The 72,089-nt window shown below is 43.2% G+C and overlaps 1 protein-coding gene across 1 annotated transcript; it reads right to left on the reverse strand.

Moving 5' to 3' along the window:
• Window positions 1-2,819: 2,819 nt before the first annotated feature.
• On the reverse strand, window positions 2,820-56,314 carry LOC110531417 (tumor necrosis factor ligand superfamily member 10). Its single transcript, XM_036987268.1, has 6 exons — window positions 55,857-56,314; window positions 35,462-35,611; window positions 13,575-13,611; window positions 13,081-13,188; window positions 5,388-5,551; window positions 2,820-3,224 (listed from the first exon to the last, which is right to left on the reverse strand). The coding sequence occupies exons 1-6, from the start codon at window positions 56,079-56,081 to the stop codon at window positions 2,934-2,936; spliced, it is 975 nt and encodes a 324-aa protein (XP_036843163.1). The 5' UTR covers window positions 56,082-56,314; the 3' UTR covers window positions 2,820-2,933.
• Between the last annotated feature and the right edge of the window lie 15,775 nt (window positions 56,315-72,089).

The following is a 72,089-nucleotide window of genomic DNA, read 5'->3' on the forward strand; positions in this document are numbered from 1 at the left end:
GTTGCAGCTGGCTCGGTACAGTTGCAGCTGGCTCGGTGCAGTTGCAGCTGGCTCGGTGCAGTTGCAGCTGGCTCGGTACAGTTGCAGCTGGCTCGGTACAGTTACAGCTGGCTCGGCACAGTTGCAGCTGGCTCGGTACAGTTGCAGCTGGCTCGGCACAGTTGCAGCTGGCTCGGTACAGTTGCAGCTGGCTCGGTACAGTTGCAGCTGGCTCGGCGCAGTTGCAGCTGGCTCGGTACAGTTGCAGCTGGCTCGGCGCAGTTGCAGCTGGCTCGGTACAGTTGCAGCTGGCTCGGTGCAGTTGCAGCTGGCTCGGTACAGTTGCAGCTGGCTCGGTACAGTTGCTGCTGGCTCGGTACCATTAGTGGGCTGTAGTGGTTGCTGTGGCTCCCCATGGTATTGGGAACGAGGAGGACTAACTAAAGGTGAGTGAGAGTCACTCGGTTAAATTTCAACAATGGTGGAAGTGTTAAAACAACAACTAGACACAAATAGAGATTTGTGTCTAGAGAAGAAATAAACTATTATTATTATGCTTCGCTTTGGTGAACCTCAATTTTACACAGTATGGAACTATACAATTACAATATAGAACTATACAATCCCAGTATAGAACTATACAATCACAATATAGAACTATACAATCCCAGTATAGAACTATACAATCACAATATAGAACTATACAATCCCAGTATAGAACTATACAATCACAATATAGAACTATACAATCCCAGTATAGAACTATACCATCACAGTATAGAACTATACAGTCACAGTATAGACCTATACATACAATCATGTTATACACAGATACAAACCACCCCACAGATTCTAGGAAGCAGGGGTTAAATTGTACATCAACCAGCATTTTTTTAATGTGTGTGTATGTGTGTGAGCCCTGCTGCAGTGTGTTTGTTTGTTTAACCTATCCTCTGAGCCAACCACGGAGCAAAGGAACACTGGAGTAACAAACACACACACTGCTTGGGCACTGACATTTACCAGACTGCAAATAGAGGTGTGTGTGTGTGTGTGTGTGTCAGAGAGGAGTGTGTGTAGGGTGGGCATCTGTGCTGTCTGTCTCTATCTACAGTCATCTTAGAGAGAGAGAATCTACAGTCATCTTAGAGAGAGAGAATCTACAGTCATCTTAGAGAGAGAGAATCTACAGTCGTTTTAGAGAGAGAGAGAATCTACAGTCATCTTAGAGAGAGAGAATCTACAGTCGTTTTAGAGAGAGAGAATCTACAGTCATCTTAGAGAGAGAATCTACAGTCATTTTAGAGAGAGAATCTACAGTCATTTTAGAGAGAGAATCTACAGTTATTTTCGAGAGAGAATCTACAGTCATCTTAGAGAGAGAGAATCTACAGTCGTTTTAGAGAGAGAGAATCTACAGTCATCTTAGAGAGAGAGAATCTACAGTCATCTTAGAGAGAGAATCTACAGTCATCTTAGAGAGAGAATCTACAGTCATTTTAGAGAGAGAATCTACAGTCATTTTAGAGAGAGAATCTACAGTTATTTTAGAGAGAGAATCTACAGTCATCTTAGAGAATCTACAGTCATTTTAGAGAGAATCTACAGTCATTTTAGAGAGAGAGAATCTACAGTCATTTTAGAGAGAGAGAATCTACAGTCATTTTAGAGAGAGACAGATTCTACAGAATCATTTCAGAGAGAGACAGATTCTAGAGTCATTTTAGAAAGACAGATTCTAGAATCATTTTAGAGAGAGACAGATTCTAGAGTCATTTTAGAGAGACAGATTCTAGTCATTTTAGAGAGACAGATTCTAGAGTCATTTTAGAGAGAGACAGATTCTAGAGTTATTTTAGAGAGAGAGATTCTAGAGTCATTTTAGAGAGACAGATTCTAGTCATTTTAGAGAGACAGATTCTACAGAATCATTTCAGAGAGAGACAGATTCTAGAGTCATTTTAGAAAGACAGATTCTAGAATCATTTTAGAGAGAGACAGATTCTAGAGTCATTTTAGAGAGACAGATTCTAGTCATTTTAGAGAGACAGATTCTAGAGTCATTTTAGAGAGAGACAGATTCTAGAGTCTTTTAGAGAGACAGATTCTAGAGAGTCATTTTAGAGAGACAGATTCTAGAGAGTCATTTTAGAGAGACAGATTCTAGAGAGTCATTTTGTCATATACACAACTGAAGTATGAATCCTCTTCCAAACAGTCTTATATCCCATGTTTAAAAGTCCTCAACTCTTCTTCTTCCTCCAAATGGTCTGTACACAACACAGATACAAAATAAAAGTCATTTTTTTCTCATTTCCCAAACAGCCACATGTCCAGTCAGAACCCTCAGAACAGATGGTCAACTCCATACAAATAGAATGAATAGAACAGAACTCCTTCTACATTCTGTAATCAACTCCTTCCATTCTACACAGTCAGTATGTAACCCATGCACACATGGCACAAATCTTGGCTATCACATCATCACAAATGTGTTCTTTTTGTTCTTGCTGCCGTTCTGTTCCATAGATCCACATACTATTATGTGATTTATATATCAATAAACCAATACATTCTTCTGTCTATTGATCCTCAGTGTCTGTCCAACGTCTTCTCCCTCCTTCACATATAGAATCCTATGGAATCCACTTTTAGAATTCACTTTGGAGCGTCCAGGGAAGCAGGGGGAGTAGGGATTTAATCCTTGGGGGTTCCCCCTTCCTCCCCTCCTCCCCTTTCACCCCCCCCCCCCCCCCCCCCCCCATTCCTCACCCTGGCAGTGTCCTGAACCTGTCCTCCTTTCACCCCCCCCCCCCCCCCCATTCCTCACCCTGGCAGTGTCCTGAACCTGTCCTCCTTTCCTCCACCTTTCCTTTTTATCCCACCCACCCCCCTCTCCTCGTGGTTTACCACCCTCTTCTGGTGGTTTACCACCCTCTCCTTTCCATCCATCTTTACAGGTCCAAACGGAATGCCCCAAAATAACTTGATGAATCCTCCGCATGGACCATGGAGGGGGACGAGACAGAGACAAAGAGTTCATCCCCGGCCCTGAGCTCAAACAGCCCTCCCTGGTACACAGAGTGGAGGGCGTACTCCGCGTCTGGGGCCCAGCACTTGGTTCCTACACCCTTCAGCAGCTGGATGGGTCTCAGGTAGGACGTCTTCTTGTATACACACTGGACCAGCTGGTGACTGGTTGTATGTTGGTCCCCTTCATTAAGGGATGGGTAGCGGAAGTACACCTGCGGATGGAGGGAGAGTGGGATGGATGGAGGGAGAGAGAAAGAGATAGAGAGTGGGAGGAACAAATAGAGAGGGAGACAGAGAGGGAGGCAGGGAGGGAGAGAGTAATGGAGGGAGGAGGCAGGCAGGGAGGGAGTAATGGAGGGAGGAGGCAGGCAGGGAGGGAGAGAGTAATGGAGGGAGGAGGCAGGCAGGGAGGGAGTAATGGAGGGAGGAGGCAGGCAGGCAGGGAGGGAGTAATGGAGGGAGGATGCAGGCAGGGAGGGAGTAATGGAGGGAGGAGGCAGACAGGGAGGGAGAGAGTAATGGAGGGAGGAGGAAGGCAGGGAGGGAGTAATGGAGGGAGGAGGCAGACAGGGAGGGAGAGAGTAATGGAGGGAGGAGGCAGGCAGGGAGGGAGGGAGTAATGGAGGGAGGAGGCAGGCAGGGAGGGAGGGAGTAATGGAGGGAGGAGGCAGGCAGGGAGGGAGTAATGGAGGGAGGAGGCAGGCAGGGAGGGAGAGAGTAATGGAGGGAGGAGGCAGGCAGGGAGGGAGAGAGTAATGGAGGGAGGAGGCAGGCAGGGAGGGAGAGAGTAATGGAGGGAGGAGGCAGGCAGGGAGGGAGGGAGTAATGGAGGAAGGAGGCAGGCAGGGAGGGAGGGAGTAATCGAGGAAGGAGGCAGGCAGGCAGGGAGAGAGGGAATAATGGAGGTAGGAGGCAGGCAGGGAGGGAGGGAGGGAGGGAGTAATGGAGGAAGGAGGCAGGCAGGGAGGGAGTAATGGAGGTAGGAGGCAGGCAGAGAGGGAGGGAGGGAATAATGTAGGGAGGAGGCAGGCAGGGAGGGAGGGAGGGAGTAATGTAGGGAGGAGGCAGGCAGGGAGGGCGGGAGGGAGGTAGGAGGCAGGCAGGGAGGGAGGGAGGGAATAATGTAGGGAGGAGGCAGGCAGGGAGGGAGGGAGGGAGTAATGTAGGGAGGAGGCAGGCAGGGAGGGCGGGAGGGAGTAATGTAGGGAGGAGGCAGGCAGGGAGGGAGGGAGGGAGTAATGGAGGTAGGAGGCAGGCAGGGAGGGAGGGAGTAATGGAGGGAGGAGGCAGGCAGGGAGGGAGAGAGTAATGGAGGGAGGAGGCAGGCAGGGAGGGAGTAATGGAGGTAGGAGGCAGGCAGGGAGGGAGGGAGTAATGGAGGTAGGAGGCAGGCAGGGAGGGAGGGAGTAATGGAGGGAGGAGGCAGGCAGGCAGGCAGGGAGTAATGGAGGTAGGAGGCAGGCAGGCAGGGAGGGAGTAATGGAGGTAGGAGGCAGGCAGGCAGGGAGGGAGTAATGGAGGTAGGAGGCAGGCAGGCAGGCAGGGAGGGAGTAATGGAGGGAGGAGGCAGGCAGGGAGGGAGTGAGTAATGGAGGGAGGAGGCAGGGAGGGAGGGAGGCAAGAATGGAGGGAGGGAGGGAGGGAGTAATGGAGGTAGGAGGCAGGCAGGCAGTTAGGGAGGGAGTAATGGAGGGAGGATGCAGGCAGGGAGGGAGGGAGTAATGGAGGTAGGAGGCAGGGAGGGAGGGAGGGAATAATGGAGGTAGGAGGCAGGCAGGGAGGGAGTAATGGAGGTAGGAGGCAGGCAGGCAGGCAGGGAGTAATGGAGGTAGGAGGCAGGCAGGCAGGGAGGGAGTAATGGAGGTAGGAGGCAGGCAGGCAGGGAGGGAGTAATGGAGGTAGGAGGCAGGCAGGCAGGCAGGGAGGGAGTAATGGAGGGAGGAGGCAGGCAGGGAGGGAGTGAGTAATGGAGGGAGGAGGCAGGGAGGGAGGGAGGCAAGAATGGAGGGAGGGAGGGAGGGAGGGAGTAATGGAGGAAGGAGGCAGGCAGGGAGGGAGGGATAGCGGTACAGAGTGAAAGGAGAGGTAGAGATTTAATTGAATGGTACTTGATTGATGTCTAGAAGAGAAATTGCTTTGCCACAGGCTTGTATGAACATCCAAAACATGTATTAGAAGTCATGAAAATAACAGTGTAAGGGCTAAATTCAATCCGTAGCGCTGAAGACATGCACTACAGAGCGATATAAATTTAAAGGCCATGTTCCCGTGTCAGTGGAGAAGTCAACATTGTATTCACCAATACATTTCAACCCTGCTATAGCTCTGAGTGATATGGATTGAATCGAGCTCTGAGTCTGAAAACATTAGCCTACCTGTGAGTACAGGTAGTACCGCCCATCCTGGGGCACACGCAGCCTCCCATTGGCTAAGGTCATGTTGTGAAGATGGGCTCCAAAGCTCTGATTGGCCCAGGAACGGATGGCGTGGCGACATGATTGGTGGAGGTCAGGCTGGGGGGTGAGGTACGAAGGAGACCCTGTTGAGGGAGAGAGAGAGACAGAGAGAGACAGAGAGAGAGAGACAGAGAGAGAGAGAGAGAGAGAGACAGAGAGAGACAGAGAGAGAGACAGAGGGAGAGAGAGAGAGAGATGACAAATGGAGAACAGAGAACAGAGACAGAGTTGTGTGTGGGAGGAATAAAGGGGAAGGGGGAGAGGTGGAGGGAAGAAGAAACATGGGCAGCGGGAGAGACAAAGAGGAGAAAATGAAGGGAGGGAGAGAAGGAAGGAGAGGTAGAAAATAAAGGAGCACGGGAGGGTTAAGCAAACAGAAAAGTCACATTCCAGCAGGAAGATCAATATCAAATAAGCATGGGCATGTTTCTCAAATCCTATTTCCAATGTAGTGCACTACTTTTGACTAGAGGCCTATTGGTTCTGGTTAAAAGTAGTGCACTACATAGGGAATAGGGCGCCATTCAGGACAAAAATGTGTCTTTAATTTGAACGAACTGATTCCTAATGTTCCTATTAGTTTAACCACACACACACACACACACACACACACACACACACACACACACACACACACACACACACACACACACACACACACACACACACACACACACGAAGAGCAGATATCCTCTGGAAGTTCCAGAATGTTCTATTCTCTCATATATCCAGTATTCTCTCTTCGTATCCAGTATTCTCTCTTCATATCCAGTATTCTCTCTCATATATCCAGTATTCTCTCTTCATATCCAGTATTCTCTCTCATATATCCAGTATTCTCTCTTTGTATCCAGTATTCTCTCTCATATATCCAGTATTCTCTCTTCGTATCCAGTATTCTCTCTCATATATCCAGTATTCTCTCTTTGTATCCAGTATTCTCTCTCATATATCCAGTATTCTCTCTCATATATCCAGTATTCTCTCTCATATATCCAGTAGTCTCTCTTCGTATCCAGTATTCTCTCTTCGTATCCAGTATTCTCTCATCATATCCAGCATTCTCTCTTCGTATCCAGTATTCTCTCTTCATATCCAGTATTCTCTCTTCATATCCAGTATTCTCTCTCATATATCCAGTATTCTCTCTCATATATCCATTATTCTCTCTCATATATCCAGTATTCTCTCTCATATATCCAGTATTCTCTCTTCATATCCAGTATTCTCTCTTCGTATCCAGTATTCTCTCTTCGTATCCGGTATTCTCTCTCATATATCCAGTATTCTCTCTTTGTATCCAGTATTCTCTCTTCATATCCACTATTCTCTCTCATATATCCAGTATTCTCTCTCATATATCTAGTATTCTCTCTCATATATCCAGTATTCTCTCTTCATATCCAGTATTCTCTCTTCGTATCCAGTATTCTCTCTTCGTATCCAGTATTCTCTCTTCGTATCCAGTATTCTCTCTTCATATCCAGTATTCTCTCTTCATATCCAGTATTCTTTCTTCGTATCCGGTATTCTCTCTCATATATCCAGTATTCTCTCTCATATATCCAGTATTCTCTCTTCGTATCCAGTATTCTCTCTTCGTATCCAGTATTCTCTCTTCATATTCAGTATTCTCTCTTCATATCCAGTATTCTCTCTTCGTATCCAGTATTCTCTCTTCGTATCCAGTATTCTCTCTTTGTATCCAGTATTCTCTCTTCGTATCCAGTATTCTCTCTTCGTATCCAGTATTCTCTCTTCATATCCAGTATTCTCTCTCATATATCCAGTATTCTCTCTTCGTATCCAGTATTCTCTCTTCGTATCCAGTATTCTCTCTTCATATCCAGTATTCTCTCATCATATCCAGTATTCTCTCTTCGTATCCAGTATTCTCTCTTCGTATCCAGTATTCTCTCTTCATATTCAGTATTCTCTCATCATATCCAGTATTCTCTCTTCATATCCAGTATTCTCTCTTCATATCCAGTATTCTCTCTTCATATCCAGTTTTCTCTCTCATATATCCAGTTTTCTCTCTTCATATCCAGTATTCTCTCTCATATATCCAGTATTCTCTCTTCGTATCCAGTATTCTCTCTTCGTATCCAGTATTCTCTCTTCATATCCAGTTTTCTCTCTCATATATCCAGTTTTCTCTCTTCATATCCAGTATTCTCTCTTCGTATCCAGTATTCTCTCTTCGTATCCAGTATTCTCTCTTCATATCCAGTATTCTCTCTTCGTATCCAGTATTCTCTCTTTGTATCCAGTATTCTCTCTTCGTATCCAGTATTCTCTCTTCGTATCCAGTATTCTCTCTTCATATTCAGTATTCTCTCTTCATATCCAGTATTCTCTCATCATATCCAGTATTCTCTCTTCATATCCAGTATTCTCTCTTCGTATCCAGTAGTCTCTCTTCATATCCAGTATTCTCTCTTCGTATCCAGTATTCTCTCTTCATATCCAGTATTCTCTATTCACATCCAGTATTCTCTCTTCATATCCAGTATTCTCTCTTCATTTCCAGTATTCTCTCTTCGTATCCGGTATTCTCTCTCATATATCCAGTATTCTCTCTTCGTATCCAGTATTCTCTCTTCGTATCCAGTATTCTCTCTTCGTATCCAGTATTCTCTCTTCATATCCAGTATTCTCTCTTCATATCCAGTTCTCTCTCATATATTCAGTTTTCTCTCTTCATATCCAGTATTCTCTCTTCATATCCAGTAATCTCTCTTCATATCCAGTATTCTCTCTCATATATCCAGTATTCTCTCTTCATATCCAGTATTCTCTCTTCATATCCAGTATTCTCTCTCATATATCCAGTATTCTCTCTTTGTATCCAGTATTCTCTCTTCATATCCAGTATTCTCTCTTCATATCCAGTATTCTCTCTCATATATCCAGTATTCTCTCTTCATATCCAGTATTCTCTCTTCGTATCCAGTAGTCTCTCTTCATATCCAGTATTCTCTCTTCGTATCCAGTATTCTCTCTTCGTATCCAGTATTCTCTCTTCATATCCAGTATTCTCTCTTCATATCCAGTATTCTCTCTTCATATCCAGTATTCTCTCTTCGTATCCAGTATTCTCTCTTCGTATCCAGTATTCTCTCTTCGTATCCAGTATTCTCTCTTCATATCCAGTATTCTCTCTTCATATCCAGTAGTCTCTCTTCATATCCAGTATTCTCTCTTCATATCCAGTATTCTCTCTTCGTATCCAGTATTCTCTCTTTGTATCCAGTATTCTCTTTTCATATCCAGTATTCTCTCTTTGTATCCAGTATTCTCTCTCATATATCCAGTATTCTCTCTTCATATCCAGTATTCTCTCTCATATATCCAGTTTTCTCTCTTCATATCCAGTATTCTCTCTTCATATCCAGTATTCTCTCTCATATATCCAGTATTCTCTCTTCATATCCAGTATTCTCTCTTCATATCCAGTATTCTCTCTCATATATCCAGTATTCTCTCTTTGTATCCAGTATTCTCTCTTCATATCCAGTATTCTCTCTTCATATCCAGTATTCTCTCTTCGCATCCAGTATTCTCTCTTCATATCCAGTATTCTCTCTCATATATCCAGTATTCTCTCTTCATATCCAGTATTCTCTCTTCGTATCCAGTAGTCTCTCTTCATATCCAGTATTCTCTCTTCGTATCCAGTATTCTCTCTTCGTATCCAGTATTCTCTCTTCATATCCAGTATTCTCTCTTCATATCCAGTATTCTCTCTTCGTATCCAGTATTCTCTCTTCGTATCCAGTATTCTCTCTTCGTATCCAGTATTCTCTCTTTGTATCCAGTATTCTCTTTTCATATCCAGTATTCTCTCTTTGTATCCAGTATTCTCTCTCATATATCCAGTATTCTCTCTTCATATCCAGTATTCTCTCTCATATATCCAGTATTCTCTCTTCGTATCCAGTATTCTCTCTTCATATCCAGTATTCTCTCTCATATATCCAGTATTCTCTCTTCATATCCAGTATTCTCTCTTCGTATCCAGTAGTCTCTCTTCATATCCAGTATTCTCTCTCATATATCCAGTATTCTCTCTTCATATCCAGTATTCTCTCTTCATATCCAGTAGTCTCTCTTCATATCCAGTATTCTCTCTTCGTATCCAGTAGTCTCTCTTCATATCCAGTATTCTCTCTTCGTATCCAGTATTCTCTCTTCGTATCCAGTATTCTCTCTTTGTATCCAGTATTCTCTCTTCATATCCAGTATTCTCTCTTCGTATCCAGTATTCTCTCTTTGTATCCAGTATTCTCTCTTCATATCCAGTAGTCTCTCTTCATATCCAGTATTCTCTCTTCGTATCCAGTATTCTCTCTTCGTATCCAGTATTCTCTCTTCGTATCCAGTAGTCTCTCTTCATATCCAGTATTCTCTCTTCGTATCCAGTATTCTCTCTTTGTATCCAGTATTCTCTCTTCATATCCAGTATTCTCTCTTCGTATCCAGTATTCTCTCTTTGTATCCAGTATTCTCTCTTCATATCCAGTATTCTCTCTTCGTATCCAGTATTCTCTCTTCGTATCCAGTATTCTCTCTTCGTATCCAGTAGTCTCTCTTCGTATCCAGTAGTCTCTCTTCATATCCAGTATTCTCTCTTCGTATCCAGTATTCTCTCTTTGTATCCAGTATTCTCTCTTCATATCCAGTATTCTCTCTTCGTATCCAGTATTCTCTCTCATATGTCCAGTATTCTCTCTCATATATCCAGTATTGTATATTCGTATCCAGTATTCTCTCTCATTGTAACACCCTGACCATAGTTTGCTTTGTATGTTTCTATGTTTTGGTTGGTCAGGGTGTGATCTGAGTGGGCATTCTATGTTGGATGTCTTGTTTGTCTATTTCTATGTCTGGCCTGATATGGTTCTCAATCAGAGGCAGGTGTTAGTCAATGTCTCTGATTGGGAGCCATATTTAGGTAGCCTGGGTTTCACTGTGTGTTTGTGGGTGATTGTTCCTGTCTCAGTGTTTGTTGTCACCAGATAGGCTGTTTAGGGTTTCTCGTTACGTTTATTGTTTTTGTTAGTTTATTCATGTATAGTGTCTTTATATATTAAAGAACCATGAATAGAAACCACCCTGCATTTTGGTCCGCCTCTCCTTCACCTAAAGAAAGCCGTTACACTCATATATCCAGTATTCTCTCTTCCTATCCAGTATTCTATCTTCATATCCAGTATTCTCTCTTCGTATCCAGTATTCTCTCTTCGTATCCAGTATTCTCTCTTCGTATCCAGTATTCTCTCTTCATATCCAGTATTCTCTCTTCATATCCAGTATTCTCTCTTCGTATCCAGTATTCTCTCTTCATATCCAGTATTCTCTCTTCGTATCCAGTATTCTCTCTCATATATCCAGTATTCTCTCTTCGTATCCAGTATTCTCTCTTCATATCCAGTATTCTCTCTTCATATCCAGTATTCTCTCTTCGTATCCAGTATTCTCTCTCATATATCCAGTATTCTCTCTTCATATCCAGTATTCTCTCTTCATATCCAGTATTCTCTCTTCGTATCCAGTATTCTCTCTCATATATCCAGTATTCTCTCTTCGTATCCAGTATTCTCTCTTCATATCCAATATTCTCTCTTCGTATCCAGTATTCTCTCTTCGTATCCAGTATTCTCTCTTCGTATCCAGTATTCTCTCTTCGTATCCAGTATTCTCTCTCATATATCCAGTATTCTCTCTTCATATCCAGTATTCTCTCTTCGTATCCAGTATTCTCTCTCATATATCCAGTATTCTCTCTTCGTATCCAGTATTCTCTCTTCATATCCAGTATTCTCTCTTCGTATCCAGTATTCTCTCTTCGTATCCAGTATTCTCTCTTCGTATCCAGTATTCTCTCTCATATATCCAGTATTCTCTCTTCGTATCCAGTATTCTCTCTTCATATCCAGTATTCTCTCTTCGTATCCAGTATTCTCTCTTCATATCCAGTTTAACAAGGGTAATTTAATATCCCATCTATTGTCTATAAAACCTGATGATTATGTCTCTGAAGAACTAAATCCTACTGGACAGTGCTAGGCGATGACATACGCACGTGTGTACACGCATGTACACGTGTTTTGTGTGTGTGTGTGTGTGTGTGTGTGTGTGTGTGTGTGTGTGTGTGTGTGTGTGTGTGTGTGTGTGTGTGTGTGTGTGTGTGTGTGTGTGTGTGTGTGTGTGTGTGTGTGTGTGTGTGTGTCCCTTCCTCTTTCTCACAGCTATGATTCCTGTAATGTCAGTCATAGTCTTTTAACTGGCCTGGAATTAACTTCCTTACTGCCTCACAAGGAGATCCAGGAGTATCTTCAATATAGGAAACTTTCCCAGATCAGTTATTTCCTTATGGGAAAAGCAGGTGAATGATTGAGTCCTTTGCTTCCTGTCTACTGACTACCCACTGGGTACAGACGTCAGTTCAACGTCTAGTTTTGATTTACGTTTGGTTGAGTTGTCAACTAACGTGAATTCAATGTGAAAGCAACAAAACATTTAGCTGGATTTTGGTTGATTACTTTTTAAAAAACAATCTGGTCAGTTTTCCACTTTGATTCAACATTATCATTGAATTTGTTTGTTGAAATGACGTGGAAACAACGTTGATTCAACCAGTTTTTGCCCAGTGGGTTTTGACTAACAGAGGCCGTGGCCTGAGAGAGAGAGCGATGTACCCTTGGTTATTGTTGCTACTGTTGTCCCGTTGACCATTTTGAATCTTATTATTTTCATATTGTAAATATCCAAAGTAAGCTTTGGCCATATGTACATTGTTACATCTTGCCAATAAATCAAATGTAATTGAATTGAAATTGAGAGAGAGAGAGAGCTGATGGTAATAACACCATAACACTAGTCAAACCTGCCTACGCCCTGCTGTATACACACAATAAACTGATACTGTACACACACACACACACACTGATACTGCACAGATAGACACACAAACATATTCTTAATAAACTCTGCTGAAAGAACTCTGGCCAACAAACAATAATTATCTTTTTGGAATCTTGATTGACCTGTTCTCTCTTTCTATCTCTCCCTCTTTCTTTCTATCTCTCTTTCTCTCTCTCTTTCTATCTCTCCCTCTTTCTTTCTATCTCTCTTTCTCTCTCTCTATCTATCCCTCTTTCTTTCTATCCCTCTTTCTTTCTATCTCTCTTTCTATCTATCTATCTTTCTATCTCTCTTTCTCTCTCTCTTTCTATCTATCCCTCTTTCTTTCTATCTCTCTTTCTCTCTCTCCCTCTTTCTTTCTATCTCTCTATCTATCTATCTTTCTTTCTCTCTTTCTATCTCTCTTTCTCTTTATTTTTCTTTCATTCTTTATTTATATTTTTCTGTCTCTCTCTCTCACACACAAACAAACAAACACACTCTGCTCACCTTGAGCACTGCTGTCTCTGAGGGTCAGGTGGGCTGATGGACGCTGGGTCACAGAGGTCGCAAACTTTGTTCTATCTCTCCCTCTTCCTTTCTGTCTATCTCTCTTTCTTTCTCTTTATTTTTCTTTCATTCTTTCTTTTTATTTTTCTGTCTCTCTCTCTCACACACACACAAACAAACACACTCTGCTCACCTTGAGCACTGCTGTCTCTGAGGGTCAGGTGGGCTGATGGACGCTGGGTCACAGAGGTCGCAAACTTTGACCCGGAAGTGTTGAAGGTGCGCGGTAACGTTCTCGCTTCTGATAGAGGCGGAGAAATCCGTCATTATTATATCATCCTCATCACCATCATCATAAAAAAAATATGTTTTAGATTCAGAGCCATGATATCTACCATTAGAGTTGTGATTGTTGTCATTGTTTCTAAGAGTCAAGGGTCACGTGTAAGTCAGGCAGGTACATCATGTATGTATTTGTAAAGACAAACATTTTGCTTTAGATATCGTAATCATGATACAGGATCGTCACGTATGTACAGAGTTGTTATTGCTTATGAGTGTCAACCAAAGGTCATACATGTATAGTATGATAGGGGATAGGTGTACCAGTAGAGTTTGAAATGTTGTCATTGTATACGACTGTCAACCAAAGGTCATGCAGATAGACAATTTGAAAGACTGACTCACCCTGAAACGTCTGCTTGGAGATTATGTTCTCGGTTACCTGTAAAATAAACATAAAGATGTCTCATGAAAACAGTTGGCTCATGGACATCAACACCGTCATCACTATCATCGTCAAAATCGTCATCACTACCGTCATCATCATCACGACCATCATCACTACCATCATCATCGTTACCATCACTACCATCATCATCATCACCACCATCATCACCACTACCATCATCACCATCATCACTACCACCATCATCATCACTACCACCATCATCACTACCATCATCACCATCATCACTACCACCATCATCATCACTACCACCATCATCACTACCATCATCATCACCACTACCATCATCATCACTACCACCATCATCACTACCATCATCACCATCATCATCACTACCATCATCATCATCACTACCATCATCATCACCACTACCATCATCATCCACTATCATCATCATCATCATCATCATCATCATCACTACCATCATCATCATCACTATCATCACCATCATCACTATCATCATCACCACCATCATCCCCATCACTACCATCATCATCATCATCATCATCATCACCATCACTACCGTCATCATCATCACTACCATCATCACTACCATCATCATCGTTACCATCATCATCACCATCACTACCATCATCATCATCACTACCATCATCACCACAACCATCATCACCATCATCACTACCATCATCATCATCACAACCATCATCACCATCATCATCACTACCACCATCATCATCACTACCACCATCATCACTACTATCATCACCATCATCATCACTACCATCATCATCACCACAACCATCAACATCATCACTACCATCATCATCATCACTACCATCATCATCATCACTACCATCATCATCATCATCACTACCATCACCGTCACCATCATCACCACTACCACCATCATCATCATCATCATCATCATCACTACCAACATCATCATCATCACTGTCACCATCATCACTACCATCATCATCATCATCACTACCATCATCATCACCATCACTACCATCATCACTAACATCATCACTAACATCATCATCACTACCATCATCATCATCACCACTACCATCATCATCATCACTACCATCATCATCACCATCACTACCATCATCACTAACATCATCACTAACATCATCATCACTACCATCATCATCATCACCACTACCATCATCATCATCACTACCATCATCACTAACATCATCATCATCACTACCATCATCATCATCACCACTACCATCATCACCGTCACCATCATCACTACCATCATCATCATCACCATCACAACCATCACCATCACTGTCACCATCATCACTACCATCATCATCATCATCATCATCACTACCATCATCATCATCATTACTACCATCATCATCATCATCATCACTACCATCATCATCATCACCATCACAACCATCACCATCATCACTACCATCATTACCATCATCATCATCATCATCATCACTACCATCATCATCATCATCATCATCATCATTAAACCATTATCATCACTACCATTATAATCATCATCACTACCATCATCATGATCAACACAACCATCATCATTATCATCACTACCATTATCAGCATCATCGTCATCATCACTACCATCATCATCATCACTACCATTATCATCATCATCACTACCATCATCATCATCACCATTAGCATCACTACCATCATCGTCACTAGCACTATAATCATCACTATCAGTTACATGCTCTAGTTTAGTTTCTCCCTGATACCATTTCTCTGGCATGTACTGTAGTCTTGACTTCCTCAAGTTAAAAACACTTAGAAAGTTAAGCTGTCATCTCATAACATAACACAATGAATCTCTCCCTCTCTCGCTTTATCACTCACTCACTCTCACACTCCATCCATCCTGCTCACATCTCTGTTTAATCTCTCTCTCCCATCCCTCACTCCTTTGACGGAACACTTCAACCAGAACACCTGGGTTCTGCTGCTTTCTCTCTCTCTCTCTCTCTCTCTCTCTCTCTCTCTCTCTCTCTCTCTCTCTCTCTCTCTCTCTCTCTCTCTCTCTCTCTCTCTCTCTCTCTCTCTCTCTCTCTCTCTCTCTCTCTCTCTCTCTCTCTCTCTCTCTCTCTCTCTCTCTACTTCTCTTTCTCTACCTCTCTCTCTACCTCTCTCTCTACCTCTCTCTTGACCTCTCTCTTGACCTCTACCTTTCTCTCTCTCTACCGCTCTCTCTCTACCTCTCTACCTCTCTCTCTCTAACTCTACCTCTACCTCTACGTCTCTATACCTCTCGCTCTCTCTACCTCTACCTCTACCCCTCTCTCTCTCTCTACCTCTACCCCTCTCTCTACTTCTCTACCTCTACCTCTCTCTTGACCTCTACCTTTCTCTCTCTCTACCGCTCTCTCTCTACCTCTCTCTCTCTAACTCTACCTCTACGTCTCTATACCTCTCGCTCTCTCTCTCTCTCCCTCATTCTGTTCTTCCTCATGCTAGTCTGCCCCACCCCCTTGCTGAGTCGTATCGATGGTCTGTTTCTTGGCAGTGTTCTGCTTCCGAACCTCCACCATACCCTGAGCCAGCTGCTCGACCCAACGTGCTGCTCGACCCAACGTGCTGCTCGACTCAATGTGCTGCTCGACTCAACGTGCTGCTCAACCCAACGTGCTGCTCAACCCAACGTGCTGCTCAACCCAAGAGCTCAGTGTGTATGTGCGTCCACCCACCCATGTGTATGACTTAGGGAGAGCCTAAGCAGAGAAACAGAGAGACTGAGTGGTTGAACGCTTGGCTGAACAAAGCAAAGCCAGCCAGGCCCCAAGGCTACCCTCCTCAACCCCAGGTTCCACTGCTCCTCAGAGCAGAACATTGCCAGCACATGGCTTCAATGGAGAAAATAAAGTAAAGTAGTGTTTCAGACTCACCACAGTATTCAGCAGAGTAGTGTGTGTGTGTGTGTGTGTGTGTGTGTGTGTGTGTGTGTGTGTGTGTGTGTGTGTGTGTGTAGTGTACTCCGTGTGTGTGTGAAGTGTACTCTGTGTGTGTGTGTAGTGTACTCAGTGAGTGTGTGTGTGTGTGTGTGTGTAGTGTACTCGGTGTGTGTAGTGTACTCGGTGTGTGTGTGTGTGTGTAGTGTACTCTGTGTGTGTGTATAGTGCACTCAGTGTGTGTAGTGTACTCAGTGTGTGTAGTGTACTATGTGTGTGTGTTGTGTATTCAGTGTGTGTGTGTAGTGTAGTGTACTGTGTGTGGTGTACTCAGGGTGTAGTATGGTGTACTCAGTGTGTAGTGTAGTGTACTCAGTGTGTAGTATGGTGTACTCAGTGTGTGTAGTGTGGTGTACTCAGTGTGTAGTGTAGTGTAGTGTACTCAGTGTGTAGTGTAGTGTACTCAGTGTGTGTAGTGGGTGTAATCAGTGTGTAGTGTAGTGTAGTGTAGTGCACTCAGTGTGTAGTGTAATGTGGTGTAGTGTACTCGGTGTGTAGTGTGGTGTACTCAGTGTGTAGTGTAGTGTAGTGTACTCAGTGTGTAGTGTAGTGTACTCAGTGTGTGTAGTGGGTGTAATCCGTGTATAGTGTGGTGTAGTGTAGTGTACTCAGTGTGTAGTGTTGTGTAGTGTACTCAGTCTGTAGTGTGGTGTGGTGTACTCAGTGTGTAGTGTAGTGTAGTGTACTCAGTGTGTAGTGTGGTGTGGTGTACTCGTAGTGTGGTGTAGTGTAATGTGGTGTAGTGTACTCGGTGTGTAGTGTAGTGTACTCAGTGTGTAGTGTTGTGTAGTGTACTCAGTGTGTAGTGTGGTGTGGTGTACTCGTAGTGTAGTGTAGTGTAATGTGGTGTAGTGTACTCGGTGTGTAGTGTAGTGTACTCAGTGTGTAGTGTTGTGTAGTGTAGTGTACTCAGTGTGTAGTGTGGTGTGGTGTACTCAGTGTGTAGTGTAGTATAGTGTAATGTGGTGTAGTGTACTCGGTGTGTAGTGTAGTGTACTCAATGTGTAGTGTGGTGTGGTGTAATCAGTGTGTAGTGTAGTGTAGTGCACTCAGTGTGTAGTGTGGTGTACTCCGTGTGTAGTGTTGTGTAGTGTAGTGTACTCCGTGTGTAGTGTAGTGTGGTGTACTCAGTGTGTAGTGTGGTGTGGTGTAATCAGTGTGTAGTGTAGTGTACTCTGTGTGTAGTGTAGTGTAGTGTGGTGTACTCAGTGTGTAGTGTAGCGTGGTGTACTCAGTGTGTAGTGTAGTGTAGTGTAGTGTGGTGTACTCAGTGTGTAGTGTACTGTACTCAGTGTGTAGTGTAGTGTAGTGTGGTGTACTTAGTGTGTAGTGTAGTGTGGTGTACCCAGTGTGTAGTGTAGTGTAGTGTGGTGTACTCAGTGTGTAGTGTACTGTACTCAGTGTGTAGTGTAGTGTAGTGTGGTGTACTTAGTGTGTAGTGTAGTGTGGTGTACTCAGTGTGTAGTGTGGTGTACTCAGTGTGTAGTGTAGTGTGGTGTAATCAGTGTGTAGTGTGGTGTAATCAGTGTCTAGTGTGGTGTGGTGTAATCAGTGTGTAGTGTACTGTACTCAGTGTGTAGTGTAGTGTAGTGTACTCAGTGTCTAGTGTAGTGTGGTGTAATCAGTGTGTAGTGTAGTGTGGTGGAATCAGTGTGTAGTGTAGTGTACTCAGTGTCTAGTGTAGTGTGGTGTAATCAGTGTGTAGTGTAGTGTACTCAGTGTATGTAGTGTGGTGTATCCAGTGTGTGTAGTGTACTCAGTGTGTAGTGTGGTGTAGTGTAGTGTAGTCAGTGTGTAGTGTAGTGTGGTGTAATCCGTGTGTAGTGTAGTGTACTCTGTGGGGAGTTTCCTGGAATTTGCCCACCTGGAAGCAATCATCTTCGAGGTCATGACAGTGCCTCTCAGTCTCGCGCCACCGAAATACTTCCCCCGGTAAACGAACCATGGAACCATTGAGAGCAACACTGACCTAAGACATAGTTAACATTTCTGACGTCTCAAGTTGCCCGTCAGGTGATACTTGTTATAGTGTATGTCTAATTTTATGTCTTACAATGAGGAAAGTCATTTGCTTTCACACTGCAGTTTTGGTTTATAGCACTGAGAGCAAAAAGCTGTGTTCTAGATGTGATGAAGGTCAAAGTTAAGAGATTTGATAACAACTATAAGAGTAACACCCCCAGCTGCACAAACAACAACAAACAGACTAAGTCTTCAACCTTTCACCCTTTCTAGAGGCCCTTGTAAAACACACAGAGTCCCGCAGAGAAAGAACAGAGAAACAAAGGTCCCCGATTCTGAAGATGATTCTGTGCAGAAGCCTTCTGGGCCAATAACCAAAGCAATACAAAGTAGGATGTTATGTTATTCATTATGATCTTAAATCCTAAACTGATCCTGGATCAGCAACACTCCTCGTCTGAGACGCTTTGCGAATATGGTCGCTGATCTCAGAAAGAGATTACGGAGTCTGGATTTAATGAACATTCTTATAAGACGTTTTCTAAATGTGCCCTTTGCATGCACCTCAGAATTTTCTTAAGAACTTTTATGTGGTTTTTCTTTTTATGACGGTTCTTCTCGTCAAAATAGTTTTTTTTAGTGAATCCATGCCCCAGTTACTAACTGGAAAAGTGAGCGAAGGAGGAGGGGACAGGGAGAGGGAAAGACAAGTATGCACATGAAGGAGTATTACTCTGGGAGTTTAGCTGGGGCTGGAAATACAATACTATAATATATGTGTGTGTGTGTGTGTGTGTGTGTGTGTGTGTGTGTGTGTGCAGGTTTGGACCAGTTTTACCTCTGTATGGCATGAAAAGGGAAACGTATCTTACTATAATCTACTCTAAGAAGTTACTGTTCCCCCTGTTCTTTCAGCAGGGTTTATAATTAATAAGTAACTTATACCTCCTTTAAGAGACAGATATAGAAATATGATAGATAAAATGGACATGGTCTGAGGGCTATACAGACACAGAACCCTATCTAGTATTATGGCTCTGCTAAACTGAAGCGTTACTGGATCAACAATAGAAATGTATAGGTCATTTCAGATTGAGACGCCATGAACGTTCACCGTGAACGCAGTCTCCACTAAAGCGGGAACTTTGCCTTTAAATTTAAATCACGCTGTAAACCTGAACTTCCGCGTACGGATTGAATAGAGCCCGTAGACTAGTTAAAGTTACTTATCCCCCCCCCCCGTTCTATAAGCAGGCGCTATAATTAATGAGTACTTTTAAAGCTGGAATCCACAGCGGTGAAACGGCCACGTCCGTTTGCGATACGACAACAACAACGACGTTACTTCAATAGAGCGGCAGCATATAATTATTTTTTCTTCTTCTCCCCGAACCTGCATTTTTCTTCTTCTCCCCGAACCTGCATACTCATGTCAATCAAACAAAAACAACATCAAATGCGCCTGGGGCGTCCAGTGGCACCTATCGTGGATCTCAGCTTTAAAAGACAGCTGGAAATAGAGGAAGTGTCTGAGTGATACACATTTCTGTGTTTATGGCACGGACAGGGAATCTGATCTAGTTCGAATCTACTTTACGAGGTTACTGTGTCTTTCTTTCGGCAGGACCGATGATTTAATAATTCATTTATACCCTTCCTTTATTTTTTATTTATCCTTTATTTAACAAGACAAGTCAGTTAAGAACAAATTCTTATTTACAATGACAGCCTCCTGTAGGAGGTAGAAATATATTAGACAGAATGGACACGGTCTGAGAATGTACAACATTGAGAGTGAGATCTAGTCTAAAATCTACTTTAAGAAGTTAATGTTTCTCTCTTTCAGCAACATTTAATAGGTACCTCCATTAGGCATAGTAGATACCGTCTGGGATTGAGTTCAGGAATACTTTACTTTATCTCTATAGTAGACAGAATGGACATAGTAGATACCATCTGGGATTGAGTTCAGGAATACTTTACTTTATCTCTGTCTGTCTTTCAGCAGTGGTGATGATTTAATAATTAACTTATACCCTCCTTTAGGAGGTAGAAATATAGTAGACAGAATGGACACGGTCTGAGATTGACTGTACGGCATTGAGAGTGGGAGGGAAACCTATCTAGTCTAACATTTACACCAAGAAGATACTGTTTTTCTCTATCTTTCTTTCAGTAACTTATACTGTACCTACTAGACACAGAAATGCAATAGAATTATTTAATTTAAAGATGCACAAGGCAGAAATCGCTCCGACATTTCTTGGTTGCTAAATTTCTTATAGTTCTCCTAAATTAATTTATTTTATGACATAACAAGCAAGTGTAGTGTAGAGAGTCCTTGTGCCATCTAAACCGCTGTGAAATATATTTTTCATAACAATTTTTTTTTGTATTTTCACTTGTTTGAAGCTGGTGTAGAAAACTGAAAGTAAAAGAGGCAAAAACTAAACTTAAAACAGGACGCATAGAAATAGAGCACATAGAACAGTTCTACCGTTTCTTAGACTTGTTTTCAATGAGAATAACATATCCATAACTCACATTTCTATGTGACACTTTACCTGGCCTAAAAGGTCTATGACACACAACTGACTAGTCACAGAGAACGAAGGAGAACAAATAGAGAGTGTGGGGGAAAAAAGAGAAGAGGACAGAGAAGAGAGAGAGAGATTGTGTTTGTTTTTTATAGATTGGTGACAGTTTCCATTCAACCTGCCTGAAAACGACCATATTCACACACAAACATAGAATAATTCACAGCCTCAAAGATCTGAGACCAATTATATCATTATATTTCTACAACCTCAGCGTCACAAACACACATTGGCATCGCCTCATTGGGGACTTTTTCCGTGGATGTGTGTGCGTGTGTGCCTGTGTAACGCTCTGTCGAGCAGGACAGATCCCAAGCGTAGATATATACCATGCCTGTCTGACTGTCTCATGATGATAACCACTGTACTGGAGTTTCCAGTCCTCTGTATACTTCTCCTACATGATGCTACTGAAGCTCTCTTTACAATAGGCACACTACAGTGCCTTGCGAAAGTATTCGGCCCCCTTGAACTTTGCGACCTTTTGCCACATTTCAGGCTTCAAACATAAATATATAAAACTGTATTTTTTGGTGAAGAATCAACAACAAGTGGGACACAATCATGAAGTGGAAAGACATTTATTGGATATTTCAAACTTTTTTAACAAATCAAAAACTGAAAAATTGGGCGTGCAAAATTATTCAGCCCCTTTACTTTCAGTGCAGCAAACTCTCTCCAGAAGTTCAGTGAGGATCTCTGAATGATCCAATGTTGACCTAAATGACTAATGATGATAAATACAATCCACCTGTGTGTAATCAAGTCTCCGTATAAATGCACCTGCACTGTGATAGTCTCAGAGGTCCGTTAAAAGCGCAGAGAGCATCATGAAGAACAAGGAACACACCAGGCAGGTCCGAGATACTGTTGTGAAGAAGTTTAAAGTCGGATTTGGATACAAAAAGATTTCCCAAGCTTTAAACATCCCAAGGAGCACTGTGCAAGCGATAATATTGAAATGGAAGGAGTATCAGACCACTGCAAATCTACCAAGACCTGGCCGTCCCTCTAAACTTTCAGCTCATACGAGGAGAAGACTGATCAGAGATGCAGCCAAGAGGCCCATGATCACTCTGGATGAACTGCAGAGATCTACAGCTGAGGTGGGAGACTCTGTCCATAGGACAACAATCAGTCGTATATTGCACAAATCTGGCCTTTATGGAAGAGTGGCAAGAAGAAAGCCATTTCTTAAAGATATCCATAAAAAGTGTCGTTTAAAGTTTGCCACAAGCCACCTGGGAGACACACCAAACATGTGGAAGTAGGTGCTCTGGTCAGATGAAACCAAAATTGAACTTTTTGGCAACAATGCAAAACGTTATGTTTGGCGTAAAAGCAACACAGCTGAACACACCATCCCCACTGTCAAACATGGTGGTGGCAGCATCATGGTTTGGGCCTGCTTTTCTTCAGCAGGGACAGGGAAGATGGTTAAAATTGATGGGAAGATGGATGGAGCCAAATACAGGACCATTCTGGAAGAAAACCTGATGGAGTCTGCAAAAGACCTGAGACTGGGACAGAGATTTGTCTTCCAACAAGACAATGATCCAAAACATAAAGCAAAATCTACAATGGAATGGTTCAAAAATAAACATATCCAGGTGTTAGAATGGCCAAGTCAAAGTCCAGACCTGAATCCAATCGAGAATCTGTGGAAAGAACTGAAAACTGCTGTTCACAAATGCTCTCCATCCAACCTCACTGAGCTCGAGCTGTTTTGCAAGGAGGAATGGGAAAAAATGTCAGTCTCTCGATGTGCAAAACTGATAGAGACATACCCCAAGCGACTTACAGCTGTAATCGCAGCAAAAGGTGGCGCTACAAAGTATTAACTTAAGGGGGCTGAATAATTTTGCACGCCCAATTTTTAAGTTTTTGATTTGTTAAAAAAGTTTGAAATATCCAATAAATGTCGTTCCACTTCATGATTGTGTCCCACTTGTTGTTGATTCTTCACAAAAAAATACAGTTTTATATCTTTATGTTTGAAGCCTGAAATGTGGCAAAAGGTCGCAAAGTTCAAGGGGGCCGAATACTTTCGCAAGGCACTGTATATATTATAAGCACCCCATGCAACGATCAAGCTACCCCTTAGACACCTCAGTGAAAAATGTCTGGTCCCTCCACTGTCTACAGTAGGTAGATAACTGAAATGTCTGGTCCCTCCACTGTCTACAGTAGGTAGATAACTACCATGTCTGGTACCTCCACTGTCTACAGTAGGTAGATAACTACCATGTCTGGTACCTCCACTGTCTACAGTAGGTAGATAACTGAAATGCCTGGTACCTCCACTGCCTGCATTAATATCACCAAAACAGATGACTAAAGGACCTGGATTTAAACCTTTGTTCAACCAGTAGCTTTGATCGGTTGGTTTCATTTGACTGAAAACCCTGTGAGTATAGCTGTGCCATAGCAATGTGTTTGGAAAGGTACACTAGAATATGTAGTGATGCGTTTAAACTTTAAACTTCAACAGATTGGCATTGTCAATCTATCGAGAGTCTTTTCATTCTTACTTGGGGAACTATCTTACATCCTATCCTCCATTGTTTGTAGTTGTGTGAGGTATGTCCTAAGAAACTGACAAGTCTCCTAAATTACTCATCGTTGTGAGTTATATCACATTGGCAGACATTCGTTGGCTTGTCCAGCAGCCTGTGTGTGTGTCTGTGCGTGTGCGTGTGCATTTGTGTGTGTGTTTGTGTGTTGTGTGTGTGTGTGTGTTTATCTGTCCAGCAGTCAGACTTCACAATGGGTAGTTTGTATTGCTATGGGGGATGAATAAAACCACATGCTCAGTCACTCAAGAATAAGACAGATGATCTTCGTTCGAGAGTCTCATATCAGAGAGACTTGATTAGCTGCCATATTATATGCTTTAGAAAAAAACGTGGCTGTCTGAATCTATGGATTTAGAACTCAGTGGTTTCTCCATGCAGCGTCATGATTCGAACGACGGGGGCCTCGTGCAAGTCCGAAGGCAGAGTGGTGTGCTTCCTCATAAACAACCACTCGCAGCTTTCAGTGTGAAGGAAAACTGATCCTTTTGCTCACCTGCATACCTTTATCTACCAAGAGAGTTCTCATCCATAATCCACTGTCCACACCCCACCACAAGCCAACACTACTTTGGCACTCAACGCACTGTATGGGACCATAAACAAACAGGATACCGCTTGTCAAGAGGCCGCCTTTGTAGTGGGAGGAGACTTTAACACAGGGAGACTTAAAACCATTCTACCTCACTTCTGCCAACATGTTCCTGCCAACATGCTCCTGCCAACATGTTCCTGCCAACATGCTCCTGCCAACATGCTCCTGCCAACATGTTCCTGCCAACATGCTCCTGCCAACATGCTCCTGCCAACATGTTCTTGCCAACATGCTCCTGCCAACATGCTCCTGCCAACATGCTCCTGCCTACATGCTCCTGCCAACATGTTCTTGCCAATATGCTCCTGCCAACATGTTTCTGCCAACATGCTCCTGCCAACATGCTCCTGCCAACTTGCTCCTGCCAACATGCTCCTGCCAACATGCTTCTGCCAACATGCTCCTGCCAACATGCTCCTGCCAACATGTTCCTGCCAACATGCTCCTGCCAACATGTTCCTGCCAACATGCTTCTGCCAACATGCTCCTGCCAACATGTTTCTGCCAACATGTTCCTGCCAACATGTTCCTGCCAACATGTTTCTGCCAACATGTTCCTGCCAACATGTTCCTGCCAACATGCTTCTGCCAACATGCTCCTGCCAACATGTACCTGCCAACATGCTCCTGCCAACATGTTTCTGCCAACATGCTCCTGCCAACATGCTCCTGCCAACATGTTCCTGCCAACATGCTCCTGCCAACATGTTCCTGCCAACATGTTCCTGCCAACATGTTTCTGCCAACATGCTCCTGCCAACATGTTCCTGCCAACATGTTTCTGCCAACATGCTCCTGCCAACATGCTCCTGCCAATATGCTCCTGCCAACATGCTCCTGCCAACATGCTCCTGCCAACATGTTCCTGCCAACATGCTCCTGCCAACATGTTCCTGCCAACATGTTTCTGCCAACATGTTCCTGCCAACATGTTCCTGCCAACATGCTCCTGCCTACATGCTCCTGCCAACATGTTTCTGCCAACATGCTCCTGCCAACATGTTCCTGCCAACATGTTCCTGCCAACATGCTACTGCGCCGCAAGGGGTGCTAAAACTCTGGGCCAACTTTATTCCACCTTTGGCAAATCAGACCACGACTCTATCATCCTGCTTCCGGTTTACGCTCCACTCTCCCAGTCTCCTCTGTTTACAGGTCATGGGTCAAGACCTCGTAGCACGCTCCACTCCAAGACTCTTTATTTTCCTCTCCCAGTCTCCTCTGTTTAAGGGTCATGGGTCAAGACCTCGTAGCACGCTCCACTCCAAGACTCTTTATTTTCCTCTCCCAGTCTCCTCTGTTTAAGGGTCATGGGTCAAGACCTCGTTGCAAGCTTCACTCCAAGACTCTTTATTTTCCTCTCCCAGTCTCCTCTGTTTAAGGGTCATGGGTCATGACCTCGTTGCACGCTCCACTCCAAGACTCTTTGTCCTTTTTTCTCTCTTTTGTCTTCTTTCCTCCCTCTTTTTAAAAAAAAGACACAAAGTGCACCAGACAGGTGGCTGACTCCAAACCGGGCAGAACGCAAACCTTGGCCCGGGACGGCAGGAGAGACGAAGGGAGAGCAAAGAGGGGGAGCGGAGGAGGACAGAGGGAGGGATGGAGGGAGAGCAAGGAGGGGGTAGACAATCGACAGTAGACACACAGATGCCTTTGTGAGTTTATGTTTCTGGAAAAAATTTGACCCTCCCGCCCCCCCACCTCTGGCCATCATTCGTTAGTCGTTTTTAGACATTTTTAACCCTGCTGAATAGAGTCCATTTTGTTGGTACGCGTCATGTCCCATACTGCCTGCGTATGAGTGTGTGTGTGTGTGTCTGTCTGCCCTTTGATGGTTTAGATAGTTGAATAATGTATCTACAGTGGCCAGGATCTAGAGACAATGTTTCTACAGTAAGACCCTATGTCTTTCCTTCCTCTCATCCCCGTCTCCTCCTCCTCTCCTCCATCCCCGGGACGAGAGACTACCCAAATGAACCAGCAGTTTAATGAATAGGAGCTAGGATGGTGGAGAGGTGAAAAGAGGAGAGGAATGGAGAGAGGACAAAAAGGGCCATTGAGACTGGACAGTGGAGGTGGAGATGTTTTGATTCTCTGTGAGGTTTAGTGACGGTAAGCTGAGTGGGTCACGTAAAACACACACACAAGGAGCAGAGGAGAGGGGAGGGGGAAGAATGAGATATTAGGATGACTGTGGGTCAGATGAGGAGAGGGGAGGGGGAAGAATGAGATATGAGGATGACTGTGGGTGAGATGGGGGAAGAATGAGATATGAGGATGACTGTGGGTCAGATGAGGAGAGGGGAGGGGGAAGAATGAGATATGAGGATGACTGTGGGTGAGATGGGGGAAGAATGAGATATGAGGATGACTGTGGGTCAGATGAGGAGAGGGGAGGGGGAAGAATGAGATATGAGGATGACTGTGGGTGAGATGGGGGAAGAATGAGATATGAGGATGACTGTGGGTCAGATGAGGAGAGGGGAGGGGGAAGAATGAGATATGAGGATGACTGTGGGTGAGATGAGGAGCAGAGGGGAGGGGAGGAGGGAATAAGAGTGCTATGTATGGTCTCCCTGTCTCTACGGTCGTAATGATAGACTATATCAGGCATGTCAGGTTTCTGAGAGATTAACACTGCATTAATGAAGTAATGTGGCAGTAGACCCTAACCTGTCCTCTTCAAGTAGACCCTAACCTGTCCTCTTCGAGTAGACCCTAACCTGTCCTCTTCAAGTAGACCCTAACCTGTCCTCTTCGAGTAGACCCTAACCTGTCCTCTTCAAGTAGACCCTAACCTGTCCTCTTCAAGTAGACCCTAACCTGTCCTCTTCAAGTAGACCCTAACCTGTCCTCTTCGAGTAGACCCTAACCTGTCCTCTTCGAGTAGACCCTAACCTGTCCTCTTCGAGTAGACCCTAACCTGTCCTCTTCGTGTAGACCCTAACCTGTCCTCTTCGAGTAGACCCTAACCTGTCCTCTTCGAGTAGACCCTAACCTGTCCTCTTCGAGTAGACCCTAACCTGTCCTCTTCAAGTAGACCCTAACCTGTCCTCTTCAAGTAGACCCTAACCTGTCCTCTTCAAGTAGACCCTAACCTGTCCTCTTCAAGTAGACCCTAACCTGTCCTCTTCAAGTAGACCCTAACCTGTCCACTTCAAGTAGACCCTAACCTGTCCTCTTCAAGTAGACCCTAACCTGCCCTCTTCAAGTAGACCCTAACCTGTCCTCTTCGAGTAGACCCTAACCTGTCCTCTTCAAGTAGACCCTAACCTGTCCTCTTCAAGTAGACCCTAACCTGTCCTCTTCAAGTAGACCCTAACCTGTCCTCTTCAAGTAGACCCTAACCTGTCCTCTTCAAGTAGACCCTAACCTGTCCACTTCAAGTAGACCCTAACCTGTCCTCTTCAAGTAGACCCTAACCTGCCCTCTTCAAGTAGACCCTAACCTGTCCTCTTCAAGTAGACCCTAACCTGTCCTCTTCAAGTAGACCCTAACCTGTCCTCTTCGAGTAGACCATAACTTGTCCTCTTCAAGTAGACCCTAACCTGTCCTCTTCAAGTAGACCCTAACCTGTCCTCTTCAAGTAGACCCTAACCTGTCCTCTTCAAGTAGTGTGTGTGTGTGTGTGTGTGTGTGTGTGTGTGTGTGTGTGTGTGTGTGTGTGTGTGTGTGTGTGTGTGTGTGTGTGTGTGTGCAGTGTGTTTATGTGGGTGTGTGTGTGTGTGTGTGTGTGTGTGTGCGCGCAGTGTGTGTGTATATGGGTGTGTGTATGTGGTGTGTGTGTGTGTGTGTGTGTGTGTGTGTGTCTGTGTGTGTGTGGTTGTCCATGTGTTTCACATTAAGATCCTCTGTCTCTGCCAACAGATAATGGACCACAGCCTCTCTCAATTAGCACAATGAGATTTGACGACCTCCCACCGCTAATATATGTCACTGGGAGTGTGTGTGTGTGTGTGTGTTTGTGTGTATGTGGCGGTGGGAGGGAGGGAGGGAGAGGCCCTGCATTATAGCTCTCCAATCTCACTGCAGAATCTGATGTTTGTCCATAAACGTCAAATTTCGAAGGTTAAGTTCAGGCATGAATACAGAATAGTTCGGTTAAGGATTGGGACAAGGTTCTGAGTGGTTAAGTTAAGGGTTAAGGATTGGGACAAGGTTCTGAATGGTTAAGTTAAGGGTTAAGGATTGGGACAAGGTTCTGAGTGTTTAAGTTAAGGGTTAAGGATTGGCACAAGGTTCTGAATGGTTAAGTTAAGGGTTAAGGATTGGGACAAGGTTCTGAATGGTTAAGTTAAGGGTTAAGGATTGGGACAAGGTTCTGAATGGTTAAGTTAAGGGTTAGGTTCTGAATGGTTAAGTTAAGGGTTAAGGATTGGGATACGGTTCTGAATGGTTACGTTAAGGGTTGAGGTTTGGAATGCGGTTCTGAATGGTTAAGTTAACCTCTAGCGACGAGCAATCCCGTATCCGGGAGCGTAATCATAGCCTCAAGCTCATTACCATAACGCAATGTTTCCTATTCATGAAAATCGCAAATGAAATGAAATAAATATATTGAAACACAAGCTTAGCCTTTTGTTAACAACACTGTCATCTCAGATTTTCAAAATATGCTTTAACCAAAGCTACACAAGCATTTGTGTAAGAGTATTGATAGCCTAGCATAGCATTAAGCCTAGCATTCAGCAGGCAACATTTTCACAAAAACAAGAAAAGCATTAAAATAAAATAATTTACCTTTGAAGAACTTCGGATGTTTTCAATGACGAGACTCTTAGTTAGATAGCAAATGTTAATTTTTTCCAAAAATATTATTTGTGTAGCCGAAATAGCTCCGTTTTGTTCATCACGTTTGGCTAAGAAAAAGACCGGAAAATGCAGTCACTTACAACGCCAAACTTTTTTCCAAATTAGCTCCATAATATTGACAGAAACATGGCAAACGTTGTTTAGAATCCATCCTCAAGGTGTTTTTCACATATATATTCGATAATCTATCAGTGGTGGCAGTTGGCTTCTCATCAGAAACAAATGGAAAAATACTGCAGCTGGAGATTACGCAATAATTGCGACGGAGGACACCAAGCGGCCACCTGGTAGATGTAGTCTCTTATGGTCAATCTTCCAATGATATGCCTACAAATACGTCACAATGCTGTCGACACCTTGGGGAAGCGACAGAAAGCCTCAGCTCATTCGTGGCCCATTCACAGCCATATAAGGAGTCATTGGCATGAGGCGGTTTCAAAAAATGCGGCACTTCCTGATTGGATTTTTATCTGTTTTTTTTCTGTAACATCAGTTCTGTGGCACTCACAGACAATATCTTTGCAGTTTTGAAAACGTCAGAGTGTTTTCTTTCCAACGCTGTCAATTATATGCACAGTCGAGCATCTTTTCATGACAAAATATCTTGTTTAAAACGGGAATGTTTTTCATCCAAAAATTAAAATAGCGCCCCCTATATCCAAGAAGTTAAAGATTAAGGGTTGGGATAAGTTTCTGAATGGTTAAGTTAAGGGTTGAGGTTTGGATAAAGGTTCTGAATGGTTAAGTTAAGGGTTAAGGTTTTGGATAAGGTTCTGAATGGTTAAGTTAAGGATTACGGTTTAGGTTAGAGTTTAAAAAAAAAACACTGGGGTTGAAAACGCGACCGTCGAAGCTGGAGCCTATCCACCATCCCTGTCCATAACCCTAGCAAAACCCAAGCTTACTTGATGGTAATTACGCTCACCACTGCCCCTTAGTGGCAGGTTTTAGTTTTGAAGGCATCTCCAGATGTGGATGGACGTCAAATTTTGAAGTGTAACTTGAGCAACGTGTGTGTGTGTGTGTGTGTGTGTGTGTGTGTGTGTGTGTGTGTGTCCACTTGCTCACTCGTTCTCATGTGTGCATCTCTTGGATCAACAATATCTCAGCGTCTCATTTCAGGGGGGTTTAAATGAAAAAATATGATGGTTAAGTTTAGTCATTAAATCCGACTGGTTAAGGTAAGGGTTAACGGTTAAGGGTAAAGGGTTAAGGGTTAAGGTAAGGGATAAGGGTTAAGAGTAAAGGGTTAAGGTAGGGGTTAAGGTAGGGGTTAAGGGTTAAGGGTTAATGATTAAGGTAATGGTAAGGGTTAATGATTAAGGGTTAAGGGTTAAGGTAGGGGTTAAGGTAAGGGTTAAGGGTTAAGGTAAGGTTTAATGGGTAAGGGTTAAGGTAAGGGTTAAGGGTAAAGGTTTAAGGTAATGGTAAGGGTTAAGTGTTAAGGTAATGGTTAAGGGTAAATGGTAAAGGTTTAAGGTAATGTTAAGGGGTAAGGGTTAAGGTAGGGGTTAAGGTAAGGGTTAAGGGTTAAGGTAAGGTTTAATGGGTAAGGGTTAAGGTAAGGGTTAAGGGTAAAGGTTTAAGGTAATGGTAAGGGTTAAGTGTTAAGGTAATGGTTAAGGGTAAATGGTAAAGGTTTAAGGTAATGGTAAGGGTTAATGGTTAAGGGGTAAGGGTTAAGGTAAGGGTTAAGGGTTAAGGTAAGGTTTAATGGGTAAGGGTTAAGGTAAGGGTTAAAGGTAAAGGTTTAAGGTAATGGTAAGGGTTAAGTGTTAAGGTAATGGTTAAGGGTAAATGGTAAAGGTTTAAGGTAATGGTAAGGGTTAATGGTTAAGGGGTAAGGGTTAAGGTAAGGGTTAAGCTAAGGGTTAAGGTAAGGGTTAAGGGTTAAGGGTTAAGGTAATGGTAAGGGTTAATGGTTAAGGGGTAAGGGTTAAGGGGTAAGGTAAGGGTCAAGGGTTAAGGGTTAAGGTTAAGGTTAAGGGTTAAGGGGTATGGGTTAAGGTAAGGGTCAAGGGTTAAGGTAAGGGTTAAGGGTTAAGGTAAGGGTCAAGGGTTAAGGTAAGGGTTAAGGTAAGGGTTAAGGGTTAAGGGTTAAGGGTTAAGGTAAGGGTTAATGATTAAGGGTTAAGGGTTAAGGTAGGGGTTAAGGTAAGGGTTAAGGGTTAAGGTAAGGTTTAATGGGTAAGGGTTAAGGTAAGGGTTAAGGGTAAAGGTTTAAGGTAATGGTAAGGGTTAAGTGTTAAGGTAATGGTTAAGGGTAAATGGTAAAGGTTTAAGGTAATGGTAAGGGTTAATGGTTAAGGGGTAAGGGTTAAGGTAGGGGTTAAGGTAAGGGTTAAGGGTTAAGGTAAGGTTTAATGGGTAAGGGTTAAGGTAAGGGTTAAGGGTAAAGGTTTAAGGTAATGGTAAGGGTTAATGATTAAGGGTTAAGGGTTAAGGTAAGGGTTAAGGGTTAAGGTAAGGTTTAATGGGTAAGGGTTAAGGTAAGGGTTAAGGGTAAAGGTTTAAGGTAATGGTAAGGGTTAAGTGTTAAGGTAATGGTTAAGGGTAAATGGTAAAGGTTTAAGGTAATGGTAAGGGTTAATGGTTAAGGGGTAAGGGTTAAGGTAAGGGTTAAGCTAAGGGTTAAGGTAATGGTTAGGGTTAATGGTTAAGGGGTAAGGGTTAAGGGGTAAGGTAAGGGTCAAGGGTTAAGGGTTAAGGTTAAGGGTTAAGGGGTATGGGTTAAGGTAAGGGTTAAGGTAAGGGTTAAGGGTTAAGGTAAGGGTTAAGGGTTAAGGTAAGGGTCAAGGGTTAAGGTAAGGGTTAAGGTAAGGGTCAAGGGTTAAGGTAAGGGTTAAGGTAAGGGTTAAGGGTTAAGGGTTAAGGGTTAAGGTAAGGGTTAAGGGGTAAGGGTCAAGGGTTAAGGTAAGGGTTAAGGTAAGGGTCAAGGGTTAAGGTAAGGGTTAAGGTAAGGGTTAAGGGTTGGGACAGGGTTAAAACAGAAAATACCATTTAGCCAAGCGGTTTGGTTAACGCTAGACCAGCTTTTCAGCTGTTTTATACAAAGACACAGAGTCTACAGAGGCTAACGCTGTAGCCAAAGACCCCCTCCCCCACCCCCCACCCCACACACACACACACACACACACACACACACACACACAAACAGTCACAAAACCCAGACCAGCCCACATAAAACCATCTGCACTCATTAGCATGAGTATTTCCATGCAAGAACACAGGCCAGAATGAAAAGCCAAGAGCTGGGTTTGGCTAATGCTAACCTAATGTTAGCTATATAACCTAGCGTTTCCAATAGAAGTACGCCAAGGGCTGGTTTTGGGTAATGCTATCTAAACATTAGCCATGTAGCCTAGCGTCTCCACTAGAAGTAGGACAAGAAACATTTTTTTTTGCTAATGCTAACCTTATGTTAGCCATGTAGCCTAGCGCTTTCAAACTACTCTAACCAAACACTTTAACTCTTAGCCTGAACTTTAAAATACAGTTAATTGCAATTCCTAATTGAGGAAACAAAGCGCTGCACAAAATCAGTCTTGTTTTCTCTTGGACAGTGTTCAAGGGAGGAAGTTAAATTTTACAATTATCTACTTTCATAAAAAATGTGGATTTCAGTACAAGGCATGCGGTCAGACCTTACTTCTGAAAGCGACCGTGTGTAGTTTCAGGGGGGTACAGACTGTATAATCACTCTGGACGAGCTTAGTCTCATACTGAGGTCGAGTTGTACTGTCACATGTACAAGTACAGTGAAATGCTTAACTTGCAAGCAGGCCCAATCCAAGTCAAATTACACACACACACACGCACACACACACACACACACACACACACACACACACACACACACACACACACACACACACACACACACACACACACACACACACACACACACACACACACACACACACACAGGGACACACAGACTCAGACCCAATCCAAGTCAATTTACACCACAAGAAACGAGACATTCCATTTCTATTACAACTGGAGACAGAATTGTAAACAGTCTGATTGTATCATGTGGTGGAGCTGTAATTGTTTGAGTGTGTGTGTGTGTGTGTGTGTGTGTGTGTGTGTGAGTCGGTATGTCTGTCTGTCAGTATTGAAGTGGTGAAGGAGGGATGCAGATACAGCAATAAGCAGACACACACACACAGAGATGGGGAAAGCCTGTTGGCGGTGTCTGTGTTTAGGTAGTGAGTGATACAGACAGATGGAGGTCACAGTCTCTGACTCACCATGAAACGACTGACTCAGTCGTATTCATGATGCGTCTCTGAGTAGGAGTGCAGATCTAGGATCAGGTGATCCCTGTCCATATAATGCTATTCATTGGGATGTAAAATACCAAATGCTTTAGCATTACGATTTCCCTTCACTGGAACTAAGGGGCACGAACCATGAAAAACAGACCATTATTTCTCCTCCGCCAAACTTTACAGTTGGCACTATGAATTCGGGCAGGTGGTGTTGTCCTGGCATCCACCAAACCCAGATTCATCGGTTGGACTGCTAGATGGTGAAACGCGTTTCCACTTCTCCAGAGTCCACTAGTGGAGAGCTTTACACCACTCCAGCTGATGCTTGCCATTGCGCATGGTGATCTTAGGCTTGTGTGCAGCTGCTCGGCCATGGAAACCCATTTCATGAAGCTCCCGACGAACAGTTCTTGTGCTGACGTTGCTTCCAGAGGCAGTTTGGAGCTCGGTAGTGAGTGTTGCAACCGAGGACAGACAATTTCAGCACTAATGATATTAAAATATTTAATATACATAAATATTCAAGGAACATATTCATTTGCAGTGTACAAACTTAACATGATGAACAGGACATTTACGCTAACCTCTACATTATATTACTATAAATATAATCTCATTACTATCTGAAAGCCACGCCTCCAATAAGCCACACCTCCTGATCTGATAGGCTGCCACCTCTACAATATATTATTAGAAATATATCTTATAGAACTAGAACCAGAACAAATAGCAGGCCAAACTTTCCCTCTCAGCACTGCCTGGACTGCGCAGAAATGCAAATGCTTTCTGTTTGAGTTATGTTAGGTTTTATTTTCATATTATTAGAAAGGTTTAAAATCCCCAGAAGGTTCCGGTTTGACCCTTTACACAGAGGTTCCTCAAGGAACGTGTTTCACCTGGAAAGGTTCCACAGGTGTGGCAACCCAAAAGGTTCTTCCAGCCACCTTTACTTCTAAGATTGTACGCTGGGAAGCTTGATACGTTCAGCCCGTCAATCTGTGTGACTCATTGTACTACCGGAGATGGATGATTTAGGTGATGATGATCTACGATGGGCAGACTCTGGGAATGGTGCCCCGAGGTTTAGAGGCACGGGAGCTCAAGAGGTGTACAGCCTTGTGTTGAAATGGAGAACAGCCAATAGCTTTAGGAAGGAACTAGAGGCCGAACTCCATTAACTTCACGTCGTCAAACAGTGGGGTGAAAAACCCTCCGCTCTCCTCTCACAGACAATGGAATGTATGTAGAGGAGAGAACCTTCGTGGCGACAGCATGTTCCCCTAACAGCAGTGTTCTACAGATAAACAGTGGATTGGTCAGAGAGTCAGACAATCTGCCCCCAGTACTCTTGGCTCAGCTGCTACTGCTGTTCTACAATGTAGAATTTGTCATTCTACTTCTGCCGCTTCTATTGGCACAGCACACACACACACACACACACACACACACACACACACACACACACACGCAAGGACTGGGGCATATTGGCTGTCTGTAGAACACAAGTGTGAATCTACATGATTATTCACAGTCCTATTGACAAGGCAGCACAATAGAATTCTGTTGCGATAGAATTCTAGCACATTCTAGAATTCCTTTATACAGGTAATGACAAAGGCATGAATTAATCCAAACATTCCAAATGCTGCTAAATGAACATGTCAGCCGGTCCACATACCAAGGTATATTGCTTTTAAATATGTCCTCCATCTAGCTATTGGAATGTCCATACATAGGCCTTTATGCTAAAGATGTTAATTATCTACAGTAGAGATAGGGGGGCATTTCAGATATAACCTACATCTGTGTGGTCTCATAGAACTTAAGGCTTATATGTAGGTTATATCTGTAGTAGGGCACTACCTAGGGAATAGGGTGCCAGAATAGGGCACTATCTAGGGAATAGGACGCCAGAGTAGTAGACTATCTAGGGAATAGGGTGCCAGAGTAGTACACACTTTAGGGAATAGGGTGCCAGAATAGGGCACTAACTAGGGAATAGGGTGCCAGAATAGGGCACTATCTAGGGAATAGGGTGCCAGAGTAGTGCACTATTTCGGGAATAGGGTGCCAGTCTTACCTTTGAGATGTAGGCCTTGATGCCCTCTGCCAGCTTGATGCAGGGTTCTCCAAACAGCTGAGCCAGGTCTTCTGGGATGTCCTGGTCTTTATCCAGAGCATTCAGCAGACTGAGGCACTTCAGCTCCTCTGTCACGCCCTGGCTACGCACCTGGAAGACAGGGAGAATATAAAAGACTTAGGAGAGGTATTAAGACTGACATAGCATGACGTAACAGTGACATAAGGCACTTCAGCTCCTCTGTCACGCCCTGGCTATTGCCTCAATGATGACAGATCAACAACAAGATGATAACAAAGGATTATCCAGGAAATACTCTGATTTAGCCACTCCTCCAGGAAATACTCTGATTTAGCCACTCCTCCAGGAAATACTCTGATTTAGCCACTCCTCCAGGAAATACTCTGATTTAGCCACTCCTCCAGGAAATACTCTGATTTAGCCACTCCTCCAGGAAATACTCTGATGTAGCCACTCCTCCAGGAAATACTCTGATTTAGCCACTCCTCCAGGAAATACTCTGATTTAGCCACTCCTCCAGGAAATACTCTGATTCCTCTCTTTTCTTTCACCCTATACCCCACTCTCTGCAGTTCATTTCTGTATTCAATTTGAGTCTTCGTGTGTAATTTGTGTATAATTGGCGTGTGTGTGTGTGTGCATATTTGTGTGTATGCGTGTGTGTGTGTGTGTGCGTGTGTGCGTGTATGCGTGCGTGCGTGCGTGCGTGTGTGTGCGTGTGTGGGTATGCGTGCGTGTGTGCGTATGCGTGCGTGCGTGTGTGTGTGTGTGTGCGCGTGTGTATGCGTGCGTGCGTGTGTGTGTATGCGTGCGTGCGTGTGTGTGTGCGCGTATGTGTTAATGTATAATTTGGAGCCGGGGGTACGGAACTGTTCAGCGTCACGGTTGGGGGGTTCGTACTAATGACTCTTTAACAAGCCCCAACAGGGGGTGTGTGTGTGCGTGTGTGTGTATGGTTGTGTGTGGTTGTGGTGGTCGCTTTCTCCTCATTCTATCAGCCATTTTGTTGATTTTGATGGTTAAATGGTTCTCTATGCCCCTTATAGGGGAAGTGATGGAGAACAGGGAGAAGGAGGGGGAACTTCTACAAGAAGAGTCTGGCACTCCACATACAGGAAGTGTCGGGCTTCTCATAAACAGTGGATGGCTTCCTTTCAATACTCTACAGTGGCTTCCTCTCCTCATCTCCTCATCTTCTGTCCTTTTGTCTCCTTGTCTGCGCCAATGTAAAAAAGCAGGACTGATTTCAACAAATACTAGAGGGATTCACCTTTTTGCTTGTCACCATATTTTTCTCCATATTGTTGTGTTTCTGAATGAGAACCAACGAAGGAGAGGAGATAAGAGGAGAGCACGGCACTCCAGACTATTGAGATGCACCCAAGTCTAGCTGGACTGCTGACATTTCGTTGTCTTTGTGACATCAGCGAATGTTGATGTTCCGTAGACCTCAACCAAAACACACTCCCTGTTCCATCTGACGGAATTGGGAATTCTTAAGGGGTATTAGTTTTGACAGCGCTAGTTGGGGAGTAGTTGGATTGGCGTGTGTGTGTGTGTGTGTGTGTGTGTGTGTGTGTGTGTGTGTGTGTGTGTGTGTGTTAGGGAGTGGTTGGATTGGCGTGTGTATGTGTGTGTGTGTGTGTGTGTTAGGGAGTGGTTGGATTGGCGTGTGTGTGTGTGTGTGTGTGTGTGTGTGTGTGTGTGTTAGGGAGTGGTTGGATTTAACATGCCAGCAAGTCAACTCCTTCTTATTTTAATTGAGATAATATTATCTACTTGATGGCACTGGAGTGAAAATGGGCTGATTAAAAATTCCTGAAGTACAGTTATTTAACAGATGTTTACAACAAGGGAGGGGAGACTACAGTGTGTGCAAGTGTGTGTGTGTGCTCGTGTGTGTGTTCGTCGGTGTGTGTGTGTTCGTCTGTGTGTGTGTGTGTGTGTGTGTGTTCGTCGATGTGTTTGTGTGTCACCCTTCCCTGCTATTAGATATCAGGATCATTCACTCTTCGCATAGCCAGGTGGAGGGGTCAGAGCACACACACACACACACACACACACACACACACACAAAGCCCCTCAGATCCCAGGAACGCCATAGAGGAAGTCAGGAACAATGCAGCAGTGTTACCTTCTGGAGCACCAAGCACCGGCCACGGCCTAGGGTTTTCCTGATGTTCCCAAGTCTCATTTCAGGGGATTAGGAAAAAGAAGCCAACCATGTAACTCAAAGCCGGGGCCAGAGACCTGGAGTGTGTGTGTGTGTGTGCAGTGCTTATGTGCATTCCGTTTTATAACGAGAAAGTCTTTCAATCCTCTATGGTGGGAAGATAGTGAGAGGAGAGAGCGAGGGAAGAGAATGAGGGAGGGGAGCGAGGGAAGAGAGCGAGGGAAGAGAGTGAGGGAGAGGAGTGAGGGAAGAGAGCGAGGGAAGAGAGCGAGGGAGGATAAGGAGGAGTGTAGGAGTTCAGGCATGCTGTAGGGGGTCTGGTCAGTATCCCCGGACACACACACACACACACACACACACAAACACACACACAGGGTTGGAAGACAGAGGGACTAACTGTCAGGCCTGGTTTATTTACTGTGGATTACATCATAGAACACTTGTCTGCCTACCAAATCTAACTCTATTCTCTGTCAACTGCATAGTAGGTTAAGGGCCTGTCAGTAACCATTCCACTGTTAGGTCTACACTGTATTCTGCACATGCGACAAATAACATTTGATTTGATGATTTGATTTCAATAGCTCATAGGGCTGGTCAAAAGTAGTGCATTTCAATCTACTGAATAAGGAATGAAGGCGACCGATTAATCGGAATGGCCAATTAATTAGGGCCGATTAATTAGGGCCGATTTCAAGGTTTCATAACAATCGGTAATCAGCCTTTTTGGACGCTGATTATGGCCGATTACATTGCGATCCACGAGGAACCTGCGTGGCGGGCTGACTTCCTGTTACGCGAGTGCAGCGTCAAAAGGACCGTGTGGCTGCAAGGAGCCAAGGTAAGTTGCTAGCTAGCATTAAACGTATCTTATAAAAACAATCAATCATCACATAATCACTAGTTAACTACACATGGTTGATGATATCACCAGGTTAACTAGCTTGTCCTGCGTTGCATATAATCAATGCGGTGCCTGTTAATTTATCATCTAATCACAGCCTACTTCAACTTCGCCAAACGGGTGATGATTTAACAAAAGCACATTGACGAAAAAAGCACAATCTTTGCACAAATGTACCCAACCATAAACATCAATGCCTTTCTTAAAATCAATACACAGAAGTAAAAAAAAATTAAACCTGCATATTTTGTTAAAAGAGATTCATGTTAGCAGGTAATATTAACTAGGAAAATTGGGTCACTTCTCTTGCGTTCAGTGCAAGCAGAGTCAGGGTATATGCAACAGTTTGGGACGCCTGGCTCGTTGTGAACTGTGAACTAATTTGCCAGAATTTTACATAATTATGACATAACATTGAAGGTTGTACAATGTAACAGCAATAACTAGACTTAGGGATGCCACCCGTTAGATAAAATACGGAACGGTACCGTATTTCCCTCAAAGTATAAACGTTTTGTTTTCGAAATTATAGTTTACGGATTTGACCATATTAATGACCAAAGGCTCGTATTTCTGTGTGTTTATTATAATTAAGTCTATGATTTGATATTTGATAGAGCGGTCTGACTGAGCGGTGGTAGGCAGCAGCAGGCTCGTAGGGTTGTTTATTATATTATAATTAAATCTATGATTTAATATTTGATAGAGCGGTCTGACTGAGCGGTGGTAGGCAGCAGCAGGCTCGTAAACATTAATTCAAACAGCACTTTACTGTGTTTGCCAGCAGCTCTTAACAATGCTTGAGGCACAGCGCTGTTTATGACTTCAAGCCTATCAACTCCTGAGATTAGGCTGGCAATACTAAAGTGCCTATAAGAACATCCAATAGTCAAAGGTATATGAAATACAAATGGTTTAGAGAGAAATAGTCGACAGGTCATAATTGCTATAATAACTACAACCTAAAACTTCTTAACTGGGAATATTGAAGACTCATGTTAAAAGGAACCACCAGCTTTCATATGTTCTCATGTTCTGAGCAAGGACCTTAAACATTAACTTTTTTACATGGCACATATTGCACTTTTACTTTTTTCTCCAACACTGGGTTTTTTCATTATTTAAACCAAATTGAACATGTTTCATTATTCATTTGAGACTAAATAGACTATATTTATGTATAATAATAAGCTGTTTAAGGAAGTAGGGCACTTTACTCTACTGTATAACTCCTACAACTAATACAACTGGTACAAGTCATACAACTGGTACAACTGGTACAAGTCATACAACTGGTACAACTGGTAAAACTTATACAACTGGTACAACTGATACAACTGGTAGACTGATACAACTAGTAGAACTAATACAACTGGTACAACTGGTATGACTGGTAGACTGATACAACTGGTAGAACTGGTAGAACTAATACAATTGGTACAACTGGTAGACTGGTGCAACTGGTAGACTGGTGCAACTGGTACAACTGGTAGACTGGTGCAACTGGTACAACTGGTAGACTGGTGCAACTGGTACAACTGGTAGACTGGTGCAACTGGTAGACTGATACAACTAGTACGGCTGGTAGACTGGTGCGACTGGTACAACTGGTAGACTGGTACAACTGGTAGACTGGTAGACTGGTGCAACTGGTAGACTGGTGCAACTGGTAGACTGATACAACTAGTACGGCTGGTAGACTGGTGCAACTGGTAGACTGATACAACTAGTACGGCTGGTAGACTGGTGCAACTGGTAGACTGGTACAACTAGTACGGCTGGTAGACTGGTGCAACTGGTAGACTGGTGCAACTGGTAGACTGATACAACTAGTACGGCTGGTACAACAAAAAAATAACAAGGAGTTATTAATAACAATAACAACCCTTGTCATTGGCTGTGAAATAAATACGTCTAAATTAGAACCAGAATGGTAACCAACCTACCTAAAGTCTCTATGACCTTTTAATCACTGCCTGCCTGCCTGCCTGCCTGCCTGCCTGCCTGCCTGCCTGCCTGCCTGCCTGCCTGTCTGTCTGTCTGTCTGTCTGTCTGTCTGCCTGCCTGCCTGTCTGTCTGCCTGCCTGCCTGCCTGCCTGCCTGCCTGCCTGCCTGCCTGCCTGCCTGCCTGCCTGCCTGCCTGTCTGTCTGTCTGTCTGTCTGTCTGTCTGTCTGTCCTTGAAAGTATTGTGTTCATGTTCTATTAAACACATGCAGTAACGACTTGCGATAACATGATAAGACATGCACACACACACTCACTCACTCACACACACACACACACACACACACACACACACACTCGCACGCACGCACGCACGCACACACACACACACACAGAGTAAGAATTTAGAGTTTCGATCTAGTTTCTGATTCCCGTCACACAGGAGGAAAGGAAGAAAGAAAGAGGCGAGGTCACCAGTTATGTCATTCGTTTGTTTTTCACACCTGTGCACACAAGATAAAGTAAGCGATGGAGGGGTTGATTGTGTGTGTGTCTATATGCGTGTGTTGTGTGTTTGTGTGGCCAAGTGGGTGGTCTAGTGAGCCGATAGATTGTTAAGCAGGGGTCAGCCAAACACCTAAACAACAGAGAGGTTTTTAGAGCCCAGACATTCACACACAAATGTCTTTGTCTGTTCTCCAGTCGTTGCCAGTGGTTGCTCTGTAAACCAACTGTGGAACTCTTGGAAGACAAACCCTGTTCTGAGACATTGTGATGTCATTTCAAAGCGCCACCCAGGCTACGGAACATTCCGCCAGCAGTCGGGAGGATTTGAGTGTGATTGGTTTTCGAAAAGCAACTGGCGACAATCTCAGAGAAGGGTTTTTCCTGCCCACGTGGCGATATATAACAACTACAGCAACCCAATGTATCCCTGCTCCAAACACTTCTGACCCCATAGTTATTCCACAGAGGAGTATGATCCTGTTTCGCCAAGACTGATTTGGGGTCCGTTTTAACATTTCCCCCATATTGGTTAGGGTTAGATCAGAACAACATGGTGCACTAGTCATGCCAGGGTATGGCATTAATCTTAGGTCAGTTTGGCGTTGCCACAATAGTTAAGGTCAGAAGTTAGTGGTTAGGATAATCTGAGGCTTCAGTTCAAACCCGCTGGGTTCCATCCCAGGGTTTCAGCAGTTCCATCTCAGGGTTCCAGCAGTCCCATCTCAGGGTTCCAGCAGTCCCATCCCAGGGTTCCAGCAGTTCCATCCCAGGGTTTCAGCAGTTCCATCTCAGGGTTCCAGCAGTCCCATCTCAGGGTTCCAGCAGTCCCATCCCAGGGTTCCAGCAGTTCCATCCCAGGGTTCCAGCAGTTCCATCTCAGGGTTCCAGCAGTTCCATCTCAGGGTTCCAGCAGTTCCATCCCAGGGCTCCAGCAGTTCCATCCCAGGGTTCCAGCAGTTCCATCCCAGGGTTCCAGCAGTTCCATCCCAGGGTTCCAGCAGTTCCATCCCAGGGCTCCAGCAGTTCCATCCCAGGGTTCCAGCAGTTCCATCCCATGGTTCCAGCAGTTCCATCCCAGGGTTCCAGCAGTTCCATCCCAGGGTTCCAGCAGTCCCATCCCAGGGTTCCAGCAGTTCCATCCCAGGGTTCCAGCAGTTCCATCCCAGGGCTCCAGCAGTTCCATCTCAGGGTTCCAGGAATTCCATTTATGACTCATTGCATTCTATCACATCCCAAACCTCTAACCTCTGATCTCCCGCTGGAGAACACTAGAGGTAGGATGGATTTCATGCTGGATGGAGTTGAATAAAACATCCTGGAGCCGCTGGGTTGAGAAGGGAAAGTATTATTGTCAACATTATTTTTGTGGAATGGGCACACTGACTGGAGCAGGCAAAGAACCCCTCCCCTATTCTCCCTAGTCAGTGGTTCCTTCCAAGGTGCACAGAGCACAGAGATGCCTGGGCAGGATGCTAGATACTCTAGTGGGTGCAGTATCGTCAGTATTGTCAGTATCGTCAGTGGGGGAGAGAGTGTAGAGCGACACACACAGCGTTTGATTAGTGTTCAGCTGCAGGTGAAGGGCGATATGCATGTCTGTAAATGATTGTGATCAAGCTATGTAGCCTGTTGATTCCTTCTTGATGAATAAAACAATGTGGTTTGTCTGTAACACTAGCCAGCTGGCAATTTGATGAAGTTGGCTTTAGCTAGACATCTAGATAGGTTCCCCATGGTCCTGACCTCATGACTAGCCACCAGGCCATTTCAGGCTATGGATCAAGTTAGAGTAGCTTGTCTAAATATATTAGCTGGCATGGCTGCTATCAAGTTGTACTTTTAGAAATGCAAGGAGGACTTAAATGTACTGCTTTCCTTTCAATATTTTATTCAGATAACTGCCCGAAGCTAAAGGCAGGATCTGGCATTTCCAGAGCCCGACCGCGACCCCGACCCCGACCGCGACCCCTGACCCCGACCCCCTGGCACTCTGTTTGATAAGCCGAGTAATGGGGCTGGTGAAATGGAACCACAGTGACATTCAGAGATACAGATTGACAGGCATTTAGATTTAGATAGGTATTTTAGATAGCTCTTTTCAACACTGAAATTACAACACATAGATACATACATGTGTATTGTTATACTGTACAGTGTGCCAGTTGTACTAATCTCCATCAGGAATAGAAGTTCTGAAAGAATCTATGTGCATACTTCATTAAAATGACAATTGAACAGGTGTGAAGGTTAGATAACCCAGAAAGATAGACATATGTTTGCCCTAGAACTAGGAATAATGATGATGACTGCAGGAACGAAGCTGTTACAGGTGTTTGAAAAATAAAAAATTCTCTAACCACTTCCCCCTCCATTCTCACGTACTTCATGCCCCGTCTAAAATAATGGGTGCATGACACACACACACACACACACACACACACACAGACACACACACACACACACACACACACACACACACACACACACACACACACACACACACACACACACACACACACACACACACACACACACACACACAGCTCCAACGAGGCCAGGTTATTTGGCCGAAGATTAAACAAATCTTTAGCATCAGAGAAGAGGGGGGGGGGGGGAGTACGAGAGACAAAAAGAGGGAGAGAGAAAGAGAGAGAGGGGGGCAAAGAGGAAGGGAATGAACTGAAGAGGAGAGGAGAGAAGAGAAGAGAAGAGAAGAGGAGGGGAGGGGAGAGGAGAGGAGAGGAGAGGAGAGGAGAGGAGAGGAGAGGAGAGGAGAGGAGAGGAAAAGCAATCTGGTATGAAGAGAAGAGTTACAGTATATGTCAGTACTACAGATCTACACAGACAGAAACACACACACACATACAGTCGTGGCCAAAAGATTTGAGAATGACACAAATATTAATTTCCACAAAGTTTGCTGCTTCAGTGACTTTAGATATTTTTTGTCAGATGTTACTATGGAATACTGAAGAATAATTACAAGCATTTCAAAGGTGTCAAAGGATTTTATCGACAATTACATGAAGTTGATGCAAAGAGTCAATATTTGCAGTGTTGACCCTTCTTTTTCAGGACCTCTGCAATCCGCCCTGGCATGCTGTCAATTAACTTCTGGGTCACATCCTGACTGATGGTAACCCATTCTTGCATAATCAATGCTTGGAGTTTGTCAGAATTTGTGGGGTTTTGTTTGTCCACCCGCCTCTTGAGGATCGACCACAAATTCTCAATGGGATTAAGGTCTGGTGAGTTTCCTGGCCATGGACCCAAAATATCGATGTTTTGTTCCCCGAGCCACTTAGTTATCACTTTTGCCTTATGGCAAGGTGCTCCATCATGCTGGAAAAGGCATTGTTCATCACCAAACTGTTCCTGGATGGTTGGGAGAAGTTGCTCTCGGAGGATGTGTTGGTACCATTCTTTATTCATGGCTTTGGTACCATTCTTTATTCATTCTTTATTCATTGTGAGTGAGCCCACTCCCTTGGCTGAGAAGCAACCCCACACATGAATGGTCTCAGGATGCTTTACTGTTGGCATGACACAGGACTGATGGTAGTGCTCACCTTCTCTGGACAAGCTTTTTTCCAGATGCCCCAAACAATCGGAAAGGAGATTCATCAGAGAAAATTACTTTACCCCAGTCCTCAGCAGTCCAATCCCTGTACCTTTTGCAGAATATCAGTCTGTCCCTGATGTTTTTCCTGGAGAGAAGTGTCTTCTTTGCTGCCCTTCTTGACACCAGGCCATCCTCCAAAAGTCTTTGCCTCACTGTGCGTGCAGATGCACTCACACCTGCCTGCTGCCATTCCTGAGCAAGCTCTCTACTGGTGGTGCCCCGATCCCACAGCTGAATCAACTTTGGGAGACGTTCCTGGCGGTTGCTGGACTTTCTTGGGAGCCCTGAAGCATTCTTCATAACAATTGAACCGCTCTCCTTGAAGTTCTTGATGATCCGATAAATGGTTGATTTAGGTGCAATCTTACTGGCAGCAATATCCTTGCCTGTGAAGCCCTTTTTGTGCAAAGAAATGATGACGGCACGTGTTTCCCTGCAGGTAACCATGGATGACAGAGGAAGAACAATGATTCTAAGCATCACCCTCCTTTTGAAGCTTCCAGTCTGTTATTCAAACTCAATCAGCATGACAGAGTGATCTCCAGCCTTGTCCTCGTCAACACTCACACCTGTGTTAACGAGAGAATCACTGACATGATGTCAGCTGGTCCTTTTGTGGCAGGGCTGAAATGCAGTGGAAATGTTTTTTGGGGATTCAGTTAATTTGCATGGCAAAGAGGGACTTAGCAATTAATTGCAATTCATCTGATCACTCTTCATAACATTCTGGAGTATATGCAAATTGCCATCATACAAACTGAGGCAGCAGACTTTGTGAAAATGTATAATTGTGTCATTCTCAAAACTTTTGGCCACGACTGTATACGCACACACACACAGCTGTGGACACATCCTAATGAGCGTTCTGTTGCCTGAACGTAAATATCCTGTCCTCACGCATCGGTATCGGACTGGACAACCCTCACTCTTCCCAAGGCTATGCCTGTGTGTCTCTGTGTGTGTGTGTGTGTGTGTGTGTGTGTGTGTGTGTGTGTGTGTGTGTGTGTGTGTGTGTGTGTGTGTGTGTCTCTGTGTGTGTGTGTGTGTGTGTGTGTGTGTGTGTGTGTGTGTGTGTGTGTGTGTGTGTGTGTGTGTGTGTGTGTGAGAGAGTCAGGGGTATTCATTATGAACAGAGCCAGAGAATCATTTAAAGCAGTTTTTTGGAGTCTTAAAAACCTCTCCTACTGGCAAACCTCTCCTCTTTGTTCTAAATGGTCTCTATGTTGATAGCAACAAAAACAACTAGAACCAATCCTGGAAGATCTGATCTATTTGATTTACACTTAACATAAAGGTTAGTGTATACGAGTCAGTTGATTCTCTGGAAGAGAGAATGAACCGATAGCTTGTGGTGGTGGTGGTGATGTCACTGGGCAGTGTCATCTTTATTTAGACAGATAACATTCTCTCTCTCTCTCTCTCTCTCTCTCTCTCTCTCTCTCTCTCTCTCTCTGTCTCTCTGTCCTACTCTCTCTCTCTCTCTCTCTGTCCTACTCTCGCTCTCTCTCTCTCTCTCTCTCTTTCTATCTCTGGTCTACTCTCTCTCTCTCCCTCTCTCCCTTTCTCTCCGTCTCTCTCTCTCTCTCTCTCTGTCCTACTCTATCCAATTAATTCATTCATTCATTAATTCTCTCTCTCTCCCTCTCTCCCTTTCTCTCCGTCTCTCTCTCTCTCTCTCTCTGTCCTACTCTATCCAATTCATTCATTCATTAATTAATTCTCTCTCTCTCTCTCTCTCTCTCTCTCTCTCTCTCTCTCTCTCTCTCTCTCTCTCTCCTTCTTCCTCTCTCTCCCCCTCACACATTTTGGAGAACAAAAGACTGTTTTAGCATAAAAATAAAATGGCTCCAAGACATCCCCTCTCCATGTATATGTGTGTGTGTGTGTGTGTGTGTGTGTGTGTGTGTGTCAGGGGATTTCCTTATAAATGGACATTCTGGAGCCAGAGAATCACTAGTTCAGAGTCTCTAGCTGCTTGTAAAACGTCTGCTTGTGTCACTCCAGGAAAATAGAGAATTCCTTCTACTACTCTGACATGGTGTAACATGAATCAACAATGAAGCCCCCCCAAACGAAAACATAGCTTGACGGGCTATACGGTCGAGGTGTTCCTCACTTCAGGAGAGTAATGAGGGAATAGGGGAAAAGAGATTGTGAAAGAGAGAGAGAGGGAGACAGAGAGAGAGACAGAGAGAGAGAGAGAGAAACAGAGACAGAGAGAGAGAGAGAGAGAGAGAGAGTCAACATTAGTATGGATATAACTTCACACCAAAGTTGTTATTGTTGACGAGAGCCCCTTCAGAACTATCAGAATGTTGTCAGGAGAGGACAGGGAAAGACTAGGTGGACAGACAGGGATAAGGAGACAGGGAGAGGACTAGGTGGACAGACATGGCTAAGGAGACAGGGAGAGGACTAGGTGGACAGACAGGGATAAGGAGACAGGGAGAGGACTAGGTGGATAGACAGGGATAAGGGGACAGGGAGAGGACTAGGTGGACAGACAGGGATAAGGAGACAGGGAGAGGACTAGGTGGACAGACAGGGATAAGGGGACAGGGAGAGGACTAGGTGGACAGACAGGGATAAGGGGACAGGTTATCTACACATGCACGCCGCACACACTCACCCACCCATCCACACACACACACTAATTCACTCACACACTCACCCACTCATCCACACACACACTAATTCACTCACACACTCACCCACTCATCCACACACACATTCATTAACTCACACACTCACCCACTCATCCACACACACATTCATTAACTCACACACTCACCCACTCATCCACACACACATTCATTAACTCACACACTCACCCACTCATCCACACACACATTCATTCACTCACACACTCACTCAATCACTCACACATGCCGTGGGGGCCCAAAAAAGGCCTCAAATATATAACATATACATATTTAATATATCCCCCGACACACGGGTTATCCCCATGCCCACCTGTTGACTCGTACCCCGTAGAGGCTGATCAAAACCTCTCTGAAACCTAAAACACAGACAGCTCCATATGTCTCCCCCTCCTCTCTCTCTCCCACACGTTTTCCCCTCCTCTCTCTCCCACCCCTCTCTCTCCCCCACATGTCTCACCCCTCTCCATTACAGTATGACTCACAGGGAATAGAGGGGGTACATCTTGACCCCCCACCTTATGCACCACATACATACACACACACACACGAAGGGGCCTAAAGAAAGGCCTTGAAAGAGGCCAATCCACCCTATATGACTCAACGTGAATCAAGGGGGCCTGCTCTGACTACCACTGAACCCAACACACACACACACACACACACACACAGCTAGACTTAGTAAATTGTGAGGATTAGAACACTACTCACACACTTCTTTCTGTTCAGACATACTATGTTCCCCAAATACCCTATTCCCTATATAGTGCACTACTATTGCCCAGAGCCCTAGTCCCTATATAGTGCACTACTATTGACCAGAGCCCTAGTCCCTATATAGTGGTATTACTATTGACCAGAGCCCTAGTCCATATATAGTGCACTATTTTTGACTTGAGCCCTATTCCCTATATAGTGCACTACTTTTGACCAGGGTCCATAGGGAATAGGGTGCCAATAGGGACAGGAAAGATGCGGACATGTTCTGCTGACTGGAGTTAGTTGACATACTTGCTGACTGACTCGCTCTCTCTCTCTCTCTCTCTCTCTCTCTCTCTCTCTCTCTCTCTCTCTCTCTCTCTCTCTCTCTCTCTCTCTCTCTCAATTCAATTCAATTCAATTCAATTCAATTCAATTCAATTCAATTCAATTCAATTCAAGGGCTTTATTGGCATGGGAAACATGTGTTAACATTGCCAAAGCAATCTCTCTCTCTCTCTCTCTCTCTCTCTCTCTCTCTCTCACACACTCCCTGTCTTTCTCTTTCTCTGACTCTCCTTCCTCTCTCTCCTTTCTCTCTCTCTCTTTATCTGTCTCTCTCCTTTCTCTCTCTCTTTCTCTCTCTGTCTCTCTCCTCTCTCTCTCTCTCTCTGTCTCTCTCTCTCTCTCTCTCTCTCTCTCTCTCTCAACAACCACCCATGGCATGAACATATGCTGATGACTTGACTTATATACAGGTGTTGACATACTTGTTGGTTGACATACTTGTTGACTGACTCGCATGTTGACATGACTTACTTAAGGTACAGAAAATGTCTCTCTCGCGCGCGCTCTCTCACGCTCTCTCCTGCTCTCTCTCTCTCTCTCTCTCCTGCTCTCTCCTGCTCTCTCTCGCGCTCTCGCTCGCTCTCTCTCGCTCTCTCCTGCTCTCTCCTGCTCTCTCTCTCTCTCTCTCTCCTGCTCTCTCCTGCTCTCTCTCTCTGTCTCTCTCCTGCTCTCTCTCGCTCTCTCGCGCTCTCTCTCGCGCTCTCTCTCGCGCTCTCTCTCGCAATCTCTCCTGCTCTCTCCTGCTCTCTCTCCTGCTCTCTCTCTCTCTCTCCTGCTCTCTCTCTCTCTCTCTCTCCTGCTCTCTCTCTCTCTCTCTCGCTCTCTCCTGCTCTCTCCTGCTCTCTCTCTCTCTCTCTCCTGCTATCTCTCTCTCTCTCTCTCTCTCTCTCTCTCTCTCTCTCTCTATCTCTCTCTCAATTCAATTCAATTCAAGGGGCTTTATTGGCATGCAGATAAAAATGTACAGTAACATTACACATACAGAAGTTTCAAAAGAATAAAGACATTTCAAATGTCATATTATGTTATTATTATTATTATTATTATTATTATTAATATTATTATTATGGGATACAGTGTTGTAACGATGTACAAATGGTTAAAGTACAAAATGGAAAATAAATAGGGGTTGTATTTGTTCTTCACTGGTTAACCTTTTCTTGTGGCAACAGGTCACAATTCTTGCTGCTGTGATGGCACACTGTGGTATTTCTCTCTCTCTCAAACCTTGAACACATTTAGGCCTATCACTCCTTCCTCTATGCTGCCCTAAAACAACTTCACACATGAAAAGCTATAATATGTTATGTGAGAGTGACTGGGACCAGAAATCGGCCCTGGCATTTCTAACACACCGTCCCAATTCTAACACACCGTCCCAATTCTAACACACCGTCCCAATTCTAACACACTGGCCCAATTCTAACACACTGGCGCAATTCTAACACACTGGCCCAATTCTAACACACTGGCCCAATTCTAACACACCGTCCCAATTCTAACACACCGTCCCAAATCTAACACACCGGCCCAATTCTAACACACTGGCCCAATTCTAACACACCGTCCCAATTCTAACACACCGTCCCAATTCTAACACACCGTCCCAATTCTAACACACCGTCCCAATTCTAACACACTGGCCCAATTCTAACACACTGTCCCAATTCTAACACACCGTCCCATTTCTAACACATCGTCCCAATTCTAACACACTGGCCCAATTCTAACACACTGGTCCAATTCTAACACACCGTCTCAATTCTAACACACGTCCCAATTCTAACACACCTTCCCAATTCTAACACACCGTCCCAATTCTAACACACTGGCCCAATTCTAACACACCGTCCCAATTCTAACACACCGTCCCAATTCTAACACACTGGCCCAATTCTAACACACTGTCCCAATTCTAACACACCGTCCCATTTCTAACACATCGTCCCAATTCTAACACACTGGCCCAATTCTAACACACTGGTCCAATTCTAACACACCGTCCCATTTCTAACACACTGGCCTAATTCTAATACACCGTCCCAATTCTAACACACTGGCCCAATTCTAACACACTGTCCCAATTCGAACACATCGTCCCAATTCTAACACACTGGCCCAATTCTAACACACTGGCCCAATTCTAACACACTGTCCCAATTCTAACACACCGTCCCATTTCTAACACATCGTCCCAATTCTAACACACTGGCCCAATTCTAACACACTGGTCCAATTCTAACACACCGGCCCAATTCTAACACACTGGCCCAATTCTAACACACCGTCCCAATTCTAACACACCGTCCCAATTCTAACACACCGTCCCAATTCTAACACACTGGCCCAATTCTAACACACCGTCCCAATTCTAACACACCGTCCCAATTCTAACACACTGGCCCAATTCTAACACACTGTCCCAATTCTAACACACCGTCCCATTTCTAACACATCGTCCCAATTCTAACACACTGAACCCAATTCTAACACACTGGTCCAATTCTAACACACCGTCTCAATTCTAACACACCGTCCCAATTCTAACACACCGTCCCAATTCTAACACACCGTCCCAATTCTAACACACTGGCCCAATTCTAACACACCGTCCCAATTCTAACACACCGTCCCAATTCTAACACACCGTCCCAATTCTAACACACTGGCCCAATTCTAACACACTGTCCCAATTCTAACACACCGTCCCATTTCTAACACATCGTCCCAATTCTAACACACTGGCCCAATTCTAACACACTGGCCCAATTCTAATACACCGTCCCAATTCTAACACACTGGCCCAATTCTAACACACTGTCCCAATTCGAACACACTGGTCCAATTCTAACACACCGTCCCAATTCTAACACACTGGCCCAATTCTAATACACCGTCCCAATTCTAACACACTGGCCCAATTCTAACACACTGTCCCAATTCGAACACATCGTCCCAATTCTAACACAATGGCCCAATTCTAACACACTGGCCCAATTCTAACACACCGTCCCAATTCTAACACACTGGCCCAATTCTAACACACTGTCCCAATTCTAACACATCGTCCCAATTCTAACACATCGTCCCAATTCTAACACACTGGCCCATTTTTTCCCCCCTCAAGGCCCCCCATTATTAGCCAGACAATTATCATTTTGTTCAACAACAACAAGTTAGATAGGCCCAGTGTGCTAAAAATGGACCAGCCCATCTGGAATTTGCCCTAAATGCCAAATGGCCCGTTCACACCTGGAAAGCCCTACTGCTCATACAGACACCAGGAAAACCTCTATGTGGGCTACCACTCAAACAGACACCAGGAAAACCTCTATGCGGGCTAACACTCAAACAGACACCAGGAAAACCTCTATGTGGGCTACCACTCAAACAGACACCAGGAAAACCTCTATGTGGGCTAACACTCAAACAGACACCAGGAAAACCTCTATGTGGGCTACCGCTCAAACAGACACCAGGAAAACCTCTATGTGGGCTAACGCTCAAACAGACACCTCTATATACACTATACACATCTATATACACACATCTATATACACATCAATATTCACATCTATATACACATCTATATACACATCAATATTCACATCTATATACACTATACACATCAATATTCACATCTATATACACTTTACACATCTATATACACTATACACATCAAAATACACATATATATACACATCTATATACACATCTATATACACATCAATATTCACATCTATATACACATCTATATACACATCTATAAACACATCTATATACACATCTATATACACTATACACATCAATATTCACATCTATATACACATCTATATACACATCAATATTCACATCTATATACACATCAATATTCACAACTATATACACATCAATATTCACATCTATATACACATCTATATACACATCTATATACACTATACACATCAATATTCACATCAATATTCACATCTATATACACTATACACATCAATATTCACATCTATATACGCATCAATATTCACATCAATATTCACATCAATATTCACATCAATATTCACATCTATATACACATCTATATACACATCTATATACACATATATATACACTATACACATCAATATTCACATCTATATACACATCTATATACACATCAATATTCACATCTATATACACTATACACATCAATATTCACATCAATATTCACATCTATATACACATCTATATACACATCTATATACACTATACACATCAATATTCACATCTATATACACATCTATATACACATTAATATTCACATCTATATACACATCAATATTCACATCTATATACACTATACACATCTATATACACACATCTATATACACATCAATATTCACATCTATATACACATCTATATACACATCAATATTCACATCTATATACACTATACACATCAATATTCACATCTATATACACTTTACACATCTATATACACTATACACATCAAAATACACATATATATACACATCTATATACACATCAATATTCACATCTATATACACATCTATATACACATCTATATACACATCAATATTCACATCTATATACACATCAATATTCACATCTATATACACATCTATATTCACATCTATATACACATCAATATTCACATCTATATACACTTTACACATCTATATACACTATACACATCAAAATACACATATATATACACATCTATATACAAATCAATATTCACATCTATATACACATCTATATTCACATCTATATACACATCTATATATCGTGCTTCTTCACCTGCATTGCTTGCTGTTTGGGGTTTTAGGCTGGGTTTCTGTACAGCACTTTGAGATATCAGCTGATGTACGAAGGGCTATATAAAATAAATTTGATATACACATCTATATACACATCAATATTCACATCTATATACACATCTATATTCACATCTATATACACTATACACATCAATATTCACATCTATATACACATCTATATACACATCTATATACACATCTATATACACTATACACATCAATATTCACATCTATATACACATCTATATTCACATCTATATACACATCTATATACACTATACACATCTATATACACATCTATATACACATCTATATACACATCTATATTCACATCTATATACACATATATATACACTATACACATCTATATACACATCTATATACACTATACACATCTATATACACATCTATATACACTATACACATCAATATTCACATCTATATACACATCTATATTCACATCTATATACACTATACACATCAATATTCACATCTATATACACATCTATATACACTATACACATCTATATACACATCTATATACACATCAATATTCACATCAATATTCCCATCAATATTCACATCTATATACACATCAATATTCACATCAATATTCACATCTATATACACATCTATTTTCACATCTATATACACATCTATAAACACATCTATATACACATCAATATTCACATCTATATACACATCTATATACACATCTATATACACATCTATATACACTATACACATCTATATACACATCAATATACACTATACACATCTATATACACACATCTATATACACATCAATATTCACATCAATATTCACATCAATATTCACATCTATATACACATCAATATTCACATCAATATTCACATCTATATACACATCTATTTTCACATCTATATACACATCTATATACACATCTATATACACATCTATATACACATCAATATTCACATCTATATACACATCTATATACACATCTATATACACAACAATATACACATCTATATTCACATCTATATACACATCTATATACACATCTATATACACATCAATATACACATCAATATTCACATCTATATACACTATACACATCTATATACACATCAATATACACTATACACATCTATATACACACATCTATATACACATCAATATTCACATCAATATTCACATCAATATTCACATCTATATACACATCAATATTCACATCAATATTCACATCTATATACACATCTATTTTCACATCTATATACACATCTATATACACATCTATATACACATCTATATACACATCAATATTCACATCTATATACACATCTATATACACATCTATATACACATCAATATACACATCTATATTCACATCTATATACACATCTATATACACATCAATATACACATATATATACACATCTATATACACATCTATATTCAAATCACTACAAGAAAAGTAAAAGACAATCATAGAAAACAATTATATTTTTCAGTAAAAGGTGAAATCACATTCCTTTCCTTTCCCTCTTACTTGTATGTCTCTTTGCAGGCTGCAAACAAGGTGGATCTCGGCCACCTTGGTAGTTTGGATGGAACTGAAGAACGGACCTGAATGTTCATTTTGAAGGACTTATTATCAAACTTGATCATATCTTATTTAACACAATTATACGCTATTATACATAATAACAAGCAGCAAGTTTCGGTTTCGTACCATAATTCATCCATAATGACTTCGTATTTCTGTCTGTCTGTCAGTCATTCTCTCTCGCGCTCTGTCTGTTTATATCTGTCTCTATCTCTCTCTCTTTTTGTCTGTCCATCTGTCTCTGTCTCTCATTCTCTCTCTCTGTCTGTCTTTTTGTCTGTCCATCTGTCTCTATCTCGCTTTCTCTCTTTCTGTCTTTTTGTCTGTCCATCTGTCTCTATCTCGCTTTCTCTCTCTCTGTCTGTATTTTTGTTTACGTCCACCTGTCTCTGTCTCTCATTCTCTCTCTCTCCCTCCATTCTCTCTGCCAGCACACCCATCACCTTCCATCATCAGTTAGATTAGACTACATTATAAAGAAATGTCTGTGTCAGCATGATATGGATATCAGGTTTACTCTGTTGCAATCAATATGTTCTATAATCTGGTTAAATGTTATTACCATGTTCATTACTTTGTGTTATGTATAATGGTTAAATGGTGTTGGTCTTTGGAAGCCGAACTCTGGGTTATAGTCAGCCTATAGCTATTTAGATCAAACTCGTGTGGCACAAAATTGCATTTAGCCTACCTTTCAAAACCTATATTATCCAGATTACAGACTATACTTTTGCTGCAAAAGTTTTGCTGTTATACTGTGGTTATGAATTGGCGACCTTAAACTGTTAGGCTATACGTGATTTGTCTATAAATAATCTAACACAAATAACATGTTTGGCCACTGTTGCTAGAGAGACATTTAACCATATTACATTTTGCGTAATGTGTGCACAAGCAAAATCCATAGGTCACACCATTTCCTGAAACTGTAAAAATCCTGCGTAAAGTTCATCCACACAGGGCTGGAATATCGTCAACAAGTTTCATCAAGAAGTTGGTGTTGCATGTAAATGTCCGCGGCAAAGCCAACTGTCTGCGGCCAAGAAAACACTCCTCTCCCTTCATCCCGTTTCCTTCATTGCCCAATCCCCAGAACAAAAACAAACTCCTTACCTGTGATATCGACATATTCAGGTAGACGAACAGACCTGTAGTAGAAGCAATCTGTAGAACGACCACCACAATCACCACCATAGCGACCCACATCTTGGACGGCGCGGCATCGCGACGCGTGTTTGCCGCTGCCGTCGTGGCCGGGACCATCATATACGTGGTGGATTCGCTGCTGACGCTTCTGAAGTAATCCTGCTGCTGCTGTAGACTGTTCGGCGTGGCCATGGTGGCATTCCCGACGCATGAGTATCCTTAAAAAAAACACAACAAAGAAGTCGCTGACCGGACGGGTAAATTAAATCAATGTCTAAGCTAAACGAGTGTGTCTCCTGCTTTTCCGATTCCGAAAGAGTCCTTCCATTCAGTTTTGAGTGGGAGGAGAAAGCAGGGTAAACACTCCTATTCCTTCCTCTTTGGCACGATGACTGCTGTGCAAGGCGAGTTGAGAAAGAAAGTTGTCTGGGGCAAGCCACGTTCCGGAGAGATAGAGAGAGAGAGAGAGAGATAGAGAGAGAGGGAGATAGAGAGAGAGAGAGAGCGGCTGAGAAAGTGCAGAGTGCAGACTGAGGAAGAGAGAGAGAGATAGAGATTTTAAATGTCTTCATTCTTTTGGAACTTCTGTGAGTGTAATGTTTACTGTTCATTTTTATTGTTTATCTCACTTTGTTTATTATCTACTTCACTTGCTTTGCCAACGTTAACATATGTTTCCCATGCCAATGAAGCACTTAAATTGAATCAAATTGAGAGAGAGCGAGAGAGAGAGTCATGCCAGTGCTCTGAACAGAATTGGACTAGAGAGGACAAATATTTAGCCAACACTCTGTTGGTTATTAATGTGGAAAACTTGCCTTGATTAAATATTTGAACTTTCCAGAAAACATTACACGCCACCCCCTTGACAAAAGCGTATATATTATTGTTAGTAGGTGGAGGGGGGCGTTTGAAATGCATGGGGATTTTATTTTTTACACATGGTCTTTTAAAAGTGTTTTTTTTCATCTAACATTGATTTATCCACCAAGATGATCCGTTTAGGCCATGTAAAACTAAAAGGAAACATTTACAGGAAAATAAACGTCTTTCATCACAAACACATGCACTCTCAATGAAGATATAAAGTTGCATTTGAAAGGACTGATAAAGATGGGAACAGAGAAGTGACTGCTTTTAGTGGTGTTGAAGTCTGAAATGTACATACACTTAGTGTATGTAAACTAGTTTTAATGACTCTAAGTGTATGTAAACTAGTTTTAATGACTCTAAGTGTATGTAAACTAGTTTTAATGACTCTAAGGTTGGAGTCATTAAAACTAGTTTACATACACTTAGGTTGGAGTCATTAAAACTAGTTTACATACACTTAGGTTGGAGTCATTAAAACTAGTTTACATACACTTAGGTTGGAGCCATTAAAACTAGTTTACATACACTTAGGTTGGAGTCATTAAAACTAGTTTACATACACTTAGGTTGGAGTCATTAAAACTAGTTTACATACACTTAGGTTGGAGTCATTAAAACTAGTTTACATACACTTAGGTTGGAGTCATTAAAACTAGTTTACATACACTTAGGTTGGAGCCATTAAAACTAGTTTACATACACTTAGGTTGGAGTCATTAAAACTAGTTTACATACACTTAGGTTGGAGTCATTAAAACTAGTTTACATACACTTAGGTTGGAGTCATTAAAACTAGTTTACATACACTTAGGTTGGAGTCATTAAAACTAGTTTACATACACTTAGGTTGGAGTCATTAAAACTAGTTTACATACACTTAGGTTGGAGTCATTAAAACTAGTTTACATACACTTAGGTTGGAGTCATTAAAACTAGTTTACATACACTTAGGTTGGAGTCATTAAAACTAGTTTACATACACTTAGGTTGGAGTTATTAAATCTAGTTTACATACACTTAGGTTGGAGTCATTAAAACTAGTTTACATACACAGGTTGGAGCCATTAAAACTAGTTTACATACACTTAGGTTGGAGTCATTAAAACTAGTTTACATACACTTAGGTTGGAGTCATTAAAACTAGTTTACATACACTTAGGTTGGAGTCATTAAAACTAGTTTACATACACTTAGGTTGGAGTCATTAAAACTAGTTTACATACACTTAGGTTGGAGTCATTAAAACTAGTTTACATACACTTAGGTTGGAGTCATTAAAACTAGTTTACATACACTTAGGTTGGAGTCATTAAAACTAGTTTACATACACTTAGGTTGGAGTCATTAAAACTAGTTTACATACACTTAGGTTGGAGTCATTAAAACTAGTTTACATACACTTAGGTTGGAGTTATTAAATCTAGTTTACATACACTTAGGTTGGAGTCATTAAAACTAGTTTACATACACAGGTTGGAGCCATTAAAACTAGTTTACATACACTTAGGTTGGAGTCACTAAAACTAGTTTACATACACTTTGGTTGGAGTCATTAAAACTAGTTTACATACACTTAGGATGGAGTCATTAAAACTAGTTTTTCAACCACTCCACACATTTCTTGTTAATAAACTATAGTTTTGGCAAGTCGGTTAGGACATCTACTTTGTGAATGACACAAGTAATATTTCCAACAATTGTTTACCTACAGATTATTTCACTTATAATTCACTGTATCACAATTCCAGTGGGTCAGAAGTTTACATACACTAAGTTGACTGTATCTTTAAACAGCTTGGAAAATTCCAGAAAATTATGTTATGGCTTTAGAAGTTTCTGATAGGCTAATTGACATCATTTTAGTCAATTGGAGGTGTACCTGTGGATATATTTCAAGGCCTACTGTCACGCCCTGACCATAGTTTGCTTTGTATGTTTATAGGTTTTGTTTGGTCAGGGTGTGATCTGAGTGGGCATTCTATGTTGTATGTCTAGTTTGTCTGTTTCTGTGTTTGGCCTGATATGGTTCTCAATCAGAGGCAGGTGTTAGTCGTTGTCTCTAATTGGGAACCATATTTAGGTAGCCTGTTTTGTTATTGTGGGTTGAGGGTGATTGTCTATGTTAGTTGCTTGTGTCAGCACATTTCGTATATAGCGTCACGGTCGTTGTTCATTTATTGTTTTGTTCAGTTTACTTTGTGTTTTCGTCATCCATTAAAATTATGGATTCACACCACGCTGCGCTTTGGTCCGCTTCTTACGACGATCGTGACAGAATCACCCACCACAAAAGGACCAAGCGGCGTGGTAACGGGCAGCAGCAGCGATGTCAGGATTTCTGGACATGGGAGCGAGATCTGGACTGTGTCACTACTTGGGAGGAGATAGACAGGTGGTCGGTCGACCCAGGGAGAGTGCCGTAGCCCGCCTAGGATTATCTGGAGCAGTGTGAAGAGGGATACCGGCGAATGGAGTCAGCACGGCGGTGTGGTAGGAAGCCTGAGAGGCAGCCCCAAAAAGCCGGCTCTACGCATCTGGTCTCCAGTGCGTCTCCTTGGTACATGGCACCAACCTTACGCATGGTGTCCCCGGTTCGCCTGCACAGCCCAGAGTGGGCTATTCCACCTCGCCGCACTGGCCTGGCTGACAGGCTTGGTGCTCAAGAGCTTCAGTGCGCCTGCATGGTCTGGTCTATCCAGTGCCACCTCCACGCACCAGCCCTCCGGTGGCAGCCCCCCGCACCAGGCCTGTCCGGAGCCGCCAGAGTCTCCCGCCTGTCCGGAGCCGCCAGAGTCTCCCGCCTGTCCGGAGCCGCCAGAGTCTCCCGCCTGTCCGGAGCCGCCAGAGTTTCCCGCCTGTCCGGAGCCGCCAGAGTTTCCCGCCTGTCCGGAGCCGCCAGAGTTTCCCGCCTGTCCGGAGCCGCCAGAGTCTCCCGCCTGTCCGGAGCCGCCAGCCAGCCAGGAACTGCCAGAGCCGCCAGCCAGCCAGGAACTGCCAGAGCCGCCAGCCAGCCAGGAGCTGCCAGAGCCGCCAGTCAGCCAGGAGCTGCCAGAGCGGTCAGCCAGTCCTGAGCTACCCTTCAGTCCTGAGCTACCATTCAGTCCCCAGCTGCCCCTCAGTCCGTGAGTTGCCCCTCAGTCCCGAGCTGCCCCTCAGTCCCGAGCTGCCCCTCAGTCCCGAGCTGCCCCTCAGTCCAGTGGGGCCCTTTAGTAAGGTTGCCAGTCCAAGGTCGGTGGCGAGGGTCGCCGTTCCTAGGAGGCCACAGAAGCGGACTAAGACTATGGTGGAGTGGGGTCCACGTCCAGCACCAGAGCCTCCACCGCGGACAGATGCCCACCCAGACCCTCCCCTATAGGTTCAGGTTTTGCGGCCGGAGTCCGCAACTTGGGCGGGGCGGTACTGTCACGCCCTGAACATAGTTTGCTTTGTATGTTTATAGGTTTTGTTTGGTCAGGGTGTGATCTGAGTGGGCATTCTATGTTGTGTGTCTAGTTTGTCTGTTTCTGTGTTTGGCCTGATATGGTTCTCAATCAGAGGCACAGGTGTTAGTCGTTGTCTCTGATTGGGAACCATATTTAGGTAGCCTGTTTTGTCATTGTGGGTTGTGGGTGACTGTCTATGTTAGTTGCTTGTGTCAGCACATTTCGTATATAGCTTCACGGTCGTTGTTCATTTATTGTTTTGCTCAGTTTACTTTGTGTTTTCGTCATCCATCCAAATGATGCATTCACACCTACCTTCAAACCCAGTTCCTCTTTGCTTGACATCATGTGAAGATCAAAAATCAAAAGAAATCAGCCAAGACCTCAAAAAGAAATTGTAGACCTCCATGTCTGGTTCATCCTTGGGAGGAATTTCCAAACGCCTGAAGGTACCACGTTCATCTGTACAAACAATAGTACGCAAGTATAAACACCATGGGAACACGCAGCCGTCATACCGCTCAGGAAAGAGACACGTTCTGTCTCCTAGAGATGAATGTACTTTGGTCTGAAAAGTGAAAATCAATCCCAGAACAACGGACCTTGTGAAGATGCTGGAGGAAACAGGTACAAAAGTATCTATATCCACAGTAAAACGAGTCCTATATCGACATAACCTGAAATGCCTTCAGCAAGGAAGAAGCCCCTGCTCCAAAACCGCCATTAAAAAGCCAGACTACGGTTTGCAACTGCACATGGGGACTAAGATCATACTTTTTGGAGAAACGTCCTCTTGTCTGATGATACAAAAATCGAACTGTTTGGCCATAATGACCATCGTTCTGTTTGGAGGAAAAAGGGGGAAGCTTGCAAGCCCAAAGAACACCATCCCAACCGTGAAGCACGGGGGTGGCAGCATCATGTTGTGGAGGTGCTTTGCTGCAGGAGAGACTGGTGCACTTCACAAAATAGATGGCATCATGAGGCTGGAAAATGATGTGGATATATTGAAGCAACATCTCAAGATCTCAGTCAGGAAGTTCACAAATGGGTCTTCCAAATGGACAATGACCTCAAGCATTCTTCCAAAGTTGTGGTAAAATGGCTTAAGGACAACAAAGTCAAGGTATTAGAGTGGCCATCACAAAGCCCTGACCTCAATCCAATAGAAAATGTGTGGGCAGAACTGAAAAAGCATGTGCAAGCAAGGAGGCCTACAAACCTGACTAAGTTACACCAGCTCTGTCAGGAGGAATGGGCCAAAATTCACCCAACTTATTGTGGGAAGCTTGTGGAAGGCTTCCCAAAATGTTTGACCCAAGCTAAACAATTTAAAGGCAATGCTACCAAATACTAATTGAGTATATGTAAACTTCTGACCCACTGGGAATGTGATGAAAGAAATAAAAGCTGAAATAGAATGATTTATCTACTATTATTCTGACATTTCACATTCTTAAAATAAAGCGGTGATCCTATTTTTTTTTTTTTTTGCGCAGGGTAGCCTAGTGGTTAGAGCGTTGGACTAGTAACCGGAAGGTTGTGAGTTCAAACCCCCGAGCTGACAAGGTACAAATCTGTCGTTCTGCCCCTGAACAGGCAGTTAACCCACTGTTCCCAGGCCGTCATTGAAAATAAGAATTTGTTCTTAACTGACTTGCCTGGTTAAATAAAGGTAAAATAAATAAATAAATAAATAAATAAATAGTGCAAAAATAGTCTAATGAGTGTGTATATTTAGTCTAGTGAGTGTGTATATAGTGTGTATATATAGTCTAGTGAGTGTGTATATAGTGTGTATATATAGTCTAGTGAGTGTGTATATATTGTGTATATATAGTCTAGTGAGTGTGTATGTAGTGTATATATAGTCTAGGTGTATATATTGTGTATATATAGTCTAGTGAGTGTGTATATTGTGTATATATAATCTAGTGAGTGTGTATGTTGTGTATATATAGTCTAGTGAGTGTGTATATTGTGTATATATAGTCTAGTGAGTGTGTATATTGTGTATATATAGTCTAGTGAGTGTGTATGTTGTGTATATATAGTCTAGTGAGTGTGTATATTGTCTATATATAGTCTAGTGAGTGTGTATATTGTGTATATATAGCCTAGTGAGTGTGTATATTGTGTATATATAGTCTAGTGTGTGTGTATATTGTGTATATATAGTCTAGTGAGTGTGTATATTGTGTATATAGTCTATTGAGTGTGTATATTGTGTATATATAGTCTAGTGTGTGTGTATATTGTGTATATATAGTCTAGTGAGTGTGTATATTGTGTATATAGTCTAGTGAGTGTGTATATTGTGTATATATGTTATACGCCAACCCATGTACCCCGACCAACCTCCCTCCTCTTACGTAACCTACTAATTTACTGTATATAAAATTGCACACTTTTTCGTGCAAGAATGGATGCTCTTCTTTGTCGATAACGCCTCCATCTATAAATCCTTCTGCTGCGATCCTCCTTCTCCACTCCTCCTCCCTTTTGGCAGCCCACCCACTGACACTAGCACGAGTGGTTCTCCAGATGCAGTGTGTGTGTGTGTGTGTGTGTGTGTGTGTGTGTGTGTGTGTGTGTGTGTGTGTGTGTGTGTGTGTGTGTGTGTGTGTGTGTGTGTGTGTGTGTGTGTGTGTGTGTGTGTGTGTGTGTGTGTGTGTGTGTGTGTGTGTGTGTGTGTGTGTGTGTGAGGGGAGCTCTGAGTATTTTGTCCACATCTCCTCTGACACCACAGCTGGCGGCCCAGCCCTACATGGGTCTGTGTGTGTCTGTTTCTGCCCCTGCCGTGAAGCCTACTTTTCCAAACCTCTGTGCGTTTCCATGTATCCATCTAAATCTGGCCTCTTTGTATATATTTTTTGCCTGTATGTGTGTGTGTGTGTGTAAGTGTTCCTGTCCGTGTGTGTGTGTGTGTGTGTATGTCCTGCGGTGGGGCCGCCCTGTGGCCAAATATGGGAGGCAAAAGTTCACAATCTACATTCCTGCCATGTTAGGTATCTGAGCAGGGGGAATACCTCAGTAAAACATGCACACACACGCACACACACACACACACACATACACACATACAGTAGTTGAACTGGAGAACTAGACGAGGGGTCTTGATGGGACCTTACAGACTTCCCAGTGGGCAGCATACAGGAAGGAGAGAGGGAGGGAGGGAGGGAGGGAGGGAGGGAGGGAGGGAGGGAGGGAGGGAGGGAGGGAGGGATAGGAGGGATGGGAGGGAGGGAAGCAGAGAGAAAGTAGAGAGGGATAGGAGGGAGAGAGGGACAAACCTCTCACCTGGGAACTGGACATGTTTTTTTGAGAGGCAATTATTAGAAACACACACTGATTAATTGCATTTCATACTTGGGTTACGTCTCAAATGGCACCCTATTCCCTATTTAGTGCACTACTTGGCACCCTATTCCCTATTTAGTGCACTACTTGGCACCCTATTCCCTATTTAGTGCACTACTTGGCACCCTATTCCCTATTTAGTGCACTACTTGGCACCCTATTCCCTATTTAGTGCACTACTTGGCACCCTATTCCCTATTTAGTGTACTACTCGGCACCCTAATCCCTATTTAGTGCACTACTTGGCCCTGGTATATATGGAATATTGAGCTATTTGGATTTTATGCTGAAATCGTTTTTTTCTAGTCCGAGTTTTCTTGTCTTCTCAATATGCCTCCTGTCTGAGTAACTCCACCAAAGCAGTTCAACTTAGAGAATAACCCAAAACATACACACTGACCTCATCCTCTCTCCCACTCACTGTGGCAGCTGTGGATTGTGTGTGTGTGTGTGTGTGTGTGTGTGTATGTGTGTGTGTGTTGTGAGTGTGAGTGAGTGTGAGTGTGAGTGTGAGTGAGTGAGTGAGTGTGAATGCATGCATGGTACAGTCCACGTCGTAACACAGTATGCTTCACAGACGAGGTGGTATAGTGTGTTAGTATAGTACAGTATGCTTCACAGACGAGGTGGTATAGTGTGTTAGTATAGTACAGTATGCTTCACAGACGAGGTGGTATAGTGTGTTAGTATAGTACAGTATGCTTCACAGACGAGGTGGTATAGTGTGTTAGTATAGTACAGTATGCTTCACAGACGAGGTGGTATAGTGTGTTAGTATAGTACAGTATGCTTCACAGACGAGGTGGTATAGTATGCTTTGGATCACGAGCAGTTCCTTCCCTTCTCCATATTCTACTCTACTCATCATTCTGGTACAAGTTGATCTTGGTTTCATCTGTCCATAGGATGTTGTTCCAAAACAGTACAATCTTTTTTTTTTAGATGTTTTTCAAACTCTAATCTGGTCTTCCTGTTTTTGAGGCTTACCAAATGTTTACAACTTGTGTTAAACCCTCTGTATTTACTCTGGTGAAGTCTTCTCTTGATTGTTGACTTTGACACAGATACACCTACCTGCTGGAGGGTGTTATTGATCTGGATAAACTGTTGTGAAGGGGTTTTTCTTCACCAGGGAAATAATTATTCTGTTATCCACCACAGTTGTTTTCCGTGGTCTTCCCGGGACTTTTGATATTCCTGAGCTCACCAGTGTGTTCTTTCTCTTTCAGAATATAGCAAATAGTTGATTTGGCCACAGCTAATATTTTTGCTATCTCTCTGATGGGTTTGTTTTGATTTGTCAGCCTAATGATGGCTGGCTTCCCTGGCAGTGACAGGTCTTTGGACTTCATATTGAGGGTTAACAGCAACAGATTCCAAATGCAAATGTCACACTTGAAGTCAACTCTAGACCTTTTATCTGCTTACCTGTAAATTAACCATTGAGGGATTAACACACCACCTGGCCATGGAACAGCTGAGCAACCAATTGTCCAATGACTTTCGGTCCCTTAAAAAAAAAGGGGGGGGGGGGGACCACATATAAGAAGTGCTGTAATTCCTAACCCGTTCACCTGATTTGGATCACTACCCTCAAATTAAAGCTGAAGTCTGCACTTTCAGCTCACATTCATTATTTCATTTCAACAACTTGGTCCAAATATTTATGGACCTGACTGTATGTGAGTGTTAGGCTGACCCAATAATGTGATCTGAAGCTGACCCAATAATGTGATCTGAAGCTGACCCAATAATGTGATCTGAAGCTGACCCAATAATGTGATCTGAAGCTGACCCAATAATGTGAATGTTAGGCTGACCCAATAATGTGAATGTTAGGCTGACCCAATAATGTGATCTGAAGCTGACCCAATAATGTGAATGAAGCTGACCCAATAATGTGATCTGAAGCTGACCCAATAATGTGATCTGAAGCTGACCCAATAATGTGAATGTTAGGCTGACCCAATAATGTGATCTGAAGCTGACCCAATAATGTGAATGTTAGGCCGACCCAATAATGTGATCTGAAGCTGACCCAATAATGTGAATGTTAGGCTGACCCAATAATGTGATCTGAAGCTGACCCAATAATGTGAATGTTAGGCTGACCCAATAATGTGATCTGAGGCTGACCCAATAATGTGATTGAGGCTGACCCAATAATGTGAATGTTAGGCCGACCCAATAATGTGAATGTTAGGCCGACCCAATAATGTGAATGTTAGGCTGACCCAATAATGTGAATGTTAGGCTGACCCAATAATGTGATCTGAAGCTGACCCAATAATGTGATCAGAAGCTGACCCAATAATGTGAATGTTAGGCTGACCCAATAATGTGATTGAAGCTGACCCAATAATGTGAATGAAGCCGACCCAATAATGTGATCTGAAGCTGACCCAATAATGTGATTGAAGCTGACCCAATAATGTGATCTGAAGCTGACCCAATAATGTGATCTGAGGCTGACCCAATAATGTGAATGAAGCTGACCCAATAATGTGATCTGAAGCTGACCCAATAATGTGAATGTTAGGCTGACCCAATAATGTGATCTGAAGCTGACCCAATAATGTGAATGAAGCTGACCCAATAATGTGAATGTTAGGCTGACCCAATAATGTGATCTGAAGCTGACCCAATAATGTGAATGAAGCCGACCCAATAATGTGATCTGAAGCTGACCCAATAATGTGATTGAAGCTGACCCAATAATGTGAATGTTAGGCTGACCCAATAATGTGATCTGAAGCTGACCCAATAATGTGATTGAAGCTGACCCAATAATGTGAATAAAGCCGACCCAATAATGTGAATGAAGCCGACCCAATAATGTGAATGAAGCCGACCCAATAATGTGAATGAAGCTGACCCAATAATGTGATTGAAGCTGACCCAATAATGTGAATGAAGCTGACCCAATAATGTGAATGAAGCTGACCCAATAATGTGATCTGAAGCTGACCCAATAATGTGAATGAAGCTGACCCAATAATGTGAATGAAGCTGACCCAATAATGTGATCTGAAGCTGACCCGATAATGTGGTTACAGTCAATGGCAAAATGACAGTCCCTACCAAGTACTGTTGGAGCTAGGAACACAATCATTTTGCAATAACATCTGCTAAAAATGTGTATGTGACCAATACAATTTTATTTGATTTGATAACAGTGCCAATATGATAGCCCCATAGTAATAGATATTTATGTTTGCCGTTCCAAACATAAAAACCGTGAAAATAAACCAAACTACACAACGGGGCGGCAGTAGTGGCGCTTGTTTTGATCCTAAAATTAAGAAAATCTATGCGAAATGGAAAGAGTAGCCTAGACCCTCCCGCAGCTGAAAGACTTACGGTATTAGACTATAGCTAATATCGATGATTTAGCTACCATTTATAATGGTTGGATCTTGAAATGATCCTATAAACGTTATAGGCCTACTTTTTAAACGAATAGCCCAGCCCCATTCATGTATTTTCCCGTGTCTATTCCTTAGTTGTCTGTCAGTGTTATAGCGAGAGTAAACGTTTATGAATGGATGATTAGCCGTTTATAATTGGTGGCATCCAACCGTTGGAATGTGTTGTCAACGTTTTAAATAAATACATTGTTTTAATGTATGTATTTATTAGGGACAGATACAATGACTCAACGTTTTAATTGCAGTCTATATATCCCTAACAGGCAATATTATTATCTAGGCTACTTATCTATAATTAACTCTACTGCCTAAAACTCTTATACACCATTTAATAATAAAAAGTCAAAGTCATAACAGTTTTAGTTAAAAGCCCATCTTTTATTTAAGTAGACTTTAACATCGCTACTCTACCAGGGTTCGGGAGGGAGAACAGGCAGAGGGGGCGGTTATATCAGGTAGGTTGCCCGGCCTGTCTTAACGCTTCCTACGGCCTCCTCTTCTGCGACGACGGGACACCCTCGGGCGGCGGCGTCTGCGGACAGGGCGGCTGCTTGATCTGCGTCTTCTGGGCATTTTGATTGATCAGATAGATAATACTATATGAATGACTTTAAGACGAACCGGTGGTCCATTTTATAGGGCTGGAGGGTGCGGGCGTGACGTGTGTTAATTGATGACGCAATAATTATTCATGACTGTTTGAATTTTGAAAACTACTGTCTTCAGTGACGTCATAGTAGGAGTGGCAGGATGACGCAATGGGGATCTTTTTTGTTTTGTAAATTTAAATAGTTTTTCTTCTTGGTCATTCCATCAATTCGGTGCCTTTTCATTTCAAATAAATGTAACATTCTGTGTCATAAAGGAAACATGTTAATCTTCAGAAAAAACATGTTTTCCCATCTCAAGAGGTTCAATATACAAATGAGTGACAGGTTAGACGTGTGCTCAGTTTTCCACCAGAAAAATCCCCAAAAGTGTAGAACCAGCTCACCTGCTTTTACACTGATTTGATTATTAGGTGTTCAATGTTTCTGTTGAAAATATATATTTTTTAATTGAAAATACGTTTAGTTTCACCATATTAAAACGAGGATTCAGTTCACGTAACCTTAAAATTAGGGAAATATATACACTACTGTTCAAAAGTTTGGGGTCCCTTAGAAATATCCTTGTTTTTGAAAGAAAACACATTTTTTTTGTCCATTAAAATAACATCAAATTGATCAGAAATACAGTGTAGACATTGTTAATGTTGTAAATGACTATTGTAGCTGGAAACAGCAGATTTTTAATGGAATATCTACATAGGCGTACAGAGGCCCGTTATCAGCAACCATCACTCCTGTGTTCCAATGGCACGTTGTGTTAGCTAATCCAAGTTCATCATTTTAAAAGGCTAATTGATCATTAGAAAACCCACAGATGAAGCACAGATGCACAGATAAACTGTTTTTCTGATTAAAGAAGCAATAAAACTGTCCTTCTTTAGACTAGTTGAGTATCTGGAGCCTCAGCATTTGTGAGTTCGATTACAGGCTCAAAATGGCCAGAAACAAAGTACTTTCTTCTGAAACTCGTCAGTCTGTTCTTGTTCTCAGAAATGTAGGCTATTCATGCGAGAAAATACCAAGAAACTGAAGATCTCGTACAATGCTGTGTACTACTCCCTTCACAGAGCAGCACAAACTGGCCCTAACCAGAATAGAAAGAGGAGTGGGGGGCCCTGGTGCACAACTGAGCAAGAGGACAAGTACATTAGAGTGTCTAGTTTGAGAAACAGACGCCTCACAAGTCCTCAACTGGTAGCTTCATTAAATAGTACCCGCAAAACACCAGTCTCAACGTCAACAGTGAAGAGGTGACAAAGGGATGCTGGCCTTCTAGGCTCTGTCCAGTGTCTGTGTCTGTCCAGTGTCTGTGTCTGTCCAGTGTCTGTGTCTGTCCAGTGTCTGTGTCTGTCCAGTGTCTGTGTTCTTTTGCCCATCTTAATCTTTTCTTTTTATTGGCCAGTCTGAGATATGACTTTTTCTTTGCAACTCTGCCTAGAAGGCCAGCATCCCGGAGTCGCCTCTTCACTGTTGCATCCCGTCTCTTCACTGGGACTTGTAAAAATGCTGTATTTTGGCACTTTAGCAAGTCTTTATTCATAGAAATAAATCAGATTTATTGACTTCTCCACGTGTTCTATATTAAAGAGCACCTCCTGTAATATAACTGGCTTTTAAAATTCAATACTGATGCACAGTTTCTATTTACAATATCAAAGGGCCCTCTTTTCATGGAACAAATTTACCCTTCTGTTTCTTTGAACCCTGGTACAAATAATCTCTCCAGGGCCTAATCTCTCCAGGGCCTAATCTCTTCAGGGCCTGATCTCTCCAGGGCCTAATCACTCCAGGGCCTAATCACCCAGGGCCTAATCTCTCCATGGCCTAATCTCTCCAGGGCCTAATCTCTCCAGGGCCTAATCACTCAGGGCCTAATTTCCCCAGGGCCTAATCACTCCAGGGCCTAATCTCTCCAGGGCCTAATCACTCCAAGGCATGGTTTCCCAAAAGCATCTTTGGGCTAAAGATCCTATGGTTCTAACAATGAATTTATCCTTAAGGTACTTTTGGGAAACCGGGCCCAGGGCTTTAGTAATTTGGAATGTAAAGTCAATGAGCATTATGGGTAAAATGTACAAAACAGAAGAGGACAACACGATTATTTTGATCCTGAAATGGATCAAATCTGAGCCAAACTGTAGAATATAATTTTTGGTTGTTGTATAACCCATATATGTCAAGCTCATCAGACAACATTGTCCAACCACTAACTTTAACCTTGTTGCAGCGTCAGTAAGGAAATATAGGGCTACGATAAATTATATTTTAATGTTGGGTTTAAGTTCATTAAACTCTAAAGTTCTATCAACTTTGCAAAGTTGTTCCTGAGACCTGGAGATAAATAGTTTTAACCACCAACCTTGTGGTAATATCTTCAGTGAGTAAACAAATACAAAGTCAATTTAATCCCAGGTTTAATTTGAGGTTCAGGTTATGGATCAAGCTCATGAATTCAATTTAGTCAAAGTGTGACCACTAACCCTAATAACCTTGTGGCAAGCAATATTGTCAATACGCAATTATACACGAGAAATGCTATAGCTCATGAACATCGAGGTCATGAAATTCTGACACTTGTCCAACAGTTGCTCCAGGAGCTGAATATCCATCCAGATGGCGCCCTCTTGTGGTCATTCTGTGTCATTACCACCAGGCCTCCCACTGTGTCATTCAGCCACTGGAGAACTACATGTCAAACTCCATGTGGAAAAGATTTTTAGTTTCTATTGTCATGTGTACAAGTACATTGAAATGCCTTTATTGAAACTCTTTACCAGTAATCAATATCAGTAGTACTGTAAAGTAAAACAGAACGTAAGCAGAGAACAGTCTATGGCTTGGGTGGCTGGAGTCGAACCGTTATCTTGGCTTTCCTTTCACACCGCCTGACATAGAGGTCCTGGATGGCAGGGAGCTCAGCCCCAGTGATGTACTGGGCTGTCCGTACCACCCTCTGCAGTGCCATGCGATTGAGGGGCGGTGCAGTTGTCATACCAAGTAGTGATGGAGCCAGCCAAGATGATCTCGATGGTGCAGCTGTAAAATGTTTTGAGGATTTGAGTGCCCATGCCAAATCTTTTCAACCTCCTGAGGGGGAAGAGGCGCTGTCATACCTTCTTGACGACTGTGTGCGTGTTTGTGGACCATTTTAATTGAGACACCATGGAACAGAAAGCTCTCGGCCCAGTGGGGTGGCCAGAGGCAGGAACCCAGGAAGGAACCCAGGAAGGAACCCAGGAAGGAGCCCAGGAAGGAACCCAGGAAGGAACCCAGAGAGGAACCCAGGAAGGAACCCAGGAAGGAACCCAGGAAGGAACCCAGAGAGGAGCCAGGGATCCGAGGGGAGGCCCATCCTCTTCTGGCTTTACCAGGTAAAGATAAAGAGTACATATGGCCACTGAACTACATACACTGCTGCCTTTTGGGGGCCCTAAGCTAGATTTGTTTGTTTGTGGTCCCCCCCCCCCCCCCCCCCCCTCTTGACGGCGGAAAGAACATTTTTATTTTTAAAGTATGCCACAACACCTCACCACAGCTTAGGCCCTCAGCAGCAGAGTGACTGGGGTGAAGAGTGGGCTGTCATACCTTCTTGACATACCACCTCACCCCAGCTTAGGCCCTCAGCAGCAGAGTGACTGGGGTGAAGAGTAGGCTGTCATACCTTCTTGACATACCACCTCACCACAGCTTAGGCCCTCAGCAGCAGAGTGACTGGGGTGAAGAGTGGGCTGTCATACCTTCTTGACATACCACCTCACCACAGCTTAGGCCCTCAGCAGTGGAGTGACTGGGGTGAAGAGTGGGCTGTCATACCTTCTTGACATACCACCTCACCACAGTTTAGGCCAAGCACTCAGCAGCGCAGTGACTGGGGTGAAGAGTGGGCTGTCATACCTTCTTGACATACCACCTCACCACAGCTTAGGCCCTCAGCAGCAGAGTGACTGGGGTGAAGAGTGGGCTGTCATACCTTCTTGACATACCACCTCACCACAGCTTAGGCCCTCAGCAGCAGAGTGACTGGGGTGAAGAGTGGGCTGTCATACCTTCTTGACATACCACCTCACCACAGCTTAGGCCCTCAGCAGCAGAGTGACTGGGGTGAAGAGTGGGCTGTCATACCTTCTTGACATACCAGCTTGTGTCCATTGGACTTGGTTCCCCTCTCCCCTTCTGCTCCTGTTGGAGAACCAGGGAGTCATGGAGAGAGGCCAGGCTCTGCTCTAGCCAGAGAGAGTGCACCGGAGACCAGCCTTCCAGCATAGTTGGTGGTTGGATGTAGAACCAGGGTATCTTTAGGTCTTTCCAACCCAGGGAGAATACATCCGAGACCAGCCTTCCAGCATACTCAACCTCACCTCAGTTAATGACGACGTGATGGTTTTATCAGACAGTTGATCAGATATCAGACAGAGATCGTCAATATTTGTTATGTTGTTGTTCAGCCATGTGATGATGTCATCAGAGATCGCCTCTGCGTACATCATCAGCTTGGCACTCCTTCCG

Source organism: Oncorhynchus mykiss, chromosome 9 (genome assembly GCF_013265735.2).
Source record: "Oncorhynchus mykiss isolate Arlee chromosome 9, USDA_OmykA_1.1, whole genome shotgun sequence".
In the NCBI taxonomy this organism is placed as follows: domain Eukaryota; kingdom Metazoa; phylum Chordata; class Actinopteri; order Salmoniformes; family Salmonidae; genus Oncorhynchus; species Oncorhynchus mykiss.

Bases quoted from the DNA above. Each gene is read 5' to 3' on its own strand.
- LOC110531417 (XM_036987268.1), bottom strand. From the start codon at position 56,081: ATGGCCACGCCGAACAGTCTACAGCAGCAGCAGGATTACTTCAGAAGC. The intron at 35,612-55,856 runs GTAAGGAGTTTG...CCTGTCTTCCAG, and splicing joins TGAATATGTCGATATCACAG to GTGCGTAGCCAGGGCGTGAC. The intron at 5,552-13,080 runs GTGAGCAGAGTG...CTCCCTCAACAG, and splicing joins CAGAGACAGCAGTGCTCAAG to GGTCTCCTTCGTACCTCACC.